Below are 72,089 nucleotides of genomic sequence, written 5' to 3'. Positions count from 1 at the left end.
TTTTCAATCCAACAATCAAACCAAGCGGGAGAGAAATAAATTGTTTGTGTTTCACCCCAACTCAGTACCACTAACAGGTCGATACATCAATCCCAGGTCATAATCACACCCACTGGCAGATTGAAATGCAATGTGTCAATCTAAATATAATGCAGACTTAGCTATCAATTAAATATCAGATAGAACTGGCCACAGTATTGACTGAATGGCACAGAATCTGACCTAATGATGTACCCTGAGTTTTTAATTAAATACCATACCCAAAGCTCACGCCTATTGATTATAAAAGATGATTAACCATCCCAATAGTGTACCCTGAGATACAAGTTACATACAAGTTCAACATTCATTACAGTAAAATATTTAAAAGGGCTGAAAAATCGCGTAACCTGAGACACAAATTAGATACCAGTTCAAAACTCACCCACACCATGAAAAATTACTAAATATTACATACCATTCTAAAAACACATACAATATCAAACTGAAATACAGTATCAGTTCCATTAGTACAGATTGAGCTAAACATTGCCAGTCCAAAAATCACACACAGGGCTGAATTTTATAAGCCTGCTGCCGAAATCGACGGCCGTTGAAAACAATGGTGGTCCGCTCGTGCGGGCCACACGTCGTGGAGTCACCGCGATCCTAAGCGTGGTGGCTCATTTAAATAGCCGGGGTGGGCCACCTCCCGCCGATCACATGTAGGGGGCGAGCTGACCATCCCTGGCAATGGCGTCAGCCGCCTGTGCGCAGGCGCTGATACCATTTTTAAAGGGCTTTGAGCCCTATCTTTAAATTTAAATATTTAAACCGCAAGGACATGAAAATAAACAAAGACATTTCTTCTGTCTCTCTCCCACCCCCAGTATCAATTAAATTAATGACTTGCCCTCTCTCCCCAAAAACACTTACCTTGTCCACCTGACCTTCCGTGCCCCCCCCACCCAAAGTGCATAAACTTTAACCTCAAACCCTTCCCACCATCCCCTACACCAATATGTTACTTTGACCATGTTCCCCCTCCCTCCTGCACTAAGAAACTTACCTCCTTCCCCCTGCCCATGAGTGTGTGCCTCGTTTCCCGGGACAGGGATCCGAAGGCCAGCCACCAGTCTGACGATGGGAGCAGTAACTCAGGTGGGGACGTAAATATAATTAGTGCATTCATTTACATATATTTGAATATGCAAATGGAGGTCTGGTCGCTGAGCGGCGGGAAATGGGGTGCTGCCATGAGGCCTCGCTGCCACCGGCAATATCGGCGGGCTGGACCCTCCCAGCCTCTCCCGGAGGCATTTTCTGCTGCCCCCCCCCTCCCCCATCATGAAAGGCAATGTCGGGTGGGGGTCTGTAAAATCCAGCCCACAGTATCCGATTGTGCAATGCTTGTAAATTGTAAACTGTGGTGTAAATTAGATGTCAGTACAGAACTCACCCAAACTGAAGAATTGAAAAATACAGTAGACTGAATTACACATTATTTACCAGCCATAAAAACATATACAGTATCAGAATGAAATAGAGTATCAATTTCATTTGTGTAGACTGAGCTCCACATTACAAACCAGTAAAAAATCTAATCTAACAGAGGTATGGAGGTTTTTGTGGTTGTGGTACAGGATTAATCCAGAAGTCTCGACTAATGATTCAGACACATGAGTTTAAATTCCACTACAGCAGCTGGGTAATTTAAATTCAGTTAATTAAATAAATCTGGAATAAAAAAAAATCTAGTCTCAGCACTGGTGACCCTGGAGCTACTGGATTGCTGTCAAAAAATCCATCAGATTCATGAATGTCCTTGAGAGAAGGAAATCTGCCATTCTGACCCAGTCTGAAGTATAAGTGATTCCAGGCCCACAGCAATGTGATTGAATCTTAACTGTCCTCTGAAATGGCCCAGCAAACCACTCAGCTGTCTTGAAAGTGTAATTAGGGATGGGCAATAAATGCTGACCTTGCCAGTGACACTAACATCCTGTGAATTAATAAACAAGCATTATCAGACTTAGAGATAACATTATCTATTCCATTGGAACCGGCTGAAGTACAGAAAACATAGCACTCCAAAAATCTATAGTGTTAGAGTGAAAGATACTGTCTCAATTATTGATTGCAGCCTGATCTCCACATTACATACCAATCTAAAATCGCATACAGTTTCAGACTGAGATACAATATTTATTCCATGACTGCAACAGAACTACATGTTCCACATTATTGAATAAGCCTGAGCTCCTTTCTCTGGAAAGAAGGAGGCTCAGTGTTCAGGCTAATAGAAGCATTGGCTATGAAAGGATTTGATAGGGTAGAGGTAGAGATTTTTCACACTTGTGGGAAAAGTTGTGAATAGGAAATAGTCAGTAATAAATCAAATAAATAATTCAGGAGAAACTTCTTCACCCTGCTTTGACCGTGGTTAGAATCTGTAACATGCCACCACATGCAGCAGTTGAGTTCATGAACATTGCGACATTTAACAGCAAGTTAAATGATTATATGAGGCAGAAAAGATTTGAGGGGTTTGCTGATCAGATTAGATGAAGTAGAGTTGGAGGAGGCTCATGTGGAAATGCAAAATCTTGGGCACAATAGCCTGTCTCTTTGCTGTAAATTCTATGTAATTCTGTGTAGAATGAATTCAGAACAGCAAGACATCCCAGAGATTAATGGTTGCGGACTATATCCCATAAACAGAATCCCAGAGACTTACAGATACTGAACGAAACCCACACTCACAGGCAGTACCAGAGACTGACAGATACTGAAAAAACCCACACTCACAGGCAGTACCAGAGACTGACAGATACTGAACAAAACCCACATTCACAGGCAGTACCAGAGACTGACAGATACTGAATGAAACCCACATTCACAGGCAGTACCAGAGACTGACAGATACTGAATGAAACCCACATTCACAGGCAGTACCATGGACTGACAGATACTGAACAAAACCCACATTCACAGGCAGTACCAGAGACTGACAGATACTGAATGAAACCCACACTCACAGGCTGTAGCAGAGACTGACAGATACTGAATGAAACCCACACTCACAGGCTGCAGCAGAGACTGACAGATACTGAACGAAACCCACACTCACAGGCAGTACCAGAGACTGACAGATACTGAAAACACCCACATTCACAGGCAGTACCAGAGACTGACAGATACTGAATGAAACCCACATTCACAGGCAGTACCAGAGACTGACAGATACTGAATGAAACCCACATTCACAGGCAGTACCAGAGACTGACAGATACTGAATGAAACCCACATTCACAGGCAGTACCAGAGACTGACAGATACTGAATGAAACCCACATGCACAGGCCATACCAGAGATTGACAGATACTGAATGAAAGCCACACTCATACACAGGACGAGAGACTGATACTGAATGAGTCCCAGATTCAAAAAGTTACAGTGGCTGAGAATTACAACAATATTCCTACACTCACATACTGTACCAGTAACTTAAAGATACAGAATGAATCGCACACTCAAATAGCATACATGAGACTGAGATCCAGAATGAGTCCACACCAACACACAGTACTGACAGATACAGACTGGATCATAAAGTCACATACAGCAACAGAGACCTATTAGCACAGTATGAATCAGTCACATATAGGACTAGAATATGACTGACTGCAGCATGAATCCCATACTCCCACTCAGTAACCAAGACTGACAGTTAGCCGCATATAAAGAATGATTCGCATTCTCATGTACGGGACAACAGGCTGGCTGATGTGGCACAATGGTACAATTAATGTTTGGACAAACTCAGTGCAATAATGGCTATCTGTAGGACCTCAGAGGTAGTAATCTCAGGATTGCTACCAGTGCCACGTGATAGTCAGAGTAGAAATGAAAGAATAGTCAGGATGAATGCGTGGCTTGAGAGATGGTGCAGGAGTGAGGGGTTCAGATTTTTGGGACATTGGGACCGGTTCTGGGGGAGGTGGGACTATTACAAATTGGACAGTCTACACCTGGGCCGGACTGGAATCAATGTCCTTCGGGGTGCTTTTGCTAACGCTGTTGGGGAGGGTTTAAACTAATGTGGCGGGGGGATGGGAACCAAATGAGGAGGTCAGTGGACAGTAAGGAGGTAGTAACTAAAGCCTGTAAGGAACCAGAAAATGAAGTCAGCGTGACAAAGGGAAAGAGTAGGCAGGGAGCAGATGATGTACGCAAAGGGACTGGTGGTCTGAGGTGTATTTGTTTTAATGCAAGAAGTGTAGTAGGTACGGCAGATGAACTTAGGGCTTGGATTAGTACCTGGGAGAATGATGTTATTGCTATTACTGAGACTTGGTTGAGGGAAGGGCACGATTGGCAACTAAATATCCCAGGATATCGATGCTTCAGGAGGGATAGAGAGGGAGGTAAAAGGGGTGGAGGAGTTGCATTACTGGTCAAAGAGGATATCACAGCTTGTGCTGAAGGAGGGCACTATGGAGGACTCGAGCAGTGAGGCAATATGGGCAGAACTCAGAAATAGGAAGGGTGCGGTAAGAATGTTGGGGCTGTACTATAGGCCTCCCAACAGCGAGCGTGAGATAGAGGTACAAATATGTAAACAGATTATGGAAAGATGTAGGAGCAACAGGGTGGTGGTGATAGGAGATTTTAATTTTCCCAACATTGACTGGGATTCACTTAGTGTTAGAGGTCCAGATGGAGCAAAATTTGTAAGGAGCATCCAGGAGGGTTTTCTCGAGCAGTATGTAAATAGTCCAACTCGGGAAGGGGCCATACTGGACCTGGTGTTGGGGAATGAGCCCGGCCAGGTGGTTGAAGTTTTAGTAGGGGACTACTTTGGGAATAGTGATCACAATTCCATAAGTTTTAGAATACTCATGGACAAAGACGAGAGTGGTCCTAAGGGAAGAGTGCTAAATTGGGGGAAGGCCAACTATACCAAAATTCGGCAGGAGCTGGGGAATGTAGATTGGGAGCAGCTGTTTGAAGGTAAATCCACATTTGATATGTGGGAGGCCATTAAAGAGAGGTTGATTAGTGTGCAGGAGAGACATGTTCCTGTGAAAATGAGGGGTAGAAATGGCAAGATTAGGGAACCATGGATGACAGGTGAAATTGTGAGACTAGCTAAGAGGGAAAAGGAAGCATACATAAGGTCTAGGCGGCTGAAGAAAGACGAAGCTTTGGAAGAATATCGGGAATGTAGGACCAATCTGAAACGAGGAATTAAGAGGGCTAAAAGGGGTCATGAAATATCTTTGGCAAACAGGGTTAAGGAAAATCCCAAAGCTTTTTATTCATATCTAAGGAGCAAGAGGGTAACTAGAGAAAGGATTGGCCCACTCAAGGACAAAGGAAGAAAGCTTTGCGTGGAGTCAGAGAAAATGGGTGAGATTTTAAATGAGTACTTTGCATCGGTATTCACCGAGGAGAGGGACATGACGGATGTTGAGGTCAGGGACAGATATTTGATTACTCTAGGTCAAGTCGGCATAAGGAGGGAGGATGTGTTGGGTATTCTAAAAGGCATTAAGGTGGACAAGTCCCCAGGTCCGGATGGGATCTATCCCAGGTTTCTGAGGGAAGCGAGAGAGGAAATAGCTGGGGCCTTAACAGATATCTTTGCAGCATCCTTAAACACGGATGATGTCCCGGAGGACTGGAGAATTGCTAATGTTGTCCCCTTGTTTAAGAAGGGTAGCAGGGAAAATCCAGGTAATTATAGACCTGGGAGCCTGATGTCAGTGGTAGGGAAGCTGCTGGAGAAGATACTGAGGGATAGGATCTATTCCCATTTGGAAGAAAATGGGCTTATCACTGAAAGGCAACATGGTTTTGTGCAGGGAAGGTCATGTCTTACCAACTTAATAGAATTCTTTGAGGAAGTGACAAAGTTGATTGATGAGGGAAGGGCTGTAGATGTCATATACATGGACTTCAGTAAGGCGTTTGATAAGGTTCCCCATGGTAGGCTGATGGAGAAAGTGAAGTCGCATGGGGTCCAAGGTGTACTAGCCAGATGGATAAAGAACTGGCTGGGCAACAGGAGACAGAGAGTAGTAGTGGAAGGGAGTTTCTCAAAATGGAGAAGTGTGACCAGTGGTGTTCCACAGGGATCCGTGCTGGGACCGCTGTTGTTTGTGATATACATAAATGATTTGGAGGAAAGTATAGGTGGTCTGACTAGCAAGTTTGCAGACGACACTAAGATTGGTGGAGTAGCAGATAGTGAAGGGGACTGTCAGAGAATACAGCAGAATAGAGATAGATTGGAAAGTTGGGCAGGGAAATGGCAGATGGAGTTCAATCAGGGCAAATGCGAGGTGATGCATTTTGGAAGATCCAATTCAAGAGTGCACTATACAGTAAATGGAAAAGTCCTGGGGAAAATTGATGTCCAGAGAGATTTGGGTGTTCAGGTCCATTGTTCCCTGAAGGTGGCAGCGCAGGTCAATAGAGTGGTCAAGAACGCACACGGCATGCTTTCCTTCATCGGACGGGGTATTGAGTACAAGGGTTGGCAGGTCATGTTACAGTTGTATAAGACTTTGGTTCGGCCACATTTGGAATACTGCATGCAGTTCTGGTCGCCACATTACCAAAAGGATGTAGATGCTTTGGAGAGGATGCAGAGGAGGTTCACCAGGATGTTGCCTGGTATGGAGGGCGCTAGCTATGAAGAGAGGTTGAGTAGATTAGGATTATTTTCATTAGAAAGACGGAGGTTGAGGGGGGACCTGATAGAGGTGTACAAAATCATGAGAGGTATAGACAGGGTTGATAGCAAGAAGCTTTTTCCCAGAGTGGGGGATTCAATTACTAGGGGTCACGAGTTCAAAGTGAGAGGGAAAAGTTTAGGGGGGATATGCGTGGAAAGTTCTTTACGCAGAGGGTGGTGGGTGCCTGGAACACGTTGCCAGCGGAAGTGGTAGACGCGGGCACGATAGCGTCTTTTAAGATGTATCTAGACAGATACATGAATGGGCAGGAAGCAAAGAGATACAGACCCTTAGAAAATAGGCGACATGTTAAGAAAGAGGATCTGGATCGGCGCAGGCTTGGAGGGCCGAAGGGCCTGTTCCTGTTCTGTAATTTTCTTTGTTCTTTGTTCTTTGTCTCCATTCCCAATATTTCTAAGTTCCACCTGTCCAACATAAGCTGAACAATCATTGCATGTTGTGACTGACGGTCTGATCTGTAAACTGCACTGCATCACAGATTGCTGACATTTGCTAGCTGAAAGTGAGAACTGTAACATAGGAGAAGAAATTTACACAGTCTGTCAAGGTTAAAGATGCAGGTAATGTGAGGTAATAGATTTTGTCTGTAAGTGCTGCACTCATATTGCTTCATATTTTTATATTGAAAATAAAGGTAATTGATTCTTATTTTTAAAAATTGCCTTAATTGATTAGATATTTGTAAATGTGCCCTGTTATATTTTACACTAAATTGAGCAGTATTTCTGTCTGATATTTTAGGATACTATTTACATCACTTCAAACAAAGAAAACATAACTACACAAAGAACTGAGCACAACGCTGAAAGTTTCACAGCAAACAGTCAAAAGGGAAAGGGATGAAATACAAAAAAAAACTAAAATACTGAAAACACTCAACCAGTCCAGAAACAACTGTGGAGAAGAGAAGCTCAGGTTAATGGTCCAGTTCTGTGACCCTTCTATAGACCTGAAACGTTGCTCCTGCCTTCCTCTCTCCATAGATACTGCTGGAACTGCTGAGTGTTTCCAGAATCTTCTGTTATTCAGATTTCCAGCAAGTTTCTCTTTTTGAAGAATGAAATATTCCCTGGGAAGGAATTGTAAGATTTTGGTTCGGTCTTCACAGACACACAAAGAAGGGGACCGAGCTCATAATGTGATTTTAAAATAGTTTATTAAGAAGCAACAGTTTAAATATGAACAGTTTAAATATGATGATGCGTAAGCTAAATAGATGAATTAGAGGTACAACCCATAACAGATTGAATGGATTACCGATCCGGATCATACAGTGGGGAAGAACAGTGTTGACAGTCTCCCTGACGATGAAGCAGGCGAGGTGTTGGTGTTGGTGTCCTCAGTCTTCTTCAGCCAACCAAAGTGTTAGGCCAAAGTCTAACACTCAGCTGAAGCCGAGCTTTGGGAAGCTCTCCTGTCTGAATATTTCCCTGTCGAGCACCTGTTTATATACTTTATTTCTCGGGACTGGTACCCTATGTCAATCATTTGTTCAAACACTTCTAACCAATGCATACAGGACAGGTAACTGAAGTATCAGGGTGGCCACACCCCCCCAACTTTGTCCATCACTTTTGCTCAAGGTCATCATTCAGTATATCTTATACTGGAGCCCATTTTTAGCTTTCACTAGACACTTGTACTGATGACAGGGTACACAAAGTGCAAGAAGACTCCATCTATCAGTTCAGGAATGTCTATGGTGTCCAGTGGCTTCTATTATGACCACCTCAGGAACAGCATACTCCTCAGCCCCTATCTTTGTTTATACCAGTGCTGACCCTCGCTGCTAAGAACTGCTTTTCTATGGGTGGCCTCATGCTCTGTCTGCTACTTTTATTTATTTAGAGATACAGCACTGAAGCAGGCCCTTCGGCCCACTGAGTCTGTGCTGACCATCAACTACCCATTTATACTAATCCTATATTCCTACCACATCCCCACACCTATACTGGGGGCAATTTATAATGGCCAATTTACCTATCAACCTGAAAGTCTTTGGCTGTGGGTGGAAACCGGAGCACCCAGCGAAAATCCACATGGTCGCAGGGAGAACTTGCAAACTCCGTACAGGCAGTACCCAGAATCGAACCGGGGTCGCTGCAGCTGTGAGGCTGCAGTGCTAACCACTGCGCCACTGTGCCGCTATAATATATTGCTATAAGCATTCGACATTATTATGAGAAGAACCAGTTATTAAAGGTCCCATTTCTTACAGAATGGAACTTTGCATAAGAAGGAGGATTAGGCCACTCGGCCCTTCGAAATAGCTCTGCCATTCGATAAGATTAGGGCTGATCCCTTGATCACCGAAGTGTCCACAACCTATTAATCTCTCTCTTGAATATACGCAATGATTGAGCATCCACAGCTCTCTGGGGAAGAGAATTCCAAAGATTAACAACCATTAGAGTGAAAAAAAAATCTCTTCTCAGTCCTGAATGACTGAGCCCTTCACACTGAGACGATGAGCCTTTGTTCTGGGTTTGCCAGCCAGAGGAAACAGCCTCCCAGTATCTATTGTGTCAAACCACTTAAGATTTTTATTTGTCAGTACGATTACTTGTCATTCTTCTACATTCTGGGGAATTCTAGCATAGTCTACTCGAGCTTTTCTCATACATGGATGACGTTGCCGTCTTCTGCTCAGTACGCAAACACCAAGTGTCATTACGTGCTGAGGTTCTATCTGTACCCGATGTTGAGAAGGATGGACCTGGTCACATTGCCGCGGAACGCTCCATCCAGTTGGACCGTGCCGTACCACCTATCCTGCGTGGGAAGGTTTCTGCGGAAAACACCTTTGACCACCAATCCATCAGGCAGTGGTCTGCATGGAATGTCCTCAAGGCCCGACGGGAAACGTAGATGGTGGATCCGGTCGGATGGTTCCCCGAGCAGACCGCCAAAATCATTTGGCAGAATGCCTCATCACCAGAACTTTCAAACAAGCACCAAGATGTAGCTTGGCTAGTGGTGAGAAGAGCCCTCCCTGTCAGATCCTTCCTGCACGCCTGAAGTCTCACCCCCTCCGCACAATGCCCTCGAGGTGGCTGTGGTGAGAAAGAGACGGTTGCCCACCTCCTTCTGGAATGTGTCTTTGCAAAGCAGGTGTGGAGAGAGATGCAGTGGTTTTTGTCGAGGTTCATCCCAAGCAGCTCTGCAACACAGGAATCTGTGCTCTATGGGCTGTTCCCAGGGACGCACACCGAGATAAACATCAACTACTGCTGGAGGACTATCAATTCGGTGAAAGACGCCCTTTGGTCTGCCCGAAACTTGCTGGTCTTCCAGCACAAAGTGTTGTCCATGACCGAATGTTGCAGACTGGCACATTCCATGGTCCAGGACTATGTGCTGAGGGACGCACTAAAGCTTGGGGCAGCCGCAGCAAAGGCTCAATGGGGAAAGACCACTGTGTAAGTTCCCCTCATCAAGCTGAATGGAGGGGCTGGATCCATGGAAAACCCCTCGAACTTTATCTGGAAAATATTTGTGTGCTATAAAATGTAAAAATGTATCTGGCATGACAAATGAAATGGTTGTGAGGCAACTCACTCCTTTATTGAAGGAAACTGACCTCCTTTGCACTGTTTGTAATTTTTTGACTTGATGCTGTTTGAAACTGTACGGTAATGTATTTTTTTTTCCAGATTTTGATGAATAAAGTATATTTTGGAAATAAAAAAAAAAGTCTGGAAGAGGAAAGACCAGCGGGAAAGCTCGGGCCAAGGCCAAGTCTCGCTCCTCCCAGGCTGGAATGCAGTTCCCGGTGGGTCGTGTTCACAGGCTCCTGAGAAAGGGTAACTATGCTGAGCGTGTGGGTGCCGGAGCCCCGGTCTATCTGGCTGCTGTGCTCGAGTATCTGACCGCTGAAATCGGCGAGCTGGCCGGTCATGCGGCCCGGGACAACAAGCAGAGCCGCATCATCCCCAGACACCTGCAGCTGGCGGTCCGCAATGACGAGGAGCTCAACAAGCTTCTGGGAGGAGTGACCATCGCTCAGGGCGGGGTGCTGCCTAATATCCAGGCCGTGCTGCTGCCCAAGAAAACCAGCGCTCAGAGCTCCCAGAAAAAGTAAAGCGGCCAAAATGTCATCCAATAACCCAAAGGCTCTTTTCAGAGCCACCGACAGTCTCTGTGAAAGGGCTGGTTACTGTCAGGAGGGAGTCAGTGATGGAGTTATTGTAACAGTGGATTGACCTGTTTCACATCTGTCCAGGTGTGTTTTCCGTTCCCTCTCTGGATTGCGCTCTGTTTCTCTCCTCACACATCCCCCTGTACCCACCCACCCCCAGTTAAATGAAGAACTGAACTACAGGGTGTCCATCAACAATTTAATAAATGCTGCCACCTTCAATTTCATAAATTCGGAGACCCTCCTGGTGCATTAATGATAAGTGGTTTGGCGCTGATTAATTAATTTAATAATGACAGTATCTGGGTCAATTCTGGTCTGTTTTTCATTTAGACAGTTTGAATTCTGTTCTTTTTTTCCTCCGGTGATCTGCGCGCCGCTTCTCACTGAGAATCTGCTCATGGAACAGAGTGAGTGCAGAGTAAGAGAAGGAACTTGAAACAATCCCTATCGCTAGAAAAAATGTAGTTGGAAAACTAATGGGACTGAAGACTGACAGATCCCCTGGACCTGATGGCCTGCATCCTAGAGTTTAAAAGAAATGGCTACAGTGGATGCATTGGTTGTAATCTTAAATTCCCGAGATTCTGGAACAGTCCCAGTGGATATTAAAACCGCAAATGTGAAACCCCTATTCAAAAAGCAGGTAATGATAGGCCTGCTAGCCTAATGTCTGTCATTGGGAAAATGCTGAAATCCATGATTAAGTAAGTGGTAGCAGAACATTCAGAAAATTAATGTACAATCATGCAGAGTCAACATGGATTTATGAAAAAGAAATCATATTTGACAAAATTATTTTTGAGGATGTAACAAGCAGGGTATATGAAGGGGAACCAGTAGATGTAGTGATCTGCTCTGATGATGCTACCTTCCATGACAGCACTTCTGATATGTCTTCCTTTTTCCTCAACAGAGGATTCCCCCCACCGTGGTTGACAGGGCCCTCAACCGTGTCGGGCCCATTTCCCGCACCTCTATCCTCACCCCTTCCCCTTCCTCCCAGAACCGTGACAGGGTTCCCCTTGTCCTCACTTTCCACCCCATCAGCCTCCATATCCAAAGGATCATCCTCCGCCATTTCCGCCACCTCCAGCATGATGCCACTACCGAACGCATCTTCCCCTCCCTTCCCCTGTCAGCATTCTGAAGGGATCTTTCCCTCCGCCACACCCTGGTCCACTCCTCCATTACCCCCACCACCTCGTCCCCTTCCCATGGCACCTTCCTCTGCAATCGCAGGAGGTGTAATACCTGCCCATTTACCTCCTCTCTCCTCACTATCCCAGGCCCCAAACACTCCTTTCAGGTTAAGCAGCAACTTATTTGTACTTCTTTCAACGTAGTATACTGTATTTGCTGCTCACAATGTGGTCTCCTCTACATTGGGGAGACCAAACGCAGACTGGATGACCGCTTTGCGAAACACCTCCGCTCAGTCCGCAAGCAGGACCCTGAGCTTCCGGTCGCTTGCCATTTCAACACTCCCCCTTGCTCTCATGCTCACATCTCTATCATGGGCTTGCTGCAGTGTTCCGGTGAACATCAACGAAAGCTCGAGGAACAGCATCTCATTTACCAATTAGGCACACTACAGCCTGCCGGACTGAACATTGAGTTCAATAATTTCATTGCATGACAGCCCCCCATTTTACTTTCATTTTTAGTTATTTTTTCTTTTTACATTTTTTTGTATGTTTATTTTATTTCATCTTAGTCTGTTCAATTGGCTTACCCACTGTTTTTTTTTTATGTCTGTACTTGCTGCTATTCAATTTTCAGTCCGTTAACACCCTATCTGTAATAATGCTTTGGCTTTCAACACATCATTAACATATTGTTTGCCTTTGCTCCATGACCTTCTGGTCAGTTATTCTCTGTGACCTTGTCCTATCTACACCTTCTCCTTTCTTATCTCTTGCCCCACCCCCGCTTTACTTGCTTAGAACCTTTGACATTTCTAATATTTCACAGTTCCAAAGACGTGTCACTGACCCGAAACGTTAACTCTGCTTCTCTCTCCACAGATGCTGCCAGACCTGCTGAGTATTTCCAGCATTTCCTGTTTTTATATCAGTAGATGTTGTTTATTTGGAGTTTAAAAGGTGTTCGATAAAGTGCCATGTAAAAGACACAAGATAAGAGCTCATGGTGTTCAGGTGTAATATATTAGCATGGATAGAGGATTGGCTAACTAACAAGAAACAGGGAATTGGGTTCAATGGGTCATTTTTCAGTTTGGCAAACTAACTAATGGTGTGCCACAGGGATCGGTGTTGGGGTCTCAACCACTTACAATCTATAATTACTGGCTTAGATGAAGGGATCGAGTGTATTGTAACCAAATTTGCTGGTGATACAAATATAGGTGGCAAAGTTGTGAGGAGGCCACAAAGAGTCTGCAAAGGGATAAAGGCAGGTTAAGTGTGTGGACAAAAATTTGGCAATGAAGTATAATGTGGGAAAATGTGAGGTTATCCACTTTGGTATGATGTGAAGAAAAGCAGAATATTATTTAAATAGAGAGAGACTGCAGAATGCTGTGGTGCAGAGAATCAGGGGGTCCTTGTATATGAATCACAAAATGTTAGCATGAAAGTACAGCAAGTAATTAGGAAGGCAAATGGAATGTTGGCCTTTATTCCAAGGGGGATGTGGTAGAAATGTGCAAGTTGTTGGTTCGACCACACCTTGAGTGTTGCATGCAGTTTTGGTCTCCTTATTTATGGAGAGATATATTTGCATTGGAGGTCGTTCAGGCAAGAACCACTAGGTTGATTTCTGGGATGAAGGTGTTGTGTTATGTGGAAAGGTTGACCTGGTTGTGGTGCACTCATTGGAGTTTAGAAGAATGAGAGTCAATCTTATTGAAATGCATAAGATTCTGAGGGGGCTTGACAGGGTATTTACTGAGATGATGTTTCCCCTCATGAGGGAATCAAGAACTCGGGGGAACAGTTTCAAAATAAGGGGTCTCATTTTCGATGTAGTTGAGGAGGAATATCTTCTCTCAAAGGGCTGCTATTCTTTGGAATTCTCTACCCAAGAGGATGGTGGAGACTGGTCATTGAATATATTTAAGGCTGAGTTAGACTGACTTTTGATCTACAAGGGAATGAAGGGTTATAGGGGCAGGCAGGATAGTGAAGTTGAGGCCATGATTAGATCTGCCATGATTTTATTGAATGGTGGAGCAGGCTCAATTGGTGGAATGGCCTAATCCTGCTCCTAGTTATGATGTTCTTACATAATATTGCCAGGTGGAAATAAAATCCTGACTTATGCATACATCCCTGCTCCAGCAGGTATTCCCATTCATGGAGCAGTGCAGATGTTGGGTTGTTCCTGGATGTCACTAACTTGTTGTAAAACTACCAAAGAAAACCTGATCAGCAGAAGCTGAGTGCTGCAGTGGAATCAGACACTGACACTCTTTGTATTACTGATCATCCTTTGTGGTTGGTCATAATGATTATTAATTGAAATATTACATTCATGTTATGCCGAAAACCACACCTGTCAAAAACGAGGCATATTAATTTTGTCGTATGAACTGTTATGGACTTCAAATACCTTGTTTAAAAAGAACACAACAATGGCTGAAAATATGGCTGCACATTTGCATTCTAAAAGACTAAACAAGACAGTGGGAGTGCTCCCTGATTCAATTAGCCAGATGGGGTTGTCAATGGAGATGATCAAGAGACATTGAATGTGTAAGATACTGCATTACGCTCCCCCCTCCCCACGCAACCCTCCCCCCACGCACCACCACACTCCACTCTCCCAGCAGACAATCAAACAATGCCGGAGAGGCAGAAGTTGTTTCCAATTCAGCCCAACTCAGTACTGCTGAAAGGTAGGTCCATTGATCTCAGTTCAAAATCACACACACTATCAGATTGAAAGGCACCGGATCAATCTCACAAAAGTGCAGCCTAAGCTACAAATTAAATATGAGGTAGAGCAGCTGATGGAAAGGTACAGAATGAATCCTAAGAATGTAGACCAGAGTGCAGACTGAGAGACAGATTACAATGTAGTACAAACATCTCATACAGTATCAAAAGGAAAGTTACAGTATTATGCCAATTAGTGCAGACTGCACTACACATTACATACCAATCCAATAATCTCTGTCAGAGCTGTAATGAAAGATAGAGTATCAATTCAATGATTCTAATTATACTGAGCACACCATTTGTGAGTTTGAAATATATGTCATCATTCACAAATGTGTTCAGAGTTACAGACTAAATACCCGTCCAAAACAAACAGAGATGAGGAGAAATTTCTTTACTCAGAGGGTTGTTAAACATTAGGAATTCTTTACCCCAGAGAACTGTGGAAGCTCAGTCATTGAGTATGTTTAAAGCAGAGATTGACAGATTTGTAAATACAAATGACATAAGGGGATATGAGGATAGTGTGGGAAAAAAGGCATTGAAGTGGATGATCAGTCCTGATCCTATTGAATGGCAGAGCATGCTGGGTGTCCTGCTCCTATGTTCCTAAAACTCTCATACCACAACTCAATAAAACACAAAGTTAAAATGAGGCAAATTGTGATACATTATGGCGTTAAACAAATAGTTCTCAATACCATCCCTGAAATACATATTAAGTACCGGTACAGAGGAATCCTGCACCAGAGTCTCATAGATACAGAATGTACCACACTTGCAGACAATACCAGTAGCTGAGAGATACAAAATTAATTCCACTTTAACTGACTGTCCCAGAAACAGACACATAAAAAATGAATTGTAACACACATTAAGTACCAGAGACTGCCAAATGCAGAATGAGCTCTGGATGTGCACATGCAGACTGTACCAGAAATTGACTAATACTGAATGGGACCCACACTCATACGTTGTACCAGAGACTAACAGCTAAAGAATAAATCCAACATTCACTTCCAGTACCAGAAAATAATATATGCATAACAGATATCACTCACATACACTAGCAGAGACTGACAGACACATAGTGAGTCACAAAATCAATTAATTTCAGAGACCAGCAGATAGAGAATTAATCTCACTCTCACAGAAAGAACCAGAGACTGACAAATATACAATGAGACCCAAGCTCACATAAAGTGACAGACACTTAATTAAAACCACACACATACATAATACCTTAGACTGACACATAGAGAATGAATCAAACAATCACATTCTGACTGTAAGACTGGTGCATACAGAATGAATCTCACACTCACATTTAGTTCCAGACACTGACAGATACAGAATAATATCCACATTCACCCACAGTAGCAGATAGATACAGAAGCTGCCACACATTCACATACAATACTCATGATTGACAGACAGAATGAATCACACAATCACATTTAGTTCCATAGACTGACACTCAAATAATCTCACACTCAGATACAGTACAACAGAGATAGATTTAGAATTAAATTTGCTGTCATATAATGTACCAGAAAGTGTGACAAACTTAATCTCATACAGTACAAAAGATTGATGGAATTTGTTCCACACTCAATGTAATAAGTTTTAAGTAAGTGAAGTGGGGATGGCGGAGGGGTGGGGAGGGTAGGTGGAGGTGGGGAAGAGAACAAAAGGGAAGGTGTGTGTTCAGGCAGGAGACGGTTGCCCACCTCCTCCTGGAATGTGTCTTTGCAAAGCAGGTGTGGAAAGAGATGCAGTGGATTTTGTTGAGATTCATCCCAAGCAGCTCTGTAACACAAGAGTCTGTGCTCTACGGGCTGTTCCCAGAGACGCGCACCGAGATAAACATCAGCTGCTGCTGGAAGACTATCAATTTGGTAAAAGACGCCCTTTGGTCTGCACAAAACTTGCTGGTCTTCCAGCGCAAAGAGTTGTCCACCACCGAATGTTGCAGACTGGCACATTCCAAGGTCCAGGACTACGTGCTGAGGAACGCACTAAAGCTTGGGGCAGCCGCAGCAAAGACTCAATGGGGAAAGACCAATGTGTAAGGTCCCCCCACCAAGCTGAACGGAGGGGCTGGATCCATGGAAAACCCCTTGAACTGCATCCGGAAAATTTTTGTTTGCTATAAAATGTAAAATGAAATGGAAGGGTAGTGAGGCAATTCATTCCAGTATTGAAGGAAACTGATCTGCTTTGCATTGTTTGTATTTTTGTAATGTATTTTTTACAGATTTTTATGAATAAAATATATCTTGGAATTCAACAAAAAGTGTTAGGGCAGGAGAGATTAACTGACAAGCAGGTCATGCAGCAAAGACAAAGGGAGAGTGGTAATGGTGCAGTGAAGGGCAAAACATTAGTGTACAGACAGTGTTAATGACAGAATAATGAACAGCTCTCTCCAAAAACACAAACTTGAAAAACCAAGATTCAGGCAGGAACATGGTAACAAAAAATTATCAATCAAAATAAAATAAAATAATAAAAAAGATCCAGCCATGCTCTGAAATTATTTTACTTAATGTTCAGTCCGGAAGGCTTTTGGGTGTCTAATCAGAAAATGAGGTTCTGTTCCTGGAGCTTGCTTCACTGGAACACTGCAGCAGACCGAGGACAGAAATGTGGGTATGAGAACAGTGTGGTGAAGTGAAGTGGCAAGCAACCTGAAGCTTGGGTTCATGCTTACAGATTGTCCGGAGATGTTCCGCAAAGCAGTCACCCAATCTACGTTTGGTCTCCCCAATGTAGAGGTGCCGCATTGTGAGCAGCGAATACAGAAGACTAAATTGAAAGAAGTACAAGTAAATCGCTGCTTCACCTGGAAGGAGTGCTTGGGGCCTTGGATGGTGAGGAGAGAGGAGGTAAAAGGGCAGGATCTATGCCTCCTGCGATTATATGGGAAGAGGCCATGGGAAGGGGAATGCTGACAGGGCAGTGGAGGGGAAGATGTGTTTGATAATGGCATCATGCTGGAGGTGGCAGAAATAGTGGAGGATGATCCTTTGGATGTGCAGGCAGGTCGGGTGGAACTTGGTTGCAGTTCTGGGAGGGAGGGGAAGGGATGAGGGCAGAAGTGCAGGAAATGGGTCAGACACGGTTGAGGGCCCTGTCAACCACAGTGTGGGGGAATCCTCGGTTGAGGAAAAAGGAAGACATATCAGAACTGCTGTTGTCGAAGGTTGCATCATCAGAAATGATGTGTCAGAGATGGGGAAACTGGGAGAATGGAATGGAGTCCTTACAGGAAGCAGGGTGTGAGAAAGTGTAGTCAAGGTAACTGTGGGAGTCGGTGGGCTTAGAAAGAATATTAGCGGACAGCCTTAAATTCAGAGATGGAGACAGAGAAGTCACAAAGGGAAGGGAAGTGTCGGAGATAGATCATGTGAAGGTGAGGGAAGGGTAGAAATTGGAAACAAAGTTGATGAAGTTTTCCAGTTCCGGGCGGGAGCAGGAAATGACACTGACACAGTCATCATTCTACCGGAAAAAGAGCTGGGGGGTGGGGCCCTGAGTAGGACAGGAAAAAGGAATGTTTGACATACACCACAAAAAGACAGGCATAACTAGGACCCATGTGGGTAACCATGGCAACACCTTTTATGTTATTCTCTGAGTAACACAGCTCCTGATTCACCAAACCCTGTCCACCATCTACATGGCACAAGTGAGGTGTGTAATAGAATACTCTCCACTTGCCTAGCTGAGTTCAGCTCTAACTTCACTCTGGAAGCTCGACCCCATCCAGGACAAAGTAGCTCACTTGATCAACACCCCGTCCACCACCTTAAATATTCACTCCTTCCACCACTGGTGCACAGTGGCAGCAGTGTTTACAATCCTAGACAGCACCTTCCAAACACGTGAACTCGACCACCATTTTTAAAAAATCATTCATGGGATGTGGGTGTTGCTGGCTAGGCCAGCATTTATTGCCCATCCCTAATTGCCCTGGAGAAGGTGGTGGTGAGTTGCCTTCTTGAACCGCTGCAGTCCATGTGAGGTAGGTACACACACAATGCCGTTAGGAAGGGAGTTCCAGGGCTTTGACCCAGTGACAGTGAAGGAACGACAATATAGTTCCACATCAGGATAGTGTGTGACTTGGAGGGGAACTTGCTGGTGGTGGTGTTCCCATGCATTTGCTGCACTTGTACTTCTAATTGGTATCGGTTGTGGGTTTGGAAAGTGCTGTCTAAGGAGCCTCGGTGTGTTGCTGCAGTGCATCTTGTAGATGGTGCACACTGCTGCCACTGTGCGCGCTGGTGGAGGGTGTGAATGTTTGTGGATGGGGTGCCAATCAAGTGGGCTGCTTTGTCCTGCATGGTATCAAGCTTCTTGCGTGTTCTTGGAGCTGCATCCATCCAGACAAGTGGAGAGTGTTTCATCACGTTCCTGACTTGTGCCTTGTAGATGGTGGACAGGCTTTGGGGAGTCAGGAGGAGACTTACTCATTGCAGGATTACTAGCCTGTGACCTGCTCTTGTAGCCACAGTATTTTGTGGCTACTCCAGTTCAATTTCTGGTCAATGGTAGCCCCTAGGATGTTGATAGTGGGGGATTCGGCAATGGTAATGCCATTGAATGTCAAGGGAGATGCTTAGATTCTCTCTTGTTGAAGGTGGTCATTGGATAAGTCCTGGATACTGTCGAGCACTTGTTGCATTTCTACACAGACTGCTTCAGTATCTGAGGAGTCACGAATGGTGCTGAACACTGTGCAATTATCAGCGAAAATCCCCACTTCTGACCTTATGATTGAAGAAGATTATTGATGAAGCAGCTGAAGATGGTTGGGCCTAGGACACTACCCTGAGGAACTCCTGCAGTGATCTCCTGGAGCTCAGATAATTGACCTCCAACAACCACAACCATCTTCCTTTTTGCTAGGTATGACTCTAACCAGCGGAGAGATATCCCCCTGATTCCTTAGAAGGACAAGAGCAGCAGACACATGGGAACACTACAATCAGCAACCTCCCCTCCAATCCACATCCTGACTTGGAACTATTTTGCCGTCCCTTCCCTAGGGCATATCAAAATCCTGGAACTCCCTCCCGAATAGCACTGTGTGTGTACCTATAACATATGGACTGCAGTGGTTCAAGTAGGCAGCTCACCAAAACCAGGGCAATTAGGGATGGGCAATAAATGATGGTCTTGCCAGCGATGCTTACATCCCATGAAAAAAAATAACAAAAATAAAATGGAGTTAAAATCTCTATGAAAGAAATCTTTATAAAATTCTGCAATCAGTCCATGTGACCAGGAGATCCCCACCCCCTTCATTCCAGTTTTTACTTGCATTGATTCCACTTCATTGTCACACACGATTCTCTCATCCTCCTTTAAACCCTCTTCAATAAAACCACTCACTTTCCATCAACAATTTGCAAATGGATTCATTTATGATGCTGGAACATTCCTCACACAGAAATTATTCAACTCAGTAAAAACATTCTTACAGCTGATAACTTTGCTACCAATTGAAGGACTGTCTAATGTGGTTATCAAGTCAGAGTGAAAAGTTTATTAAACTTGGTTCCATTCAATCCAGCTGTCATCAACTTTGAACCTTTATTCATTTTATAAACAGTATTTGAAGGGTCTCAGTAACAATGTTCAGTGTTGATGAGAGTGGGGTCTGGGTGAGACGCTGCTGAGTGTGACAGGGTCAGGACTGAATGCAGGAAGTTCTCTAACAGTCTCTCTCTTTCTCCCTCTCTATTGCTGAAGGGATTGAGTTGATTGACAACTGGCGGCTGCTGGTATTTGAATAAATGAAGTTCCTTCCAACCATTTTTTGATTGACAGCTACACAGAACTTTTTTGTCCCAGGCACAGTTGCGCAGTGGTTAGCACTGCAGCCTCACAGCTCCAGCGACCCGGGTTCGATTCTGGGTACTGTCTGTGCGGAGTTTGCAAGTTCTCCCTGTGTCTGCGTGGGTTTCCTCCGGGTGCTCCGGTTTCCTCCCACATGCCAAAGACTTGCAGGTTGATAGGTTAATTGGCCGTCATAAATTGCCCCTAGTATAGGTAGGTGGTAGGGAAATATAAAGGGACCGGTGGGGATGTTATTGGAATGTGGGATTCGTGTAGCATTAGTATAAATGGTTGGTTGATGGTCGGCACAGACTCGGTGGGCCGAAGGGCCTGTTTCAGTGCTATATCTCTAAACTAAAACTAGACACAAAAATGAACAGAAGTGGATCAGTGTAGGATGATTCTCGGTCTGTATAAAAGGGGTGTGATTTCAGCTGCCATGGTCCAGTGGTTAAAGATTTCAACATTGAAATCCACTGGATTATTCCCAGTTTGGTTTGAGTCCTGCTCACAGAGGATCTATTCAGTGATTTTAATTATTTTAAATCTTTAATCCTCTATTTCCACAAAACGCAGGCACTGAAATAACTCATACTCCTCACCATTGCTATCCATTATACAGGTAGTGGCTGCATGGTCTAATGGAGACACACTAGGAGGGCTCTGGGAGAGGTTTCTTCTCGGGTTATAGGACTCTTTTGGTCTACCAACAGCAACCGGATATCTGCAGAGGAACTCGGAGTGCCAGGCCGCTCAGAGGACAGACTTCCCAGGATCAATTTTAATCAGGGGACAAAATATCAGTGGAACAGGACATCAAAGGTCCGAGGATTGAGGCTGAAATTCCCGATGTTTTGGAAGAAACCTGCAGATGTGGGACGTTAATATTTGCTCGGTGCAGATTCACTTTAGTCCGTTATTGTGTCCTGCGACAAACAAATGGCTGGCAGCTGTCAATCCAAAAAATAAAAATCAGAAGATTCTGGCAATTTCCACCCTTACAGCTCTCAGCAGTCTTGGTTCCAACTCATCCAGTCCTCATGACTTATCAACATGAAGTACAGCCAGCCGTTCCAGTATCTCCTATTTATTAGAACGTGCTGACTGAGCTGTGTTTTCACCACTTCTGGGCAATCAGACAGTTCACCCTTCATTCTGCTCTGATTCACTTTCCCAAAGCAGATCTACAGATTCTCAAATCTGGGGACAAGGATTTCTTATTTGCTTCCTTTCAGTTTTTATCATTCTCAACTGACAATATAATCCAAAACTCGGACAAATCCTCCACCTTGCATCGTGTCCCAGACTCAGTAGAAAGCAGCACATAGTGACATGAACACACTGACAGATACAATCCGTCACACTCTGATTCAGTGAGATTAATGTCAAGAGTGGTTTCCAGATCAAATGCAATGATGAACAAATTTCTCTCAAAGGAGGTGTGGTTGACTGAGGTACCTTTATAGTATTTGCAGTGAATTTCTGTACAAGAAGGGACAATCGTCAAACATCCATTCCGAAATCCTTCGCTCAGCAAAGACAGATAGAGTCCTGTTTTAAATAAAAACAGAAAGTGCTGGAAATACTCAGCGGGTCTGGTGGCATCTGTGGACAGAGAAGCAGCGTTAACCTTTCAGGACTGTGACATTTTATCAGAACTGCTGAAATGTTAACTCTGCTCCTCTCTGCACAGATGCTACCAGACCTGCTGAATATTTCCAGCACTTTCTGTTTTTATTCTGGAAATATTCAGCAGGTCTGGTAGCATCTGTGCAGAGAGGAGCAGAGTTAACATTTCAGCAGTTCTGATAAAATGTCAGAGTCCTGAAAGGTTAACTCTGCTTCTCTGTCCACAGATGCCACCAGACCCGCTGAGTATTTCCAGCACTTTCTGTTTTCATTTCAGATTTCCAGCATCTGCAGTATTTTGCTTTTGTTACTGTCCTGTCTTATTGTGCTGCTCAATAAAGTAGTTGGAAAACCAAGTTACAGTCAGGCTTAAAGGGGATTTGAATCCAGGATTGATCTGTTCATTAAAGAGGTGCTTCGACCAACTAAATCAAAGGGTCAAAATAAAGTGTTTGAGTTTTTTGAGCTATAGATTAGTGCAGATCTTTCTAGCTGTGCTGAACATTGATTTCCATCTCCGGGTTCTTTCTGAGTCTGTGAGTTTGCAGTTCTTTGCGAGTGAGTGCCAGACATGAAGATATGTTTAGACGATTTCTCGTAAGTTATTTGCATCTCCATACTTTTCTGAAATTTGTACAAACACATTAAATGAGGGAATCACATAAGTCACGCCGTGAAATTTCTCCACAAAACACTGAAAGGTGACAGTGTTGATTGTGAGGGGTTTCCACTTATTCAGACACATATCTAGTAAAAGTGATCAGGACGTGATTCACATATGTAGTGTATTTGTATATTATGCTAATAATGTAATGACGTGATGATGTAATGGCGTGAATAAACACTTATTTGAACTGGCCATATTTGGTGTCCATTTCCTCTGCTGGACCCACCTGAAAATATTAGAGAAAATGGCAACTAGGGGAAGATAAAGTCTGCAAATATAGGCAGAAAACAGCAGCAGGGACTGCAGTAAACAAGATCAGCCTGGTGACTTAGTTGCTCGGATAGTGGAGAATTTAGCTGGGTTGTGGGCAGCCTGAGCCTCAGACTGTCTCCTGAGTTGAATAGGATACCGCAGGGTCTTAGTGCTCACTGAGGAAATTTGGCTGTACCCATGGGATACAGCTGAAAGCTGGCAACGAATGAGAGGGTTTGAGCAACATTCCGTTCCTATATTGAAAGAATGGGCATGTTCTTAGAGTTAAGAATATTTTGGGACTGGTAGGTGAGGCGGTCAAGACTCAGAATAAGGCAATTCCTGAGCAAAAGAAAACAATTTTGCTTCTGGAAATTGGCCTGGAAGTGTCTGGCATGCTGACAAAGCTTCCTGCTCTGAACAAAGCAAAATATGTGCCAGTCAAAACAAAATCACCAAGTTGGAGGAACATTTCAATCCTAAGCCACTAGAGATAGCAGAATGCTATACATTTGGAACCAGAAATCAGAAAAGTAGTGAAGCAGTTGGTGAGTATATTGTGGCACTGAAGAATTTTTATTACGTTGCAACTTTGGCACATTCTTAGACCATGCATTTTGAGACATATTTGTGTGTGGATTTGTGAACAGAAGAATCCAATCGAAGTTACTAAACACACAAAATCTTACATTTGAGATCGTGTGTAAGATTGCTGTTTCCATGAAGATGGCATCAAAGAATGTTAGGGAATTTTATCCTATGCAGGTAACTAGTACAGGCTTCTGTCCACTGTTAAAGTGCTTCAGCCAAGTCTAAAGTGGACAGACATAGCCAGAAGAGTGCCAATGATAGCAGTTTAGTGTTGTTATCACCATAACGGCAACCACACAGCACAATCATGTCAGTACATAAATGCAAAATGTTTTAATTGTCAAGCAGAGGCCAAAGAAGGAAAGGGAACTAATTCCAGTGGTAATGGAAAACAGTGATGTTATAAGGGTGGAGTTCACAATCTTGAAGTGAATCCAGAGTGCCTAACCAAAGAGGAGCAAGGGCTGTGCAGCATTTATGCCACTAGCAATCACTCAAATGATGGAGACTTTTGTATAATGTTGTTGGTAAATAAACAGTACATTGCTACGACCATGGATTGCTCCATCATGAGTAGAGAAATGTATGGGAGCAAAGTCAGTGATGTCCGTCAAACTGAGAGCACAGCTCAATTGAAAACCTACTCTGGTGAGGTGTTAGCAATGTGTTGGCAAATGGAGTGTAATGTGCAACATAAGGGCAGGCCCCTCAAGATACCTGTTTTTATTCATTATTTCATGGGAGGCGGGCATCACTGGCAAGGCCAGCATTTATTGCCCATTCCTAATTGCCCTTGACAACTGAATTGCTTGCTAGGTCATTTCAGAGGACAGGTGAGAGTAAACCACATTGTTGTGGGCCAGCATCACATACAGGCCAGACCAGGTAAGCACAGCAGATTGCCTTCTGTAAAGGGTATGAGTGAACCAGATGGGTTTTAATGAAAATCAATTATAGTTGCATGGCACCACTACTCAGATTTTATATTATTCATTAATGAATTGAATCTGAATTCCACCAGCTGCCATGGTGGGATTTAAACCCATATCCCCATGGGCATTAGTCTGAGTCGTGAGATTATCAGTTCAGTGACATTACTGCTATGCCAGCCTCTCCCCTACAAGGTAGTGAGATATGTCAACGAACCAATAATAATGGGGAAAGACTGGCTTTGAAAGCTGAATTTAGACTGGAAGCATGTTTTTTCATGTGGTGTACCTTGGCCTGAAAATCAATGAAAAGAACTCCAGCGAGTGAAAGAGAAGATAGAGGCTATGGTCAAAGCCCCAAAGACAAAAAGATGTGTCTGAGCTTAGATCTTTTCTCGGCATGGTCCAATACTACTCACAATTTCTGCCTGAGCATGCAATGGTGTTAGCTCCACTACATAAGTTGTTGAAGAAAGATGTGAAATGGAAATGGTCTGAAACACAAGATGCTAATGATGCATGTAAGAGAAGCTCTATCAGTGACACACTACACATTCATTACCACACAAATGGTGAACTGAAGCTAGCTTCAAAATATGGAGTTGGAGCAGTAATCAGTCATGTTGTGGATCATGGCCGCTGCAAAGGCTCAATGGGGAAAGAACACTGTGTAAGGTCTTCCCACCAGAGTGAACTAAAGGGCTGGACCCATGGGAAACCCCTCTGGCTGTCTACACCAACATGGATCTGCTGTAAAATGTACATGGCATGTAAAATGGAATGGAAGGGTTGTGAGGCAACTCACTCCTGTATCGAAGAAAACTGATTTCCTTTGCGCTTTTGGAATGTCAACTTGGTGCTGTTTTGGACTGTTTTGTAAAGCTTTTTTTAAACAGATTTTTATGAATGGAGTATACTTTTGGGAAAAAGTGTCTGGCAGAGGTGAAGGATGCAAGGGACCTGGCAAAGGCAGAGCAAAGCGGCACCGCACAGTGCTTCGTGATAATATCCAGGGCATCACCAAACCAGCAATCCTCCGCCTGGCTCGCCGTGGCAGGGTCAAGCGGATCTCGGGTTTGATCTATGAGGAGACTCGCGGGGTGTTGAAAGGTTTCCTGGAGAATGTGATCAGGGATGCGGTCACCTACACTGAGCACGCCAAGCGCAAGACGGTCACTGCCATGGATGTGGTGTACGCTCTGAAACGGCAGGGCCGCACTCTGTGCGGATTCGGCGGCTGAGAAACCAGCCCCTTTCCCACAAACACACAACAAAGGCTCTTCGAAGAGCCACCCACCGCCTCACAGAGAGAGCAGTGACCTGGAAACGGGAGATGGGATAGGCTGTTCAGAACTGACTGCAATAAATCTGTGCTGTGTTCGGGTATAAAACTGGAATCCCCGAGTTTGACATTTCATTTGCAGCAAGGATGTGCAGTGGATTTGATTTTCTAAACGGGCTGTGTAAACAGTGCCCGAGGCTCTACACTTAGTTATTTCCCCAGTCGACACATGCCCTCAGTGAAAAGCCACATCACTCCTCCAGAATCACTCATTGTTTTCAAAGAATTTCAAAATGATTTCGCTGCAATGAGGGAATCCGGGAGTTTTGCAGCAGCCGTTAAATCGGTCACTGGAACCAGACCCACTTGTGGTGTTATTTCCCCCGAGACGGTGTTTCCTGCACTGAAACTGACAGGGTTTGTGAAACTGACCAATTTCCAAAATATACTTTATTCATAAAAATCTGTAAAAATTACATTGCCAAACAGTTTCAAACAGCACCAAAAAATACAAACATTGCAAGGGAGATCAGTTTCCTTCAACACAATCATGAGTTGCTTCACAACCCTTCCATTTCACATTTGTCATGCCAATTACAGTTTTACATTTACAGCAAATGAAAATTTTCCCGATACAGTTCGAGGGGTTTCCCATGGATCCAGCCCCTCAGTTCAGCCTGGTGGGGGGACCTTACACAGTGGTCTTTCCTCATTGAGCCTTTGCTGCGGCTACCCCAAGCTTTAGTGCATCCCTCAGCACGTAGTCCTGGTCCTTGGAATGTGCCAGTCTGCAACATTCGGTGGTGGACAACTCCTTGCGCTGGAAGACAGCAAGTTTCGGGCAGACCAAAGGGCGTCTTTCACCGAATTGATAGTCCTCCAACAGCAGTTTATGTCTGTCTCGGTGTGTGTCCCTGGGAACAGCCCGTAGAGCACAGACTCCTGTGTTAAAGAGCTGCTTGGGATAAACCTCGACATAAACCAATACATCTCTTTCCACACCTGCTTTGCAAAGACATATTCCAGGAGGAGGTGGGCAACCGTCTCTTCCCCACCACAGCCACGGTGGGGGCATTGCGCGGAGGGGGCGAGTCTTCGGGCGTGCAGGAAGGATCTGACGGGGAAGGCTCTTCTCACCACCAGCCAAACTACATCTTGGTGCTTGTTTGAAAGTTCTGGTGATGAGGCATTCTGCCAAATGACTTTGGTGGTCTGCTCGGGGAACCATCCGACAGGATACCCCATCTCCTTTTCCCGTTGGGCCTTGAGAACATTCCGTGCAGACCACTGCCTGATGGATCAGTGGTCAAAGGTGTTTTCCCGCAGAAACTGCTCCACGAAGGATAGGTGGTACAGCATGGTCCAACTACATGGAGCGTTCCGCGGCAATGTGACCAGGCCCATCCTTCGCAACACTGGGAACAGATAGAACCTCAGCACGTAGTGACACTTGCAGTTTGCATACTGGAGGTCTACACACAGCTTGATGCAGCCGCACACGAAGGTGGTCATCAGGATGAGGGCAACGTTGGGTACATTTTTCCCGCCCTTGACCAGAGATTTGAACATCGTGTCCCTCTGGACCCAGTCCATTTTAGATCCCCAGATGAAGCGGAAAATGGCTCGGGTGACCACCACACTTGAGTGCCTCTGCTGCCTGGGATTGGCACCCCCTCTCATGCTCGCATCCTTCCTAATAGACTCAGCAAAGGGTTCAACACAGCAAACAAACAAGACAGGGGAGAGAGGACAGCCCTGTCTGACTCCAGATTGGATCAGGAAACTTTCCGATTCCCACCCATTGATTGAGACTGCGCTACTGATGTTCGTGTAGAGCAGTTTGATCCAATTGCAGATTCCCTCCCTAAACCCCATTTTGGAAAGAATGTCCATCATGCAGGTGTGCGATTTCCTGTCAAAAGCCTTCTCCTGGTCCAGGCTGATGAGGCAGGTGTCCACCCTCCTGTCCCGTACATAGGCGATCGTATCCCTGAGTAGCACGAGACTATCAGAGATCTTCCAGCCGGGTACAGTACAGGTCTGGTCAGGGTGAATCACCAACTCCAGAGCAGACTTGACTCGACTGGCTATGACTTTGGACAGAGTTTCATCTCAGTCATTCAGGGACCTGGAATTCACACAGTTTGAGCCCATGCTTACCCGAACCCACTTCTGATTGGTCACCCTCTTCTTATTCACATGTCTTAACCAATCGCAGAGCCTTGAATTAGAAAATGCAGCCAAGCATTGGCTTAAATTGTCGACCTGACAGAATATTTTAAATCGAAAAAGCCTCCAATTTCAGAGCAGTAAAGAAGCGAATTCCTGGAAAATCTATGTCCAGTAGCTTGGGGTCCAGGCAACTGAAGGCAGGACCGCCAGTGGTGGAGCTTCTCAGCCTTTTGGCTAAGATCAAGTGTAGTATCTGTTCTTATCAGTACTTACTTGGCAGTGGAGAAACCATGATCAGTGGCTTTTGATCCTGGGTAGGCTTTGAGTAAAATGGCTATAACCAATCTTTGAGCTTCAGGCCAGGGAGTGCGGAACACCATTCGGGTGGTGGTGAAGGACAAGGAAGGAGATGCACTGGTCGATCGCACCTTCTTCATCAAGAAAATCCTCATCGATTGCTGTGGATTTCAAGCTAGGCACATCTTCTGCCTGCAGGATTTCCCCAGCAGTGGGTATATCGACATGACATTCAAGAATGTGGCGGGATGCATCAAGTTCCTGAAGGCGTTCAAGGAGAAAGGGGACCGGGCGCCGCTGTCGATCCTCCCAGTGGAGCCGCTCTTCACGCTTCCGTCACAACATGACCGGGTGGTGACAATTCACCTCTACAACCCCCATGTTCCTGTGGTGGATGTACTCACCTTTCTCGCCAGGTACGTCGAGGTGGCCAGCACTGATGTCAAAGACCCCTTTGCGATTTGGACCAATAAGCGGCAAGTCAAGGTGACCTTGACGGTCGATGCCAATGGAGCCATCATCCACCCTCCCTCCAGCTTCGCTATCAGGGGAAGTCGAGGCTTCTTGGTCTACGCTGGGCAGCCCAAAGTTTGTCGCACCTGTGGCAAATCTGGTCACGTGGCAGCAAACTGCAGCACGGTTGTCTGCAAGAACTGCAAGAAGGAAGGCCATCAGACCAAGGACTGTAAGCAGAGTAAGTGTTGCAACCTGTGCGGTGCGGCAGGCCATCTCTACAAAACCTGCCCCAAACGCTGCCTCAGTTATGCTCAGGCGGCAAGGTCCAAGGAAAGGCCGGGAGAAGGTTCGACGAAGGCGTCCGGTGTTGGAAAGGAGACAAGCAACCTTCTCTGCAGTGAGGAACTTCTACCTGAGAAGGGGAAGAAAGGGAAGGCAACTGAAACCAGCAACCCGGCACCTACCCTGCACCCAGAAACCCCTCCTCCACAGACAGAATCAATGGAGGAGGAGGCAGCAGATGGACAAACAGGTCAGTGGCAGTTTGTCCAAAGGAAAACCACAAAGAAAAGACCTCCAAAAGCGGAACAGGCCACCACCCAAACCAGTGGCAAGAGGAGGCTACCGTCTGAGACAGACTACAGCAGCTCCTCTTCACTGGATGAGGAAGTGCCGGAGCGACAGCACCTTCAAAAGAAGCGGCAGAACTCAAAAGGAGCTGGAAGATAAAGCCCCCCAGCCCCCGGGCACTGGAAGCTGTGATGGGCCTGTCAAGCCCCAAACCCAAAGCGCCACACCTAGCGACATGGCCAACACATCCCAGCTCTGGGACACTGAGAGCAAAGACACATCTGGCGCACTTCAGCTCTGGGAAGCCGTCAGCAGTGATGTTTTCGAGGAGGAACAGAGGGGAATAGCACAGAACAGCCCAATCCCTGCTGCCAACAAGACCCCCGCCCCCCCCACCGATGTCACCTCAGTGGAAGAAACCCTGCATGAAAAACCAGGAGGGGTTTCTGAGCCCAACGAGTGTGAAACAGCTTGCGTACACTATGGGTATACAGGAACATCCTGAAGGACTGGGACTAGCAAGGACAAATGGTATGGGAAGCAACAACTAACTTTAAAAAAATGGGTATAAGGATTGCTTCAATTAATGTGCGTAGCATTAAATCCACTATGCGATGGATTACCTCGCCAAGGTCAAAGCCGACCCCCTGTTTCTGCAGGAGTGTGGAATACCACATCTCAGCACCGACAGGCAGTGGTCGCAATGGTGGTCCCACGGGCCATCGATCTGGTCAGGGGGTAATGATTGCCATTCCTCCGGCCTGGGTCTTCTGCTGCGGGGAGGTAACTTCACCATCTCCGAAGTTAAGGAGGTGGTGGGCAGTCGCCTCCTCATCGCAGATGTAATGTACAACAATGCTTCGCTCTGGTTGATCAGCATGTACGCCCCGTTTCAATGCAGCGAACGGTTGACCGTCTTTAGAATTAGAATTAGAATTAGAACTAGAACATTACAGCGCAGTACAGGCCCTTCGGCCCTCGATGTTGCGCCGACCATCTGACCTACACTATTCCATTTTCATCCATATGTCTATCCAATGACCACTTCAATGCCCTTAAAGTTGGCGAGTCTACTACTGTTGCAGACAGGGCGTTCCACGCCCCTACTACTCTCTGCGTAAAGAAACTACCTCTGACATCTGTCCTATATCTTTCACCCCTCAACTTAAAGCTATGTCCCCTCGTGTTTGCCATCATCATCCGAGGAAAAAGACTTTCAATATCCACCCTATCTAACCCTCTGATTATCTTGTATGTCTCTATGAAGTCACCTCTCCTCCTCCTTCTCTCTAACGAAAACAACCCCAAGTCCCTCAGCCTTTCCTCGTAAGACCTTCCTTCCATACCAGGCAACATCCTAGTAAATCTCCTCTGCACCCTTTCCAAAGCTTCCACATCCTTCCTATAATGCGGTGACCAGAACTGCACGCAATACTCAAGGCGCGGCCTCACCAGAATTTTGTACAGCTGCATCATGACCTCGTGGCTCCGAAACTCGATCCCCCTACTAATAAAAGCTAACACACCATATGCCTTCTTAACAGCCCTATTAACCTGGGTAGCAACCTTCAGGGATTTATGTACCTGGACACCAAGATCTCTCTGTACATCTACACTACCAAAAATCTTCCCATTAGCCCAGTACTCTGCATTGCTGTTACTTCTTCCAAAGTGAATCACCTCACACTTCTCCGCATTAAACTCCATTTGCCATCTCTCAGCCCAGCTCTGCAGCCTATCTATGTCCCTCTGTACCCTACAACACCCTTCGACACTATCCACAACTCCACCGACCTTCGTGTCATCCGCAAATTTACTAACCCACCCTTCTGCACCCTCATCCAGGTAATTTTAAAAATGACAAACAGCAGTGGCCCCAAAACAGAACCTTGCGGTACACCACTGGTAACTAAACTCCAGGATGAACATTTGCCATCAACCATTGCTGCTGGCAACGTGCAGGCCAGTCATCCTAGGCGGTGACTTCAACTGCATCATCGATGCAGCTGGGCGATCTGGCAGAGACGACAGCAAACTGGACGCTATGTCCAGATTCCTAATAGAAACAGTAAAAGATGCAAAACTGCACGACGTATTCAGCAAACCTGCAGACGGAGTGCAGCATAGATAGACATGGTCAAGATTGGACGGGTCTGCCCATTCCAGGATTGACTTCCTGTTTGTGGCCCATGCCGTCACGGTCAGATCCATTGACGTCAAGCCGGTGTTCTTGTCGAACCACTGCCTCGTAATGGCCGACTGTCACTTACAGGACGACTAGCGGGTTGGCAGAGGGACGTGGAAGCTCAATGCTACACTGCTAACCCCAGAGAACGTTGAGGAACTTAAAAGGGATTACAAAGGTTGGAGAACCGAGAATCCTGAGTCTCCAGTTCACAGGTGGGACGCGATCAAGGAGAACATCAAGAGGTTCTTTCTCCTCAAAAGGTGTTCAGAGGGCGAGAGAGACAGAGGGAAATGTCCTGACTCCAGAAAAGTATGCAAAATCTGCTCCGGCTACAGTCGATGGGGGTTGAGGTCAAGGAGGACCTCCAAGAGGTGAAGAGAAAGCAGGCCTCGCTCTTTGCCACGGAGACCTCCAATATCATCTTCCGGTCCAGAGTCCACCCCATTGAGCAGGATGAGATGTGCTTGCATTACTTCTTCCAAAAGGTACACAGAGAGAGCTCTGTTATCAGCAGCCAGAAGGAAGAAGATGGCTCGGTAACATCTTCGCAGTCCGACATACTAAGGATCAGCAAATCCTTTTATGCTGGGCTGTATGACGCGAAGCCCACAGACAGAAGAGCCTCCCAGTCCTTCCTGTCATCTATCACAGAGGTCTTAGATGACAGCAGGAGGGAGAGACTGGACAAGCCGCTAACTCGGGATGAGCTAACAAAGGCCGTCAAGTCCTTCGAGACGAATAAAACTCCCAGAAGCGATGGCTTACCGGTTGAGCTGTATTGTGTCCTGTGGGACTGGGTTTGCCTGGACCAGCTGGAAGTATACGAGAGTATGCTCCTGGCCGGCAGCATATCAGAATCCATGAGGAAAGGCATCATCACCCTCATTGACAAGCGGAACGGGGAGAGGGCAGAAATTGGAAATTGGCAGCCCATCTCACTGCTTAATGTTGACGACAAGATTCTGTCCAAAGTCATAGCCAGTCGAGTCAAGTCTGCTCTGGAGTTGGTGATCCACCCTGATCAGACCTGTACTGCACCTGGCAGGAAGATCTCCGATAGTCTCGCACTACTCAGGGATACAATCGCCTATGTACGGGACAGGAGGGTGGACACCTGCCTCATCAGCCTGGACCAGGAGAAGGTTTTTGACAGAATATCACACACATACATGATGGACGTGTTTCCAAAATGGCGTTTGCGGAGGGAATCTGCAATTGGATCAAACTGCCCTACACAAACATCAGTGGCGCAGTCTCAATCAATGGGTGGGAATCGGAAAGTTTCCCGATCCAATCTGGAGTCAGACAGGGCTGCCCTCTGTCCCCGGTCTTGTTTGTTTGCTGTATTGAACCATTTGCTGAGTCTATTAGGAAGAATGTGAGCAGAAGAGGGGTGACAATTCCAGGCAGAGGAGGCACTCAGGTTAAAACCTCCCTCTACATGGATGACGTCGCGGTCTTCTGCTCGGACCCGCTGTCTGTGTGCAGACTGATGAGCATCTGCGACCAGTTGAAACTGACCTCGGGAGTCAAAGTTAACCACGGCAAGAGAGAGGCCATGTTCTTTGGGAACAGGGCTTACCGATCCTTTGTCCCCTTCACCGTCAGCTCAGACTACCTGAAGGTGCTGGGAATATGGTTCAGAAGGGCCGGGGTGTGCAGCAAAATCTGGGAAGAGCGAGCAGCCAAGGTCCAACACAAGCTGAGCATGTGGGAGAAGCGATCTCTCTCCAATGTGGGTAAGAACCTGGTCATCAGGTGCAAGGCGCTCACGTTGTTGCTGTTCATGGCGCAGGTCTGGCCCATACCCCACTCCGGCGCTGTGGCGGTCACCCGAGCCATTTTCCGCTTCATCTGGGTATCCAAAATGGACCGGGTCCGGAGGGACACGATGCTCAAACCTCTGGATAAGGGTGGGAAAAATGTACCCAACATCACCCTCATCCTGATGACTACCTTCGTGTGTGGCTGCATCAAGCTGTGTGTAGACGCAAACTCCAAGTGTCACCACGTGCTGAGGTTCTATCTGTCCCCGGTGTTGCGAAGCCTTGTCACATTGCCGCGGAATGCTCCATCCAGTTGGACTGTGTCGTTCCACCTATCCTTCGTCGAGCGGTTTCTGCGGAAAAACACCTTTGACCACCGGTCCATCAGCCAGTGGTCTGCACAGAATGTCCTCAAGGCCCTACAGGAAAAGGAGATGGCGGATCCTCTTCCCCAAGCAGACCACCGAAGTCATTTGGCGGAATGCCTCATCACCAGAACCTTCAAACAAGCACCAAGATGAAGCTTGGCTGGTGGTGAGAAGAGCCCTCCCAGTCAGATCCTTCCTGCACACCCGAAGTCTCACCCCCTCTGCACAACACCCTCGAGGTGACTTTGGTGGGGAAGAGATGGTTGCCCACCTCCTTCTGGAATTTGTCTTTGCAAAGCAGGTGTGGAAAGAGATGCAGTGGTTTTTGTCGAACTTCATCTCAAGCAACTCTGTAACATAGGAGTCTGTGCTCTACGGGCTGTTCCCAGGGACGCACACTGAGATAAGCATCAACTGCTGCTGGAGGACTATCAATTCGGTGAAAGACACCCGTTGTTCTGCCCGAAACTTGCTGGTCTTCCAGCACAAAGAGTTGTCCACGACCGAATGTTGCAGACTGGCACATTTCAAGGTCCAGGACTACGTGCTGAGGGACGCACTAAAGCTTGGGGCAGCCGCAGCAAATGTTCAATGGGAAAAGACCACTGTGTAAGGTCCCCCCACCAAGTTGAACGGATGGGCTGGGTCGATGGAAAACCCCTCGAAATGTATCAGGAAAATTTTCGTTTGCTGTAAAATGTATATGGCATGGAAAATGAAATCGAAGGGTTGTGAGGCAGCTCACTCCTGCAATGAAGGAAACTGACCTCCTTTGCACTGTTTGTAATTTTCGACTTGGTGCTGTTTAGAACTGTTTAGTCATGTACTTTTTACAGATTTTTATGAATAATGCATATTTTGGAAATAATAAAAAAAAGTCCAGTAACAAGTTAAAAACCTGTTTCCATATTCCACTTTTACTGTCACAAATTCCGGGCGCTATTTCACAAGCAGATTTAATTTGTCAATTGTTGTCAACTGTTCGAACTGGCGGTAAACAACTCTGTTCAGCAATCTATAATGGGACAAGTAACTCAAACTCCGTGTGGAACAAACAACGAAGAACAAAGAAAATTACAGAACAGGAACAGGCCCTTCGGCCCTCCAAGCCTGCGCCGATCCAGATCCTCTTTCTTAACATGTCGCCTATTTTCTAAGGGTCTGTATCTCTTTGCTTCCTGCCCATTCATGTATCTGTCTAGTTACATCTTAAAAGACGCTATCGTGCCCACGTCTACCACCTCCGCTGGCAACGCGTTCCAGGCACCCACCACCCTCTGCGTAAAGAACTTTCCACGCATATCCCCCCTAAACCTTTCCCCTCTCACTTTGAACTCGTGACCCCGAGTAATTGAATCCCCCACTCTGGGAAAAAGCTTCTTGCTATCCACCCTGTCTATACCTGTCACGAATTTGTAAACCTCAATCAGGTCCCCCCTCAACCTCCGTCTTTCGAATGAAAATAATCCTAATCTACTCAACCTCTCTTCATAGCTAGCGCCCTCCATACCAGGCAACATCCTGGTGAACCTCCTCTGCACCCTCTCCAAAGCACCTACATCCTTTGGAAGTAATAAATTATGGACAATTGGTAATTCCCCTTCACACAGGCTTCAGGGAGACAGTGAGAAGTCACTGAAATAGTTGCTTAAACATTTTAAATAGTTGCCATTCCTGTTACAAATGTTTTGGAATTAGACAGTAATCAGCCCTTTCACAGAGACTGTGGGTGGCTCTGAAAAGAGCCTTTGGCTTATTAGATGACATTTTGGCCGCTTTACTTTTTCTGGGAGCTCTGAGCGCTGGTTTTTTTGGGCAGCAGCACGGCCTGGATATTAGCCAGCACCCCGCCCTGTGCAATGGTCACCCCTCCCAGCAGCTTGTTGAGCTCCGCGTTGTCGCGGACGGCCAGTTGCAGGTGTCGGGGGATGATGCGGATCTTCTTGTTGTCCCGGGCCACGTTACCGGCCAGCTCGAGGATTTCAGTGGTTAGATACTCGAGCACAGCAGCCAGCACCCACAGGCTCAGCATAGTTGCCCTTTCTCAGGAGCCTGTGTACACGGCCCACTGGGAACTCCAGTCCAGCCCGGGAGGAGTGAGACTTGGCCTTGGACTGAGCTTTCCCGCTGGTCTTTCCTCTTCCTGACTTTTTTTATTTCCAAAATATACTTTATTCATAAAAATCTGTAAGAAAAAACAATACAGAACAGTTCCAAACATCATCGAGTCAGACAATACAAAGAGTGCAAAGGAGATCAGTTTCCTTCAATACAGGAGTGAGTTGCCTCACAACTCTTCCATTTCATTTTACGTACCATGTACATTTTACAGCAAACAAATATTTTCCCGATAAAGTTCGAGGGGTTTTCTATGGATCCAGCCCCTCAGTTCAGCTTGGTGGGGGGACCTTACACAGTGGTGTTTCCCCATTGAGCCTTTGCTGCGGCTGCCCCAAGCTTTAGTACGTCCCTCAGCACGTAGTCTTGGACCTTGGAATGTGCCAGTCTGCAACATTCGGTCGTGGACAACTCTTTGTGCTGGAAGACCAGCAAGTTTCGTGGGGCAGACCAAATTGATAGTCCTCCAGCAGCAGTTGATGTTTATCTCTGTGTATGTCCCTGGGAACAGCCAATACAGCACAGACTCCTGTGTTACAGAGCTGCTTGGGATGAACCTCGACAAAAACCACTGCATCTCTTTTCACACCTGCTTTGCAAAGACACATTCCAGAAGGAGGTGGGCAACCGTCTCTTCCCCACCGCAGCCACCTCAAGGGCATTGTGCGAAGGGTGTGAGACTTCTGGCGTGCAGGAAGGATCTGACGGGGAGGGCTCTTCTCACCACCAGCCAAGCTACACCTTGGTGCTTGTTTGAAAGTTCTGGTGATGAGGCATTCTGTCTAATGACTTTGGCAGTCTGCTTGGGGAACCATCCAACAGGATCCACCATCTCCTTTTCCCGTAGGGCCTTGTGGACATTCCATGCAGACCACTGCCTGATGGGTTGGTGGTCAAAGGTGTTTTTCTGCAGAAATTTTCCCACGAAGGATAGGTGGTACGGCACGGCCCAACTGGATGGAGCGTTCCGCGGCAATGTGACGAAGTCCATCCTTCTCAACATCGGGTACAGATAGAACCTCAGCACATAGTGACACTTGGTGTTTGCGTACTGGCGATCTACACACAGCTCGATGCAGCCGCACACGATGGTAGTCATCAGGATGAGGGCAATGTTGGGTACATTTTTCCCGCCCTTATCCAGAGGTTTGAACATCGTGCCCTCCAGACCCGGTCCATTTTGCATCCCCAGATGAAGTGGAAAATGACTTGGGTGACCACCAGAGCGCAGGAGTGGGGTATGGGCTAGACCTGCGCCACATACAGCAACAACGTGAGCACCTCGCATCTGATGACCAGGTTCTTACCCATATTGGAGAGAGATCGCTGCTCCCACATGCTCAGCTTATGTTGTACCCTGGCTACTCACTCCTCCCAGGTTTTGGTGCACGCCCCGGCCCTTCCGAACCATATCCCCAGCATCTTCAGGTACTGTGACCTAATGGTGAAGGGGACAAAGAATAGGTCAGCCCAGTTCCCAAAGAACATGGCCTCGCTCTTGCCCTGGTTAACTCTGGCCCCTGAGGCCAGTTCGAACTGGGTGCAGATGCACACAGACAGCGGGTCCAAGCAGAAGACGACGACGTCATCCATGTACAGGGAGGTTTTAACCTGAGTGGCTCTGCTGCCTGGGATTGTCACCCCTCTTATGTTCACATCCTTCCTAATATACTCAGCAAAGGGTTCAAACAGCAAACAAACAAGACCGGGGAGAGAGGACAGCCCTGTCTGACTCCAGATTGGATCGGAAAACTTTCTGATTCCCACCCATTGATTGAGACGGCGCTACTGATATTTGTGAAGTGCAGTTTGATCCAATTGCAGATTCCCTCCCCAAACCCCATTTTGGAAAGCACATCCATCATGAAGGTGTGCGATATCCTGTCACAAGCCTTCTCCTGGTCCAGGCTGATGAGGCAGGTGTACACCCTCCTGTCCCGTACATAGGCGATCGTATCCCCGAGTTACGCGAGACTATCAGAGATCTTCCTGCCGGGTACAGTACAGGTCTGATCAGGGTGAATCACCAACTCCAGAGCGGACTTGACTCGACTGGCTATGACTTTGGACAGCATCTTGTAGTCAAAATTAAGTAGTGAGATGGGCTGCCAATTTCTGATTCCTGCCCTCTCCCCCTTCCGCTTGGAGATGAGGGTGATGATGCCTTTCCTCATGGATTCTGACATGCTGCCGGCCAGGAGCATACTCTCGTATCCTTCCAGCAGGTCTGGGCCGATCCAGTCCCACAGGGCCGAATACAACTCAACCAGTAAGGCATCGCTTCCGGGAGTTTTACTCGTCTCAAAGGACTTGACGGCCTTTGTCAGCTTGTCCAGAGTTAGCGGCATGTCCAGTCTCTCCCTCATGCTGTCATCTAAGACAGCTGTGATAGATCACAGGAAGCTCTGCTGTCTGTGCGCTTCGTGTCAGACAGCCCAGCATAAAAGGATTTGCTAATCCTTAGTATGTCGGACTGCAAAGACGTTACCGAGCCACCCTCTTCCTTCAGGCTTCTGATGAAGCTGTGTGAAGCTTTTGGAAGAGGTAGTGCAAACACATCTCATCCTGTTCGATGGAGTGGACTCTGGACCGGAAGATGATTTTGGAGGCCTCTGTGGCAAAGAGTGAGGCCTCCTGACTCTTCACCTCATGGAGGTCCTCCTTGACCTCGACCTCTATCGTCTGAAACACATGCTAAGTGCCAGATGCTGAAAGGTTTTTTTTTAGATTTGAGATACAGCACTGAAACAGGCCCTTCGGCCCACCGAGTCTGTGCCGAACATCAACCACCCATTTATACTAATCCTACACTAATCCCATATTCCTACCAAACATCCCCACCTTTCCCTATATTTCCCAACCACCGACCGATACTAGTGACAATTTATAATGGCCAATTTACCAATCAACCTGCAAGTCTTTTGGCAGGAAACCAGAGAACCCGTAGAAAACCCACGCAGACACAGGGAGAACATGCAAACTCCACACAGGCAGTACCCGGAATCGAACCCGGGTCCCTGCAGCTGTGAGGCTGCGGTGCTAACCACTGCGCCACTGTATAGGTCGATTACTGCACTCACAGTATCTCAGCCTGAGTCATCTAAAGGAACCTAACACACAAATAGTAGCACTGAGAGATTGTGAAAGAGTCCAAAACTCAGAGTACCAGACACTGACAGACACAATCTGAAAACTACACACACATGGATATAGAATTGGCTAACTCACAGGAAACAGAGAGTGGGGATAAATGGGGCATTTTCAGATTGGCAAACTGTAACTAATGGAGTGTCACAGGGATCAGTGCTGGTGCCTCAACTATTTATGGCCTATATTAATAATTGCATGAAGGCACTGAGTGTTTTGTTGCCAAATTTATGGACGGTACAAAGATAGGTTGGAAAGCAAGTTGTGAGGAGGCCACAAAGTGTCTGCAAAGAGATATAGATGGGTTAAGTCAGTGGGCAAAAATTTGGCAGATGGGGTATAATACGGGAAAATGTGAGATTGTCTACTTTGGCAGGAAGAATAGAAAAGCAGAATATTACTTGCATCAGAGAGACTGCAGAATGCTGCTGTACCAAGGAATCTGTGTGTCCAGGTACATGAATTACAAAAACGTTAGCATGCAGCTAAGGCAAGTAATTAGGAAGGCAAATGGAATGTTGGCATTTTTAGCAAGGGGAATGGAGTATAAAAGTAGGGAAGTTTTGCGATAACTGTACAGGGCATTAGTGACATCCCAACTAAAGGACTCCACACAGTTTTGGTCTCCTTATTTAAGGAGGGGGACACATGCATTGGAATCAGTTCAGAGAAAGTTCACTCGGCTGATTCCTGGGATGTTGGATTGTCTTTAGTTTAGAGATACAGCACTAAAACAGGCCCTCCGGCCCACCGAGTCTGTGCCAACCATCAACCACCCATTTATACTAATCGTGCACTAATTCCACATTCCTACCACATCCCCACCTGTCCCTATATTTCCCTACCACCTACCTCTACTCGGGGCAATTTTTATAATGGCCAATTTACCTATCAACCTGCAAGTCTTTGGCATGTGGGAGGAAACCGGAGCACCCGGAGGAAACCCACGCAGACACAGGGAGAACTTGCAAACCCCACACAGGCAGTACCCAGGACGGGCTGCATCTGAACCAGAGGGGCACCAATATCCTGGGAGGGAGGTTTGCTAGTACTGTTCGGGAGGGTTTAAACTAGTTTGGGAGGGGGATGGGAACCGGACTTGTAGTCCAGGGACCAGTGGGTCCACTCAGAAAGACAAAGAGTGTAGTGAGGTATTGGGGAAGGTAGCACTGTCGCAGAGGACAGATGGGCACGGAGAAGGGTTAAAGTGCGTATACTTGAACGCAAGAAGCATCAGGAATAAGGTGAGTGAATTGAAGGCGTGGATGGGCACTTGGGACTACGATGTTGTGGCCATCACTGAAACGTGGATAGGTGAGGGGGAGGAATGGTTCTTGGAGGTACCTGGTTATAGATGTTTTCATAACATTAGGAATGGTGGTAAAAGAGGTGGGGGGTGGCATTGTTAGTTAGAAATAGTGTAACAACTGCTGAAAGAATTTTCGAGGAGGATCTGCCGACTGAGGCACTGTGGGTTGAGGTCAGGAACAGGAAAGGAGCAGTCACCTTGATGGGAGTTTTCTATCGGCCCCCCAATAGCAGCAGGGAGGTGGAAGAGCAGATTGGGAAACAGATTTTGGAAAGGAGCAGAAGTCACAGGGTAGTAATTATGGGGGATTTCAACTTCCCAAATATTGATTGGCAACTCTTTAGATCGAATAGTTTGGATGGGGTAGTGTTTGTGCAGTATGTCCAGGAAGCTTCTCTGACTCAGTATGTAGACTGCCCGACCAGAGGGGAGGCAATATTGGATTTGGTACTAGGTAATGAACCAGGGCAAGTGATAGAGCTGTTGGTGGGCGAGCACTTTGGAGATAGTGATCACAATTCTGTAGCATTCACTGTGGTAATGGAGAGGGATCGGTATGTGCAACAGGGCAAGGTTTACAATTGGGGGAAGGGTAGATATGATGCTGTCAGGCAGGAACTGAGGAGCATAAGTTGGGAGCATATGCTGGCAGGGAAGGGCACGGTCGAAATGTGGAACTTTTTCAAGGAGCAGATAGTAGGGGCCATTGATAAGCATGTCCCTGTCAGACAGGGAAGGGATGGTCATGTGAGGGAACCGTGGTTGACAAGAGAGGTTGAGAGTCTTGTTAGGAAGAAGAAGGATGCGTATATAAGGTTGAGGAAAAAGGGCACAGGCATAGCTCTGGAGGGATACAAGATGGCCAGGAAGGATCTGAAGAAAGGGATTAGGAGAGCTAAGAGAGGGCATGAAAAATGCTTGGCGGGTAGGATAAAAGAAAACCCCAAGGCCTTTTACGCGTATGTCAGAAATATGAGGATGACTAGGGGGACCGTAGGTCCGGTCAAGGACAATAGCGGGAGACTATGTGTTGAGCCGGAAGAGATAAGTGAGGTTTTGAATGAGTACTTCTCTTCGGTATTTACGAATGAGAAGGGGTGTATTACTGAAGAGGACGGTGTGAAACAGACTGGTAAGCTCGAGGAAGTGCTCGTTAGGAGGGAAGATGTGTTGGGGATTTTGAATAACTTGAAGATAGACAAGTCTCCCGGGCCTGACGGGGTATATCCAAGGATGTTATGGGAAGCAATGGATGAAATTGCAGAGCCGCTGGCAATGATCTTTTCATCTTCTCTGTTGACGGGGGTGGTACCAGGTGATTGGAGGGTGGCAAATGTTGTGCCCCTGTTCAAGAAAGGGAATAGGAACAACCCTGGGAATTACAGGCCAGTTAGTCTTACTTCGGTGGTAGGCAAGTTGATGGAAAAGGTGCTGAGGGATAGGATTTCTGAGCATCTGGAAAGACACTGCTTGATTCGGGACAGTCAGCACGGTTTTGTGAGGGGTAGGTCTTGCCTCACAAGCCTGATTGAATTCTTTGAGCAGGTGACCAAGCAAGTGGATGAGGGTAAACCAGTGGATGTGGTGTACATGGATTTTAGTAAGGCATTTGATAAGGTCCCCCATGGTAGACTTATGGAGAAAGTCAGGAGGCATGGGATAGTGGGGAATGTGGCCAGTTGGATTAAGAATTGGCTAACTGATAGAAGGCAGAGAGTGGTCTTAGATGGTAAATACTCAGCCTGGAGCCCAGTTACCAGTGGCGTGCCACAGGGATCAGTTCTGGGTCCTCTCCTGTTTGTGATTTTTATTAACGACTTAGATGAGGAAGTCGAAGGGTGGGTCAGTAAATTTGCAGATGATACAAAGGTTGGTGGAGTTGTGGATACCGAGGAGGGCTATTGTCGTCTGCAAAGGGACTTGGATAGGTTGCAGTGCTGGGCTGAAAAGTGGCAGATGGAGTTTAACCCTGAAAAGTGTGAGGTCGTCCATTTTGGAAGGACAAACACGAATGCAAAATACTGGGTTAACGGTAGGGTTCTTGGGCATGTGGAGGAGCAGAGAGACCTTGGGGTCTATGTGCATAGATCGTTGAAGGTTGCAACTCAAGTGGATAGGGCTGTGAAGAAGGCATATGGGGTGTAAGCGTTCATTAGCAGAGGGATTGAATTTAAGAGCCGTGAGGTGATGATGCAGCTGTACAGGACCTTGGTAAGGCCTCATTTGGAGTACTGTGTGCAGTTCTGGTCGCCTCATTTTAGGAAGGATGTGGAAGCCTTGGAGAGGGTGCAGAGGAGATTTACCAGGATGTTGCCTGGAATGGAGAATAAGTCTTACGAGGAAAGGCTGAACATTCTAGGCCTCTTCTCATTAGAACGGAGAAGGATGAGGGGTGACATGATAGAGGTTTATAAGATGATCAGGGGAATAGATAGGGTAGACAGTCAGAAACTTTTTCCCCGGGTGGAGCAAAGCGTTACAAGGGGTCATAAATTTAAGGTGAAGGGTGGGAGATATAAGGGGGATGTCAGGGGAAGGTTCTTTACCCAGAGAGTGGTCGGGGCATGGAATGCCTTGCCTGGGGAAGTTGTTGAGTCAGAAACTTTAGGGACTTTCAAACGGCTTTTAGATAGGTATATGGATAAAGGAGAATGATGGGGTATAGATTAAATTGTCCTTGACAGAGGACAAAGGATCGGCACAACATCGTGGGCCGAAGGGCCTGTTCTGTGCTGTATTTTTCTATGTTTCTATGAACCCGGGTCGCTGGAGCTGTGAGGCTGCAGTGCTAACCACTGCGCCACTGTGCTGCCCTATTGTCGATGGCTGCCCTTGATGAGACAATGCTCGCTAGGGATGAGCAGTGATCACATCGTCCAGTGGTTCGCCATGGATCTTGATATAGAGGGGCAGTGTCGGGGAGCAGGCTGGCAGAGGACCTTTGTCTTCCAGACATTTAGCTTAAGGCCAATTCTTTCATATGCCTCAATGAATGCATCGATCAGGGTTTGAAGCTTGGTCACTGGGTGTGCGCACCCGCAGGCGTTGTCAGCGTATTGCAGCTAGATGACAGATGTTGGAATGGCCTTGCTTCTGGACTGGAGGCAAAGTCAGTTCAATAGTTTCCAACTCGTACTATAGAGTAGATCGACTGACACAACAGCTGGTGGGCTGAAAGAACGCTGGAACTACAAAAACTTGCTGAAAGCCACGACACATGTGGCTTCTTCGGCACTGTCAAGATCATTCACGGCCCAAGTATCAAAGGACCTACCCCACTGAGAGCAAAGAATGGAGTGACACTGATCAAGGACAGAGAGGCAGTCAGCACTCATTGGAAGGAGCACTTTGAATATCTCCTCAATTGCGATGCCGTCTTTGATGTGAGTGCCCTTGACTACATTCCACAGCATGCTACCCACCATGACGTCAGCACAATCCCAGACTGACAGAGATTGACAGCTAAAAAAAAAATAAGGCCACCGGCATAGATGGAATTCCCACCAAAATTCGAAAATACAGCAGAGAAGCACTCTTGACACAAATACATCATCTCACGTCTCTCATGTGGAAGGAAGAGAGCATGTCAGGGATTTCCGAGATGCCGTAATTGTGACCATCTTCAAAAAAGGTGACAAACCCGACTGCAGTAACTACAGAGGGGCAGCCCTGCTGTCCGTCACAGGGAAGGTCATCACAAGAGTCCTTGTCAACCGCCTCCTCCCCATGGCTGAAGAGCTCCTACTGGAATCACAATGTGGATTCTGTCAATCAAGAGGCACAGTGAACATAATCTTCACAGCAAGACATTCCCAAGAAAAATGTAGGGAGCAGCAGCAACCTTTCTACATGGCCTTCTCTGACCTGACAAAGGCCTTCATCTCTCCAAACTGGGAGGGATTATGGAACATCTTCTTCAAATTTGGCTGCCCGGAGAAATTCGGCACCATCGTCTGCCGACTGCATGACATGTAATCATTGGCAACGGACCTACCACTGACCTAATCCCAATGCAAACTGGGCTCAAGCAAGGCTGTGTCATCGCACCAACGCTCTTTTCCATCTTCCTCCCTGCAACATTCCACCTCATCTCCTCACACTCAAACACAGTACCAGAGACTGACAGATACAGAATGGATGTCACACTCACAGTACCAGAGTCTGTAATATACAGAATGAATCCCGACTGCACCAGAGACTGAGAGCTACCGAATTACACAACACGCTCAAACACAGGATCAGAGAAAAAAGAAATGAAATTAATTGCACGCTCACATGCAATAGCAGAGACACAAGGACACAGAATCAGCCAATATGTGTCTTCCCAACAACAGCCAGGACATTTCCAGGGAGCTTTACATAAGAAGCGGCTCTTTCAACAGAAACTGGGGTTGGAGACAGTCTTTGGGAAATATACTTCCTGATTGCAGGAAGGGTGTTTGTGATTGGTTGCAAATGTTTAATCTGATTGGATGGCGAAAGAAACCAATTAGAGAATTACAATATGAAACCTTTGTGACATCACTGCCAGTCAGCCAATCACAATCTTTATTTTCCCCCATCCCTCATTAGCATAGAGCTGTGTGATTGTCTATTTAATCCGCACTCGGAAGGGGTTTGGTTTATTTCTGTGTCTGAAATTGAGACTGAAGATGGTTGAAGAGAAGAAGAAAGCAGCTCCTAAGAAGGGCGCCAAGAAAACCTTAAATAAACCGTCAGCAAAGGGCGGCAAGAAGCGGAGAAAGTCGAGGAAGGAGAGTTACTCCATCTACATCTACAAAGTGATGAAGCAGGTTCACCCCGACACCGGCATCTCCTCCAAGGCCATGAGCATCATGAACTCGTTTGTGAACGATATTTTCGAGCGCATCGCGGGTGAGGCTTCCCGCCTGGCCCATTACAACAAGCGCAGCACCATCAGCTCCCGGGAGATCCAGACCGCCGTGCGCCTGCTGCTGCCCGGGGAGCTGGCCAAGCACGCCGTGTCGGAAGGGACAAAGGCGGTGACCAAGTACACCAGCTCCAAGTAAAACAGCACAATGGACTGAAAAACATCCCAAACACAACGGCTCTTTGAAGAGCCACCCACAATCTCTCTGAAAAAGCTGCATCCGAACATCTCTATTAAATCACTTTAAGATAATGTATAATATAATAACGATCCCACTACTGTGTTTGTGTCTTCTGTCCCATGAACCCATAATGCGCTCATTCGCCTTTCCTTTTTTGCTTAAAGCTGTTATTTTTTTTGCACAGCCCCTGAATGACCGCTTTAACAGCTGCTTTCAGCGGGAAGAGTCAGACCTCCGTTCCTTCACTCTATTCCTGAAATGTGAACTGATTCATCATTTTATTAACAGTAACTCTCCGCAGTGTAACAGCCCGGAATGGGATCATTATAGAGCAGATTAAGGGCAGTTTGAGGATTCGATCCGGCTCCCTCTTTTCAGAGAAGGACACTGGGCTCTGATTGAAGATAAACTGAACGTTTCGCTTCAGGGAAATGCTGTGAACAGGGATTTAGTACCTCCCGGGACAGTTTGAAAGCGATTGTGGGAAGATCCACAATTTAAACAACATTTAAAACCCGCGTCTCTGATTGGTGACGAATGGAGTTGAATAAAACAAAATAAAGAGAAGGGATTTTAAATCTTTGACGAAGGATGACATTTATTTTAATCCGCTCCTTTCCGAAAATGAAATTGGCGGGCTTTTTGAAATTGACAAATTCTGTTTCTGAGGTTGTGGTGGGTAAATCCCGCCCTCTTCTGTTGTCAGTGACCTGATTGGTGATGAATATAGGCAAATAAGGTGAATTAAGTACCGACCAATGAGGAGAGTTTTCAGTCTGTAAGTACAGTAAATGCAGTGGAAAATATCCATTCTTCGTGAAAGAATTTGTGAAAATGTCTGGAAGAGGAAAGACCGGCGGCAAAGCTCGGGCCAAGGCCAAGTCTCGCTCCTCCCGGGCTGGACTGCAGTTCCCGGTGGGCCGTGTTCACAGGCTCCTGAGAAAGGGCAACTATGCTGAGCGTGTGGGTGCCGGAGCCCCGGTCTATCTGGCTGCTGTGCTCGAGTATCTGACCGCTGAAATCCTCGAACTCGCCGGTAACGCGGCCCGGGACAACAAGAAGACCCGCATCATCCCCAGACACCTGCAGCTGGCCGTCCGCAACGACGAGGAGCTCAACATGCTGCTGGGAGGGGTGACCAGCGCTCAGGGCGGGGTTCTGCCTAATATCCAGGCCGTGCTGTTGCCCAAGAAAACCAGCGCTCAGAGCTCCCAGAAAAAGTAAAGCGGCCAAAATATCATCGAATAAACCAAAGGCTCTTTTCAGAGCCACCGACAGTCTCTGTGAAAGGGCTGATTACTGTCTGATTCCAGAATGTCAGTAACAGGACCGAATCAGATTTATTTACAATGTTCAAGCAACTATTTCAGTGACTTCTCACTGTCCCTCGAAACCCTGTCCAATGTATTACTTCCACACCGAATTTGAGTTATTTGTCCCGTTACATTTTGCCGGCAGTTACAGATGAGTAACCAATAATATTACAGATTAAAGCTGTTCGTAAAATATGGACATAACCATCCAAAATCTTGTTTTTTATTCCGCTTTTATCAGCACAATTTCCTGGCGCTATTTTACGAACAGCTTTAAAATGGTGCCAGGAATTTGCTGATAAAAGCGGAATATAAATGTTTTTTAATGGTCATACATGTATATATATATATATATATATATATAACGATCAGCTTTGGATAGATTTTCCAGTAATCGCTTCTTTCCGATACTGAAATTGGCGGCTTTTTCGAATTCAAACTTTGTCAGGTCGACAATTTATGCCAATGATTTGCTGCATTTTCCAATTCGAAGCTCTGTGATTGGTTAAGACATACGAATGGGAAGAGGGTGACCAATCAGAAGTGGGTTCGGGCTCAAACTGCGGGAATTTCAGGTCCCTGAATGATTGAGCTGAAACTGATCAGTTTCACAAACCCTGTCAGTTTCAGTGCAGGAAACACCGTCTCGGGGGAAATAACATCACAAGTGGGTCTGGTTCCAGTGACCGATTCAACGGCTGCTGCAAAACTCCCGGATTCTCTCATTGTATCGAAATCATTTTGAAATTCTATGAAAACAATGAGTGATTCTCGAGGAGTGATGTGGCTTTTCACTGAGGGCATGTGTCGACTGGGGAAATAACTAACTGGAGAGTCTCGGGCACTGTTTACACAGCACGTTTACAAAATCAAATCCACTGCACATCCTTGCTACAACTGAAATATCAAACTCGGGGATTCCAGTTTTGTATCCCGAACACAGCAGATTGATTGAACTGTTCTGAACAGCCTATCCCAGCTCCCATTTCCAGGTCACTGCTTTCTCTGTGAGGTGGTGGGTGGCTCTTCGAAGAGCCTTTGTTGTGCGTTTGCTGGAAAGGGTCAAGTTGTTCAACCGCCGAATCCGTAGAGAGTGCGGCCCTGCCGTTCCAGAGCGTACACCACATCCATGGCAGTGACCGTCTTGCGCTTGGCGTGCTCAGTGTATGTGACCGCATCCCTGATCACATTCTCCAGGAAAACCTTCAACACCCCGCGAGTCTCCTCACAGATCAAACCCGAGATTCGCTTGACCCCGCCACTGCGAGCCAGGCGGCGGATTGCTGGTTTGGTGATGCCCTGGATATTATCACGAAGCACTTTGCGGTGCCGCTTTGCTCCGCCTTTGCCCAGTCCTTTGCCTCCTTTACCTCTGCCAGACATGATGATTCTTCACTCAGATCACTGCAGTACATGAGTAACAGAATCCTTCAGGATCCTTTGTATACAGACCCCCTGGACCTGGCTGAGAAAGGCAGAGTGAGAGCAGGGAGTGGAGGAGACTGAGTGAGGATTAAACAGAGAGCGAGAGGGAGGAGACACCCAGAGTGACAGACAGAGAGAGAACGGCCCCTCATCTTTCAGATCCACCTCCAGTTTCCTCCGGGCTGCCAATTTCAAACCCTTTATTAACAGTAGAACCGAAACCCAGCTCTCCACACAAACCCTTCCAGACTCGGCATTCGTAGTCAAAGCCTTCCAGAAAGCCGGAGCTTTTAAATATGGTCCCGCTACAATTAACACTCAGTAATGTTCCCACCGAAACACAATCCATTCGATACTAAGAAACCTCCTCAGTAACATCACCATTTCCACACACATCCGCTTCCAGCAGTTTACAAACACCTTATTACAGCTGTTTGGGGAATCTCCTGTGTTAAGATTGGAGTTGGAAAGCGGCCTTTACCCGGCAGTGTTATCGGCTCACAGTGAACCTGCCGACTGGTCGACTCAGCCATGGCCACAATTTCTATTATGAAGATTGCACCTTCACAGTCTACATCTAAATCTTCATGCAGTAAATGTGACAGTGCGTCAGCGATAGCATTCTCCTTTGAACTCCGATATTCAATGTTACAGTCAAACAGTGAGAGAAGTACAGCCCACTGCAGCATCCTTGATACTGCCATTGTCAGTTTTGTAGACTTTGGTCCCAGAATAGCTATTAGTGGTTTATGATCTGTTACTAGCGTAAAGTTTCCACCCAACAAAATCTGGTGAAACTTTTTGTTTCCAAAGATGATTCCAAACACTTCCTTTCCTATCTGTGTGTAGTTCCAGTCACTCTTGGTCAGGGTACGTGACACAAATGCTCTGGGCTTCTCCTGACCATGATCCACAACATGACTGATTGCTGCTCCAACTCCATATTTTGAAGCTAGCTTCAGTTCACCATTTGTGTGGTAATGAATGTGTAGTGTGTCACTGGTCAAGCTTCTCTTACATGCATCATAAGCATCTTGTTGTGCTTTAGACCATTTCCATTTCACATCTTTCTTCAACAACTCATGTAGTGGAGCTAACACCATTGCATGCTCAGGCAGAAATTGCAAGTAGTATTGGACCATGCGTAGAAAAGATCTAAGCTCAGACACATCTTTTTGTCTTAGGGGCTTTGACCATAGCCTCTATCTTCTCTTTCACTGGCTGTAGTACTTTTCATTGATTATCAGGCCAAGGTACACCACCTCAGATTGTACAAAGGCACACTTGTTCTTTTTCAACTGACACATTGTGATCATTGAGCCTTTGCAACACTTCATCCAACACTTGAAAATTCTCTTCATTTGTTGCAGTCATGATCAACACATCATCCTGATTGCACAAGCAATGTAGCACTCCTTGTAAAATCTTACCCATTGTAACTTGGAAGAAGTTTGGAGAAGGCTTCACACCGTACGGCAGCTTTATGTAGGAGTATAACGCCATGTGTGTGTTTATTGTGAGATACTGCAGATTCACTTGATTCACATTGAGCTGTGCATAAGCATGGAATAAATCCAACTTTGTGAATAGCTTGGATCCTGCTAAATCCGCATACAAATCTCGAGATCAGTAGTGGATACTTCTCATAATCCACTGCCTGGTTCATTGTGACATTGTCGTCCCCACATAGACTGATGGTTTTGTCTGACTTGGGCACAATGACAATTGGGTTTGCCCAATCACAGTGATCAGTTTTCACCAGCACACCATATCTCTCCAGATTCTTTTGCTCCTCTTCAACCTGGGTTTTGGAAGCATAAGGAAGCAGCCAAACTTTGCAATATACTGGTTTGGTATCAGGCCTGATTCAGATGTGAGCTTTCACACTGATTATGCCTTCACAGCTGTCCTCGAAAGTGTTCCTGTAACAATTCAATGCCTGATCAAGCTCCTTGGTTGTTTCAACTTGAAAAAACATGCTTCCAGTCTAACTTCAGCTTTCAAAGCCAGTCTTTCCCCATTATTATTGGTTTGTTGACATATCTCACTACCTTGTAGGGGAGAGGCTGGCATAGCAGCAATGTCACTGAACTAATAATCTCACGACTCAGACTAATGCCCTGGGGATATGAGTTTAAATCCCACCATGGCAGCTGGTGGAATTCAGATTCAATTCATTAATGAATAATATAAAATCTGAGCAGTGGTGCCATGCAACTATAATTGATTTTCATTAAAAACCATCTGGTTCACTCATACCCTTCACAGAAGGCAATCTGCTGTGCTTACATGGTCTGGCCTGTATGTGATGCTGGCCCACAACAATTTGGTTTACTCTCACCTGTCCTCTGAAATGGCCTAGCAAGCAATTCAGTTGTCAAGGGCAATTAGGAATGGGCAATAAATGCTGGCCTTGCCAGTGATGCCTACTTCCACTGACCTAATTTTTTAAACAATGGGTAACTTGAGGGGCCTGCCCTTATGTTGGATATTGCACTCCATTTGCCCACACATTTCTCACACCTCACCAGAGTAGGTTTTCAATTGACTGGTGCTCTCAGTTTGACGGACATCACTGACTTTGCTCCCATACATTTCTCTACTCATGATGGAGCAATCCATGGTCGTAGCAATGTACTGTTTATTTACCAACAACATTATACAAAAGTCTCCATCATTTGAGTGATTGCTAGTGGCATAAATGCTGTACAGCCCTTGCTCCTCTTTGGTTAGGCACTCTGGATTCACTTCAAGATTGTGAACTCCACCCTTATAACATCACTGTTTTCCATTACCACTGGAATTAGTTCCCTTTCCTTCTTTGGCCTCTGCTTGACAATTAAAACATTTTGCATTTCTGTACTGACCTGATTGGGCTGTGTGGTTGCCCTGATGGTGATAACAACACTAAACTGCTATCATTGGCACTCTTCTGGCTATGTCTGTCCACTTTAGACTTGGCTGAAGCACTTTAACAGTGGACAGAAGCCTGTACTAGTTACCAGCATGGGATAAAATTCCCTAACATTCTTTGATGCCATCTCCATGGAAACAGCAATCTTACACACGATCTCAAATGTAAGATTTTGTGTGTTTAGTTAATTCGATTGGATTCTTTTGTTCACAAATCCACACACAAATATGTCTCATAATGCCCGGTCGAAGAATGTGCCAAAGTTGCAACGTAATAAAAATTCTTCACTGCCACAATATACTCACCAACTGCTTCACTACTTTTCTGATTTCTGGTTCCAAATTTGTAGCATTCTGCTATCTCTAGTGGCTTAGGATTGAAATGTTCCTCCAACTTGGTGATTTTGTTTTGACTGGCACATATGTTGCTTTGTTCAGAGCAGGAAGCTTTGTTAGCATGTCATACACTTCCAGGCCAATTTCCACAAGCAAAATTGTTTTCTTTTGCTCAGGAATAGCCTTATTCTGAGTCTTGACCGCCTCACCTTCCAGTCCCAAAATATTCTTAACTCTAAGAACATGCCCATTCTTTCAATATAGGAACAGAATGTTGCTCAAACCCTCTCATTCGTTGCCATCTTTCAGCTGTATCCCATGAGTACAGCCAAATTTCCTCAATGAGCACGAAGACCGTGCGGTATCCTATTCAACTCAGGAGACAGTCTGAGGCTCAGGCTGTCCACAACCCATCTAAATTCTTCACTATCCGAGCAACTAAGTCACCAGGAACTGGCTGATCTTGTTTACTGCAGTCCCTGCTGCTGTTTTCTGCCTATATTTACAGACTTTATCTTCCCCTTGTTGCCATTTTCTCTATAATATTCAGGTGGGTCGAGCAGAAAAAATGGATACCAAATATGGCCAGTTTAAGGAAGTGTTTCTTCACGCCATTACGTCATCACGTCATGTGTGAATCACGTTCTGATCACTCCTTCCAAATGTCTGTCTGAATAAGTGAAAAAACCCCCTCACAATTATCAATGTCACCTTTCAGTGTTTTGTGGAGAAATTTCACGGCGTGACGTATGTCATTAATGTGTTCGTACAAATTTCAGAAAAATATGGAGTTGCAAATGATTTGCCAGGAAATCGTCTAAACATATCTCCATGTCTCCCACTCACTCGCAAAGAACTGCAAACTCACAGATTCAGAAAGAACCCGGAGATGGAAATCAATGTTCAGCACAGCTAGAAAGATCTGCACTAATCTGTAGCTCAAAAAACTCAAACACTGTATTTTGACCCTTTGACTTAGTTGGTCGAAGTCCCTCTTTAATGAACAGATCAATCCTGGATTCAAATCCCCTTTCAGCCTGACTGTAACTTGGTTTTCCAACTACTTTATTGAGCAGCACAATAAGACAGGACAGTAACAAAAGCAAAATACTGCAGATGCTGGAAATCTGAAATGAAAACAGAAAGTGCTGGAAATACTCAGCGGGTCTGGTGGCATCTGTGGACAGTTTTTCCATCTCAGGCACATCATTTCTGATGATGCAACCTTCGACAACAGCACTTCTGATGTGTTTTCATTTTTCCTCAACCGAGGATTTCCCCCCAGCTGTGGTTGACAGGGCCCTCAACCGTGTCTGACAAATTTCCTGCACTTGTACCCTCATCCCTTCTCCTCCCTTCCAGAACTGCAATCAAGTTCCACCCGACCTGCCTGCACATCCAAAGGATCATTATCCACCATTTCTGCCACCTCCAGCGTGATGCCATTACCAAACCCATCTTCCCCTCCCCTGTCAGCAATCCAAAGGACTGTTCCCTCCGTGACACCCTTGTCCACTCCTGCATTACCCCTGACACCTTGTCCCCTTCCCATGACAACTTTGCATGTAATTGCAGGAGGCATAGATCCTGTCCTTTTACCTCCCCTCTCTTCACCATCCAAGGCCCCAAACACTCCTTCCAGGTGAAACAGTGATTTACTTGTACTTCTTTCAATTTAATACATTGTATTCGCTGCTCACAATGCAGCCACCTCTACATTGGGGAGATCAAACATAGATTGGGTGACTGCTTTGCGGAACATCTCTGCTCAGTCCGCAAGCATAAACCCAAGCTTCCGGTTGCTTGCCATTTCAGTTCACCACCCTGCTCTCATGCCCACATTTCTGTCCTCGGCCTGCTGCAGTGTTCCAGTGAAGCAAGCTCCAGGAACAGAACCTCATTTTCTGATTAGACACTCAACAGCCTTCCGGACTGAACATTGAGTACAATAATTTCAGAGCATGACTGGCTCTTTTAGATTATTTTATTTTATTTTATCATTTTTTGTCACCATGTGTCTGCCTTAATCTTGATTTTTCAAGTTTGTGCTTTTGGACAGAACTGTTCATTATTCTGTCATTAACACTCTCTCTATACTAATGTTTTGCCTTTCACTGCACCCTTAGCACTCTCCCTTTACCGCATGACCTATTTGTCAGTTAATCTCTCCTGCCCTCTGCCCTAACACATACCTTCCATGTTGTTCTCTTCCCCACCTCCACCCCCATCCCTCCGACAACCCCACTTCACTTACTTAAAACCTATTACATTGAGTGTGGGACAAATTCCATCCATCCTTTGTACTGTATGAGATTAATTTTGCCACACTTTCTGGTACATTATATGACAGTGAATTTAATTCTAAATATATCTCTGTGGTACTGTGTCTGAGTGTGAGATTATTTGAGTGTCAGTCTATGGAACTAAATGTGATTGTTTGATTCATTCTGTATGTCATTCATGAGTGTTGTATGGGAATGTGGGGCAGCTTCTGTATCTATCTGCTACTGTGGCTGAATGTGGATATCATTCTGTATCTGTCAATGTCTGGAACTAAATGTGAGTGTGAGCTTCATTGTGTATGCATCAATCTTATTGTCAGAATGTGTTTGATTCATTCTCAATGTGTCAATCTAAGGTACTATGTATGTGCGTGGTTTTAATTATGTGTGTCACTTTATGTGAGCTTGGGTCTCATTGTATATCTGTCACTCTCTGGTTCTTTCCGTGACAGTGAGATTAATTCTCTATCTGCTGGTCTCTGAAGTTAATTGATTTTGTGATTCACTCTGTGTCTGTCAGTCTATGATACTGTGAATAATTGGGGGATATATATGGTGTTTGTCTGAACTTGGTATTGAGTATGATTGTAGTGATTCATTGTGTATCTGTCAGTATCCAGACTGAATGTGAAACAAGATGCATTCTGCACATGTAAATAACTGGTATTCTATGGAAGTGAACTCTATAATATGCCTGTCAGTCTTTGACACTGTATCTGATTGTGGTATTGACTCAATATCTTTCAGGTTTTGGTACTATATATGGGTGTGGATCAAGTTCTGCATGTCAGTCTCTGTTACTCTATGTGAGTGTGGGAAAACCTTTATGTAACTGTCAGTCTCTTGCAATGAATGCAAGTGTGGGATTAATTCTCTTTTCAACAGTATCTGGTACTGACTGTGAGCATGTGACTCCTACAATATCTGTCAATGTTTGCTCTTGTATGTGAATGTGCAATGCTTCCTATGTCTTTCAGTGCCTAGTACAGTGTGTACGGGTGGGATTAATTCTGTACCTGTCAGTATCTGGCACTGAATGAGATTGTGGGATTCATTCTCAGAATTAGAATTAGAACATTACAGCGCAGTACAGGCCCTTCGGCCCTCGATGTTGCGCTGACCTGTGAAACCATCTGACCTACACTATTCCATTTTCATCCATATGTCTATCCAATGACCACTTAAATGCCCTTAAAGTTGGCGAGTCCACTACTGTTGCTGGCAGGGCATTCCACGCCCCTACTACTCTGAGTAAAGAAACTACCTCTGACATCTGTCCTATATCTATCACTCCTCAACTTAAAGCTATGTCATCTCGTGTTTGCCATCACCATCCGAGGAAAAAAACTCTCACTATCCACCCTATCCTACCCTCTGATTATCTTATATGTCACTATTAAGTCACCTCTCCTCCTCCTTCTCTCCAACGAAAACAACCTCAAGTCCCTCAGCCTTTCCTCGTAAGACCTTCCCTCCATACCAGGCAACATCCTAGTAAATCTCCTCTGCACCCTTTCCATAGCTTCCACATCCTTCCTATAATGCGGTGACCAGAAATGCATGCAATACTCCAGGTGCGGTCTCACCAGAGTTTTGTACAGCTGCAGCATGACCTCGTGGCTCCGAAACTCGATCCCCCTACTAATAAAAGCTAACACACCATATGCCTTCTTAACAGCCCTATTAACCTGGGGAGCAACCTTCAGGGATTTATGTACCTGGACACCAAGATCTCTCTGTTCATCTACACTACCAAGAATCTTCCCATTAGCGCAGTACTCTGCATTCCTGTTACTCCTTCCAAAGTGAATCACCTCACACTTCTCCGCATTAAACTCCATTTTCCAACTCTCAGCCCAGCTCTGCAGCCTATCTATGTCCCTCTGAACCCTACAACATCCTTCGGCACTATCCACAACTCCACCGACCTTCGTGTCATCCACAAATTTACTAACCCACCCTTCTACACCCTCTTCCAGGTCATTTATAAAAATGACAAACAGCAGTGGCCCCAAAACAGATCCTTGCGGTACACCACTAGTAACTAAATTCCAGGATGAACATTTGCCATCAAACACCACCCTCTGTCTTCTTTCAGCTGGCCAATTTCTGATCCAAAGCTCTAAATCACCTTCAACCCCATACATCCGTATTTTCTGCAATAGCCTACCTTGGGGAAACTTATCAAACGCCTTACTGAAATCCATATACACCACATCCACTGCTTTACCCTCATCCACCTGTTTGGTCACCTTGTCGAAAAACTCAATAAGGTTTGTGAGGCACGACCTACCCTTCACAAAACCGTGCTGACTATCGCTAATGAACTTATTGTTTTCAAGATGATTATAAATCCTGTCTCTTATAACCTTTTCCAACATTTTACCCACAACCGAAGTAAGGCTCACAGGTCTATAATTACCAGAGCTGTCTCTACTCCCCTTCTTGAACAAGGGGACAACATTTGCTATTCTCCAGTCTTCCGGCACTATTCCTGTCGACAATGACGATAAAGATCAAGGACAAAGGTTCTGCAATCTCCTCCCTAGCTTCCCAGTGAATCCTCGGATAAATCCCATCTGGCCCAGGGGACTTATCTATTTTCACACTCTCCAAAATTGATAATACCTCCTCCTTGTGAACCTCAATCCCATCTAGTCTAGTAGCCTGATTCTCAGTATTCTCCTCGACAACATTTTCTGTCTCTACTGTAAATACTGACGCAAAATATTCATTTAACACTTCCCCTACCTCCTCTGATTCCACACACAACTTCCCACTACTATCCTTGATTGGCACTAATCTAACTCTCGTCATTCTTTTATTCCTGATATACCTATAGAAAGCCTAAGGGTTTTCCCTGATCCTATCCGCCAATGACTTCTCGTGTCCTCTCCTTGCTCTTCTTAGCTCTCCCTTTCGATCCTTCCTAGCTAGCTTGTAACTCTCAAGCGCCCTAACTGAGCCTTCACGTCTCATCCTAACATAAGCCTTCTTCTTCCTCTTGACATGCGCTTCAACTTCTTTAGTAAACCACGGCTCCCTCGCTCGACAACTTCCTCCCTGCCTCACAGGTACATACTTATCAAGGACACGCAGTAGCTGCTCCTTGAATAAGCTCCACATTTCGATTGTTCCCATCCCCTGCAGTTTCCTTCCCCATCCTACACATCCTAAATCTTGCCTAATCGCATCATAATTTCCTTTCCCCCAGCTATAATTTTTGCCCTGCAGTATATACCTGTCCCTGCCCATCGCTAACATAAACCTAACCGAATTGTGATCACTATCACCAAAGTGCTCACCAACATCTAAATCTAACACCTGGCCGGGTTCATTACCCAGTACCAAATCCAATGTGGCATCCTGGTTGGTCTGTCTACATACTGTGTCAGAAAACCCTCCTGCACACACTGGACAAAAACAGACCCATCTAAAGTACTCGAACTATAGTATTTCCAGTCGATATTTGGAAAGTTAAAGTCCCCCATAACAACTACCCTGTTACTCTCGCCCCTGTCGAGAATCATCTTCGCTATCCTTTCCTCTACATCTCTGGAACTATTTGGCGGTCTATAAAAGACTCCCAACAGGGTGACCTCACCTCTCCTGTTTCTAACCTCGGCCCATACTACCTCAAAAGACGAGTCCTCAAACGTCCTTTCTGTCGCTGTAATACTCTCCTTGATTAACAATGCCACACCCTCCCCCCCCCTCTTTTACCCTCTTCTCTGTTCTTACTGAAACATCTAAATCCCGGAAACTGCAACATCCATTCCTGCCCCTGCTCTCCCCATGTCTCCGAAATGGCCACTACATCGAGATCCCAGGTACCAACCCATGCTGCAAGCTCACCCACCTTGTACCGGATGCTCCTGGCGTTGAAGTAGACACACTTTAAACCAGGTTCTTGCTTGCCAGTGCCCTCTTGCGTCCTTGTAACCTTATCCCTGACCTCACTACTCCACATTCTGTACACTGGCACTACATTTTAGGTTCCCATTCCCCTGCTGAATTAGGTTAAACCCCCCCAAAAAGCACTAGCAAATCTCCCCCCCCAGGATATTGGTACCCCTCTGGTTCAGGTGAAGACCATCCTGTTTGTAGAGGTCCCACCTACCCAGAAAGAGCCCCAATTATCCAGGAAACCAAAACCCTCCCTCCTACACCATCCCTGCAGCCACATGTTCAACTCCTCTCTCTCCCTATTCCTCGCTTCGCTATCACGTGGCACGGGCAACAACCCAGAGATAACAACTCTGTTTGTTCTCGCCCTAAGCTTCCACCCTAGCTCCCTGAATTTCTGTCTTAAATCCCCATCTCTCTTCCTACCTATGTCGTTGGTGCCTATGTGGACCACAACTTGGGGCTGCTCCCCCTCCCCCTGAAGGATCCCAAAAACACGATCCGAGACATCACGAACCCTGGCACCTGGGAGGCAACATACCAACCGTGCGTCTCTCTCGTTCCCACAGAACCTCCTATCTGTTCCCCTAACTATGGAGTCCCCAATGACTAAAGCTCTGCTCCTCTTCCCCTTCCCTTCTGAGCAACAGGGACAGACTCTGTGCCAGATACCTGTACCCCATTGCTTACCCCTGGTAAGTCGTCCCCCGCAACAGTATCCAAAACGGTATACCTGTTGTTGAGGGAAAGGGCCAGAGGGGATCCCTGCACTGCCTGCTGGTTCCCTCTCCTTCCCCTGACGGTAACCCATCTACCTACTTTTACCTGAGGTGTGACTACCTCCCCATAACTCCTCTCAATAACCCCCTCCGCTTCCCGAATGATCCGAAGTTCATCCAGCTCCAGCTCCTGTTCCCTAACGCGGTTCTCGAGGAGCTGGAGTTGGGTGCACTTCCCGCAGATGCAGTCAGCAGGGACACTCTTGTCGACCCTGACCTCCCACATTCCGCAGGAGGAACATACAACTGCCTTCACTTCCATTCCCTCTATTCTAAATTCCCAACAAATCTACTGAAAAACCAAAACACTGTCAAAACTTGTTAGGTTAGCAATCCAACGGACAGAACTTCTTAAATAAAAAGCTTACCTTATCAACACAACAGAGTCCTTTTTTTTGTTAGAGGAGGAGGGTGGGTGGGAGACACTACACGTGTAGTGTCTCGGGTACAACCACCACCCAAATATATGGTTTTTACTTACCCAGCAGTCCCCTGGCCCTCCGAAAACAAAAGGGAATTAACTTTTAAACTCCCACTGAAATTGACTTCCCAGCTGTAAGCTCGCTCTCGCACCTTCGCTACTGTCAAGCTGCAGTCACCAAAACTAAAAGAAAGAGATTATAAACCACCCAAATATATAGTTTTTACTTACCCAGCAGTCCCCTGGTCCTCCGAAAACAAAAGGGAATTAACTTTTAAACTCCCATTGAAATTGACTTCCCAGCTGTAAGCTCGCTCTCGCACCTTCGCTACTGTCAAGCTGCAGTCACCAAAACTAAAAGAAAGAGATTATAAACCACCCAAATATATAGTTTTTACTTACCCAGCAGTCCCCTGGCCCTCCGAAAACAAAAGGGAATTAACTTTTAAACTCCCACTGAAATTGACTTCCCACCTGTAAGCTCGCTCTCGCACCTTCGCTACTGTCAAGCTGCAGTCACCAAAACTAAAAGAAAGAGATTATAAACCACCCAAATATATAGTTTTTACTTACCCAGCAGTCCCCTGGTCCTCCGAAAACAAAAGGGAATTAACTTTTAAACTCCCACTGAAATTGACTTCCCAGCTGTAAGCTCGCTCTCGCACCTTCGCTACTGTCAAGCTGCAGTCACCAAAACTAAATGAAAGAGATTATAAACCACCCAAATATATAGTTTTTACTTACCCAGCAGTCCCCTGGTCCTCCGAAAACAAAAGGGAATTAACTTTTAAACTTCCACTGAAATTGACTTCCCAGCTGTAAGCTCGCTCTCGCACCTTCCCGACTGTCAAACTGCATTCTGTTGTTTGTCAATCTCTGCTACTGTACATGAGTGATATCTGTTATGCATATATCATTTTCTGGTACTGGAAGTGAATGTTGGTTTTATTCTTCAGCTGTTAGTCTCTGGTACTGCATATGAGTCTGGGTCTCATTCAGTATCAGTCAATTTCTGGTACACTCTGCATGTGCACATCCAGGGTTCATTCTGCATTTGGCAGTCTCTGGTACTGAATGTGTGTTACAATTCATTTTTTATGTGTCTGTTTCTCAGACAGTCAGTTACAGTGGGATTAATTTTGTATCTCTCAGCTACTGCAAATGTGATACATTGTGTATCTATGAAATTCTGGTAGAGGATTCCTCTGTACCTGCACTTAATATGTATCTCAGTGATGGTATTGAGAACTATTTGTTTAATGCCATAATGTGTCACGATTTGCTTGCCTCATTTGTATTTCAAAATATGGATCACATTTTAACTGTGTGTTTTATTGAGTTGTGGTGTGAGAATTTTAGGAACATAGGATCATAGGAGCAGGAAATTCAGCCGATTGAGCATGCTCTGCCATTCAATATGATCATGGCTGATCATCCACTTCAATGCCTTTTTCACACACTATCCTCATTTCCCCTTTTGTCATTTGTATTTAGAAATCTGTCACTCTCTGCTTTAAACATACTCAATGACTGAGCTTCCACAGCCCTCTGGGGTACAGAATTCCAAATGTTTAACAACGCTCTGAGTAAAGAGGTTTTTCCTCATTGCTATCTGTTTTGGACTAATATTTAGTCTGTAACTGAACACATTTGTGAATGATGGCATATATTTCAAACTCACAAATGGTGTGCTCAGTACAATTAGAATCATTGAATTGATACTCTATCTTTCGTTACAGCTCTTACAGAGATTATTGGACTGGTATGAAATGAGTAGTGCAGTGTGCACTAATTGACATAATACTATAACTTTATTTTTGATACTGTATGAGATGTTTGTACTACATTGTAATCTGTCACTGAGTATGCAGTCTGGGCTACATGCTAAGGATTCATTCTGTACCTTTCCATCAGCTGCTCTACCTGATATTTAATTTGTAGCTTAGGCTGCACTTTTGTGGGATTAATCCGGTGCCTTTCAATCTGATGGTGGGTGTGATTTTGAACTGAGATTGATAGACCTACCTTTCAGCAGTACTGAGTTGGGGTGAATTGGAAACAACTTCTGCCACTCCTGCATTGTTTGATTGTCTGCTGGATTGAAAATGTGTCTCTGGAACTTGGGATCAGTGCGAGTCTGACTACTTCTGCTCTCTGTGCCTGTGGAACTCATGGCCTGTCTGTGTCTCTGTGCTATGGGTGTGATAATGTACCTACTCTGTGTTAGAAGGAGTGGACTGCACTTTTCCTTGTGCTGGGGAATCACCACCTTCCTTCAGGTTCCTTCAAGTTTTTGCCTACAGGGAGAAAGAAAAATATCTCTGTAACTCAAGATCAATTGAGGTAGAAGCTAGAAAAGTCATTGTTACGACCAGGTGAGAAAGGCTCCCCCTCTCAGCCTCTTCCTTACCTGTAACAGGGTTTAACTTTTTAAAACACCATGTTTTAGCTTCACTACTCCCTAATTCTAATGGCAAAGAAATCAACCTGGCATGTTTTCTCAGATTTAAAAAAAGAACAGTGTAAGTTTATTAACCTTAAAAATCTAATTCAGTTAAAATGAATAAAGATACGCAGCACAACCACGCTAGCGTGCATATGTGATAAACAGACACACAAATAGAAACGGAAAAGGGGAAAAGATTTGAAGCAATAGCTGGAGTTCAGTTGCTGGCTTTGGGTTTGATGGAAAGTCTTTGATTGCTGTTATGGCTTGCAGTTCTTGTTGGGGACCAGTGCACACTTTCAAACTTGTTTCGCTGGTCTTCTGTCTTGAGGGTTGAGCTACTCCCATGGGTCTCTGGGACTCTGCATGTGTGTGTGAGAGAGAGAGAGAGACCTGCCTTCTGTTGTCTTCAGATTGCAGTCTCTGTCAGATTTTTATTTCCATCTGGCATTATAGCATAAGAACATAATAACTAAGAGCAGGATTAGGCTATTCTGCCACTCGAGCCTGTTCCACCATTCAATAAGATCATGGCAGATCTAATCATGGCCTCAACTCCACTATCCTGCCTGCCCCTATAACCAATTATTCCCTTGTAGATCAAAAGTCAATCTAACTCAACCTTGAATATATTCAATGACTAACCGCCACCATCCTCTTGGGTAGATAATTCCAAAGAATAGCAGCCCTTTGTGAGAAGAAATTCCTCCTCAACTCCATCTAAAATGAGAGACTCCTTATTTTGAAACTGTTCCCCCATAGTTCTCGATTCCCTCATGAGGGGAAACATCATTTCAGCAAATACCTTGTCAAACCCCCTCAGAATCTTATGTATTTCAATAAGATTGACTCTCATTCTTCGAAACTCCAATGAGTGCACCACAACCAGGTCAACCTTTCCACATAACACAACACCTTTATCCCAGAAATCAACCTAGTGGTACTTAGCTGAACTACCTCCAATGCAAATATATCTCTCCTTAAATAAGGAGACCAAAACTGCATGCAACACTCAAGGTGTGGTCGAACCAACAACCTGCACATTTATACCCCATCCCCCTTGCAATAAACACCAACATTCCATTTGCCTTCCTAATTACTTGCTGTGTTTTCATGCTTACATATTGTGATTCATATATGAGGACACCCAGATCCCTCTGTACCACAGCATTCTGCATTCTCTCTCTAATTAAATAATATTCTGCTTTTCTATACGTCATACCAAAGTGGATAACCTCACATTTTCCCACATTATACTTCATTGCCAAATTTCTGTCCACACACTTAACCTGTCTTTATCCCTTTGCAAACTCATTGTGTCCTCCTCACAACTTGCTTTCCCACCTTTCTTTGTATCCCCAGCAAATTTGATTACAATACACTCGATCCCTTCATCCAAGTTATTAATATAGATTGTAAGTAGTTGAGGCCCCAACACCAATCCCTGTGGCACCCCACTAGTTAGTTTGCCAACCTGAAAAATGACCCATTTAACCCAATTCTCTGTTTCTTGTTAGTTAGCCAATCTTCTATCCGTGCTAACATATTACACCTGAACACCATGAGCTCTTATCTTGTGTTGTAACTTTTTACATGGCACTTTATCGAACGCCTTTAAAATCCAAATACACTACATCTACTGGTTCCCCTTCATATACCCTGCTTGTTACATCCTCAAAGAACTCTAATAATTTTGTCAAACATGGTTTCCCTTTCATAAATCCATGTTGACTCTGCATGATTGTACTTTAATTTTCTGAATGTTCTGCTACCACTTACTTAATCATGGATTCCAGCATTTTCCCAATGACAGACATTAGGCTAGCAGGCCTATCATTACCTGCTTTTTGAATAGGGGTTTTACATTTGTGGTTTTAATATCCACTGGCACTGTTCCAGAATCTCGTGAATTGACGAAGATTACAACCAACGCATCCACTATGGCTGGAGCCATTTCTTTTAAACTCTGGGATGCAGGCCATCAGGTCTAGGGGATCTGTCAGATTTTAGTCCCATTAGTTTTCCTCATACATTTTTTCCAGCGACAATGATCGTTTCAAGTTCCTTCCCTCCTTTTCCCCTTGATTTTATACTATTCTTTGGATGCTTTTAGTGTTTTCTACCATGAAGACTGAGTCAAAATACTTGTTCAAAGTCTCTGCCATTTCCTTGTTTCTCATTGGACCAACCATTCAACCGAAATCGACAGCCGCTGTTTAAAATATTTCCTCGATACTTCTCACCGAGTGACAGCAATAGTTGTTGTTCGCATAACTGCCCACATCCCTACTGCCCGGCTCTATTTCCTCTATTCACTGTTCAAGAACAACAAACAGTGTGAAACTAAAGCCAAACCAGGAACGTGTATTACAGGTTTGAGGACAGAAAACAACAATGATTTTCAATAGCAGATTCTTCCCGTTCTGTCTCCCTTTCCTTGTCCACATACAGCCCGAGAATGGCCTCTTCCTTCCTGCACTTGCTCTGTTCCGGGAGCAGATTCTCATTGATCACCGGAGAGAGAAAAAAGAATTCAAACTGTCTCAATGAAAAACAGACCAGAATTGACCCAGATACTTCCATTATTAAATTAAATCATCAGCACCAAACCACTTATCATTAATGCACCGGGAGGGTCTCCAAATTTATGAAATTGAAGGTGGCGGCATTTATTAAATTGTTGATTGACATCATTTAGTTCAGTTCTTCATTTAATTGGGGGTGGGGGGAAGGGTGCAGGGGGATGTGTGAGCAGAGGAGCAGAGCGAAATCCAGAGAGGGAACGGAAAACACACCTGGACAGATGTGAAACTGGTCAATGCACCATTACAAAAACTCCATCTCTGACTCCCTCCTGACAGTAACCAACCCTTTCACAGAGACTGTGGGTGGCTCTGAACAGAGTCTTTGGTTTATTTGATGACATTTTGGCCGCTTTACTTATTCTGGGAGCTCTGAGCGCTGGTTTTCTTGGGTAGCAGCACGGCCTGGATATTAGGCAGCACACCGCCCTGAGCGATGGCCTCCCTTCCCAGCAGCTTGTTGAGCTCCTCGTCGTTGCGGACGGCCAGTTGCAGGTGTCTGGGGATGATGCGGCTCTTCTTGTTGTCCCGGGCCGCGTTACCGGCCAGCTCGAGGATTTCAGTGGTCAGATACTCGAGCACAGCAGCCAGATAGACCGGGGCTCCGGCACCCACACGCTCAGCATAGTTGCCCTTTCTCAGGAGCCTGTGAACACGGCCCACCGGGAACTGCAGTCCAGCCCGGGAGGAGTGAGACTTGGCCTTGGCCCTGGCCCGAGCTTTCCCGCTGGTCTTTTCTTCTTCCTCTTTTCCCCCAAAATATACTTTATTCATAAAAATCTGTAAAAAAATACAGTACAAAACAGTTCAAAATAACACCAAGTTGACATCCCAAAAAGTGCAAAGGAAATCAGTTTTCTTTGATGCAGGAGTGAGTTTCCTCACAACCCTTCCATTTTACAGCAAACCCATATTCAGTGTATACAGCCCGAGGGGTTTCCCATGGGTCCAGCCCCTCAGTTCACTTTGGTGGGCCTCAGTTCACTTTGGTGGGAGAACCTTACACAGTGTTTATACCTCATTGAGACTTTGCAGTGGCTGCCCCTCTTCCAGACACTTTTTTTTAAATTTCCAAAGTATACTTTATTCATAAAAAACTATAAAAAAAAATAGATTACCAAACAGTTCCAAAAAGCACAAAGTCGAAAAATACAAGGAGTGCAAATGAGATTAGTTTCTTTCAAAACAGGAGTGAGTTGCCTCACAACCCTTCCATTTAATTTTACATGCTATGTACATTTTACAGCAAACCAAATATTTTCTGGATACAGTTGAGGGGTTTCCCATTGGTCCAGCCCCTCCGTTCACTTTGCTGGGGGGACCTTACACTGTGATCTTTCCACATTGAGCCTTTGCTGCGGCTGCCCCAAGCTTTAGTGCGTCCCTCAGCACGTAGTCCTGGACCTTGGAATGTGCCAGTCCGCAACATTCGGTCCTGGACAACTCTTTGCGCTGGAAGACCAGCAAGTTTTGTGCAGACCAAAGGGCGTCTTTCACCAAATTGATAGTCTTCCAGCAGCAGTTGATGTTTATCTCGGTGTGCGTCCCTGGGAACAGCCCGTAGAGCACAGACCCCTGTGCTACAGAGCTGCTTGGGATGAACCTCGACAAAAACCATTGCATCTCTTTCCAGACCTGCTTTGCAAAGACACATTCCAGGATGAGGTGGGCAACCATCTCTTCCCCACCACAGCCACCTCGAGGGCATTGTGTGGAGGGGGTGAGACTTCGGGCATGCAGGAAGGATCTGACGGGGAGGGCTCTTCTCACCACCTGCCAAGCTACATCTTGGTGCTTGTTTGAAAGTTCTGGTGATGAGGTATTCTGCCAAATGACTTTGGCAGTCTGCGCAGGCCACAATCTCACAAATACTTTCACAAAGAATGCTGAAATCCGCTGACATTGGTCCCTCTGGGCTGGGATGGTAGTGGTGGAGGCTGCTGATTGGTCACTCTGTTACTGCATCTCATGATGTGGTTCATGTTTCCAATCCCAGAGCTGCTTAATTCACCAATCCGGAGATTCCACGCTGAATAACGGCGGAAAATAACGGCGCTAAATTGTCAGACTCCAACCGATTTTTTTAATTTGAAAAGCCCGCTAATATATCTGTAAAACAAGGAGCAGCTTCAATATAGAATATCGCATTAACAGGCAATTTCATTTTACAGCAAAAAAATGTAAAATCTTTCTCCTCTTGTATTATTCTACACTTTGTCACAAGTTCCAGATACACTTTTACAATCCGGTATCTATTCGGGTTTATTCTCAGTCCTTTTTGAAACAGTCTGTAAGGGGAGGCAGAAAGTCTCATTCACAGCATTCTGCAAGCTGACACAATTCAGATCAATCTTTGTCAAGATACCGCATCACTGATTCTAGATTGAACCTATTTGTGGGAGACAAAAGCGGAGAGAAGATTTTTACTGTCAGGTGTTGAAATGTGAGACTGAGGGTTCCTACAACAGCGGGGTTTCCAGATAATGTACTTATTAATTATTGAGGCCGAGCTTGAACAAGGGAAACAAGTGACTGAGAACTGATCTGTCAGCTTTTATTAACGAGATACAGGAAAGGGGTCGAATATGAACGCGTCCGAGATCCAAGCGCACTTGGGGTCAGTGATCAGTAATTAATTTACACGGCATTAATAAGTAGAGACACAAAGATCTCAACAGTGAAAGTGAATCACCCAGAATCCATGGGGTTAAAACAGAGATCAGAAAGGCAATTAGAAAGTTCCAGACTCTTCATAAAAAAAACCAAATCGATACCATTGAGATGATGTAGCTTTTTCAGAGATTGTGGGTGGCTCTTAAAAGAGCCGTTGTGTTTGGGATGTTTTTCAGTCCATTGTGCAGTTTTACTTGGAGCTGGTGTACTTGGTCACCGCCTTTGACCATTCCGACATGGCGTGCTTGGCCAGCTCCCCGGGCAGCAGCAGGCGCACGGCGGTCTGGATCTCCCGGGAGCTGATGGTGCTGCGCTTGTTGTAATGGGCCAGGCGGGAAGCCTCACCCGCGATGCGCTCGAAAATATCGTTCACAAACGAGTTCATGATGCTCATGGCCTTGGAGGAGATGCCGGTGTCGGGGTGAACCTGCTTCATCACTTTGTAGATGTAGATGGAGTAACTCTCCTTCCTCGACTTTCTCCGCTTCTTGCCGCCCTTTGCTGACGGTTTATTTAAGGCTTTCTTGGCGCCCTTCTTAGCAGCTGTTTTCTTCTCTTCAGGCATTTTCAGATTCAATTTCAGACACAGAAATAAACCAAACCCCTTCCGAGTGCGGATTAAATAGACAATCCCACAGCTCTATGCAAATGAGGGATGGGAGAAAGTTAAGATTGTGATTGGGCGATTGGCAATGATGTCACAACGGTTTTATATTGTAATACTACAATTGGTCTCTTCAGCCATCCAATCAGATTTAACATCTACAAACCAATCACTAACTCTTTCACTCCATTCAGGAATTCCATTTCCCAAAGACTCTCTCCAGTCACAGTTTCTATTGGAAAATCCACCGGGAAATGTGTCCTGGCTGCGAGGGTCCCTTATTCTCAGCAGTTTCTCACATTCCGGCCTCTCTAAGTTGAGCCACTTTTTTGGGTGCTCGGGAGGGAAAGAGTCGCCTTCAGATTGACACTTTGGTTGGCTCAAGAAGACTGAGGACACCAACACCTCACCTGCCTCATCGTCGGGGAGACTGTCAACACTGTTCTTCCCCACTGCATGATCCGGGACCGGTCATCCATTCAATCTGTTACGGGTCGTTTGTCTTTTCTGTGTGTTTGGCTTATGCATTACCATAATTAAACTGTTCATATATAAACTGTTACTTCTTAATATTATATTTAAACTGTTGCTTCTTAATAAACTATTATGAGCTCGACATTATGAGCTCGACCCGCTTCTTTGTGTATCTGTGAACACAGAACCTAAATCTTACAATTCCTTCCCAGGGAATATTTTATTCAAAAAGAGACTTTTTGCAAACACTGGCAATCTGGATAATAACAGAAGATTCTGGAAACACTCAGCACTTCCCGCAGCATCTGTGGAGAGAGGAAGGTAGGAGCAACGTTTCAGGTTTATTGAAGGGTCGCAGAACTGGACCATTAACCCGAGCTTCACTTCTCCACAGTTGTTTCCGGACTGGCTGAGTGTTTTCAGTATTTTAGCTTTTATCTTTCTGTATTTCATCGCTTTCTATTTTAACTGTTTGCTGTGAAATTTTCAGCATTCTGCTCAGTTCTTTGTGTAGTTATGTATTCTTTATTTGAAGTAATGCAAATACTATCCTGAAAAAACAGACAGAAATACTGGTCAATGGTAAATACTGGTAAAATATAACAGGGCACATTTACAATCATCGGATCAACGAAGACAACCTTTATTACGAATCAATTATCTTTATTTTCAATATAAATATATGAAGCAATATCAGTGTAGCACTTACAGACAAAAATCTATTACCTCACATTACCTGCTTCTTTAACACTGACAGACCATGTCAATTTCTGCCCCGATGTTGCATTTCTCACTTTTCGCTAGAAAACGTCAGCAATTTGTGATATAGTGCAGTTTACAGATCAGACAGTCAGACACAAAATGCAATAATTGTTCAGCTTTTGTTGGACAGATGGGATTTAGAAATACTAAGAAACAAGACGAGCTGTTATTGCATTTAGTTAGCTCAAACATTAGTGATGACCCTGTGCCAAATAAGTGAGCCTGTTGTCCCGTACCTTAGAGTAAGAATCATTCTTTATCTGTGGCGATCTGTCAGTTTCCGTTACTGAAAGAGAATGTGGAATTCATGCTGCCGTCAGTCAGTCTCTAATTCTGTATGTGAGCTTAGGATTCAGACACTGCCAATAGGTCTCTGTTGCAGTATGTAACTGTGTGATTCATTCTGTATCAGTCAGCCTCTGGTACTGTGTGTGAGAGTAGGATTGCTGTTGTACCTCTCTGCCACTGTAAACCTTTGAATCTGGGCTCATTTAACATCCGTCAGTCTCTGGTACTGCCTATGAGTGTGGGTTTTATTCAGTATGTGCCAGTTTCTGGTACTGCCTATGAGTGTGGGTTTTATTCAGAATCTGTCAGTTTCTGGTACTGCCTATGAGTGTGAGTTTTGTTCAGTGTCTGTCAGTCTCTGGTACTCTATGTGTGGGATGCATTCAGAAATCATTAATCTCTGGGATAGTTTGTAGTTCAGAATTCATCCTACACACAATTACATAGAATTTACAACACAGAGACAAGCTATTCTGCCCAAGTGCTGCTGGTTCCACATGAGCCTCCTCCCACCTTACCTCCTCTAATTGTATCTGCAAATCCCTCAAATCTTTTCTGCCTCATATTTAATTTATCAATCATTTAATTTGATGTTAAATGTAACAATTCTCATCAACCCAAGTGCTGCATGTTCCAGATTCTAACCAGGTCCAAAGCAGGGTAAAGAAGTTTCTCCTGAATTAATTATTTGATTTATTCCTGACTATTTCATATTTACAGCTTTTGACTCCACCACAAATGGGAAATATCTCTACCTCTACCCTATCAAATCCTTTCATATAATTCAGTGCTTCTATTCGGTGATCATTCAGCTTCCTCTTTTCCAAACAAAAGAGACCAGACTTGTTCAGTATTTAGAACTTCTGCGCAACAAGTAGCTCAGTTTGCAGTAATGGAATAAATACTGTATCTCAGTCTGAAATTGTCTGCGATTTTAGATAGTGATGTCTCGGATCATGTTTTTGGGATCCTTAGGGGGGAGGGGGAGCAGCCCCAAGTCGTGGTCCACATAGGCACCAACGACATAGGTAGGAAGAGAGATGGAGATTTAAGGCAGAAATTCAGGGAGCTAGGGTGGAAGCTTAGAGCGAGAACAAACAGAGTTGTTATCCCTGGGTTGTTGCCCGTGCCACGTGATAGCGAAGCGAGGAATAGGGAGAGAGAGGAGTTGAACAAGTGGCTTCAGGGATGGTGCAGGAGGGAGGGTTTTGGTTTCCTGGATAATTGGGGCTCTTTCTGGGGTAGGTGGGACCTCTACAAACAGGATGGTCTTCACCTGAACCAGAGGGGTACCAATATCCTGGGGGGGGGGGAGATTTGCCAGTGCTCTTCGGGGGGGGGGGGGGGGTGTTAAACTAATTCAGCAGGGGAATGGGAACCTAAATTGTAGTTCCAGTGTACAGGATGTTGAGAGTTGTGAGGTCAGGGATAAGGTTACAAGGACGCAAGAGGGCACTGGCAAGCAAGAACCTGGTTTAAAGTGTGTCTACTTCAACGCCAGGAGCATCTGGAATAAGGTGGGTGAGCTTGCAGCATGGGTTGGTACCTGGGATCTCGATGTAGTGGCCATTTCGGAGACATGGGGAGAGCAGGGGCAGGAATGGATGTTGCAGGTTCCGGGATTTAGATGTTTCAGTAAGAACAGAGAAGATGGTAAAAGCGGGGGGGGGTGGGGTGGGGGGGGGTGGTGGCATTGTTAATCAAGCAGAGTATTACAGCGACAGAAAGGACGTTTGAGGACTCGTCTACTGAGGTAGTATGGGCCGAGGTTAGAAACAGGAGAGGTGAGGTCACCCTGTTGGGAGTCTTTTATAGACCTCCGAATAGTTCCAGAGATGTAGAGGAAAGGATAGCAAAGATGATTCTCGACAGGGGCGAGAGTAACAGGGTAGTTGTTATGGGGGACTTTAACTTTCCAAATATTGACTGGAAATACTATAGTTCGAGTACTTTGGATGGGTCAGTTTTTGTCCAGTGTGTGCAGGAGGGTTTTCTGACACAGTATGTAGACAGGCCAACCAGGGGCGATGCCACATTGGATTTGGTACTAGGTAATGAACCCGGCCAGGTGTTAGATTTAGATGTAGGTGAGCACTTTGGTGATAGTGATCACAATTCGGTTAGGTTTACCTTAGTGATGGGCAGGGACAGGTATATACCGCAGGGCAAGAATTATAGCTGGGGGAAAGGAAATTATGATGCGATTAGGCAAGATTTAGGATGCGTAGGATGGGGAAGGAAACTGCAGGGGATGGGAACAATCGAAATGTGGAGCTTATTCAAGGAGCAGCTACTGCGTGTCCTTGATAAGTATGTACCTGTCAGGCAGGGAGGAAGTTGTCGAGCGAGGAAGCCGTGGTTTACTAAAGAAGTTGAAGCGCTTGTCAAGAGGAAGAAGAAGGCTTATGTTAGGATGAGACGTGAAGGCTCAGTTAGGGTGCTTGAGAGTTACAAGCTAGCCAGGAAGGATCTAAAGGGAGAGCTAAGAAGAGCAAGGAGAGGACACGAGAAGTCATTGGCGGATAGGATCAGGGAAAACCCTAAGGCTTTCTATAGGTATATCAGGAATAAAAGAATGACTAGAGTTAGATTAGGGCCAATCAAGGATAGTAGTGGGAAGTTGTGTGTGGAATCAGAGGAGGTAGGGGAAGTGTTAAATGAATATTTTGCGTCAGTATTTACAGTAGAGAAAGAAAATGTTGTCAAGGAGAATACTGAGATTCAGGCTACTAGGCTAGATGGGATTGAGGTTCACAAGGAGAAGATGTTAGCAATTTTGGAGAGTGTGAAAATGGATAAGTCCCCTGGGCCAGATGGGATTTATCCTCGGATTCTCTGGGAAGCAAGGGAGGAGATTGCAGAGCCTTTGTCCTTGATCTTTATGTCGTCATTGTCGACAGGAATAGTGCCGGAAGACTGGAGGATAGCAAATGTTGTCCCCTTGTTCAAGAAGGGGAGTAGAGACAGCCCTGGTAATTATAGACCGGTGAGCCTTACCTCGGTTGTGGGTAAAATGTTGGAAAAGGTTATAAGAGACAGGATTTATAATCATCTTGAAAAGAATAAGTTCATTAGCGATAGTCAGCATGGTTTTGTGAAGGGTAGGTCGTGCCTCACAAACCTTATTGAGTTTTTCGAGAAGGTGACCAAACAGGTGGATGAGGATAAAGCAGTGGACGTGGTGTATATGGATTTCAGTAAGGTGTTTGATAAGGTTCCCCACGGTAGGCTATTGCAGAAAATACGGAAGTATGGGGTTGAAGGTGATTTAGAGCTTTGGATCAGAAATTGGTTAGCTGAAAGAAGACAGAGGGTGGTGGTTGATGGCAAATGTTCATCCTGGAGTTTAGTTACTAGTGGTGTACCGCAAGGATCTGTTTTGGGGCCACTGCTGTGTGTCAGTTTTATAAATGACCTGGAAGAGGGTGTAAAAGGGTGGGTT

At 45.5% G+C, this 72,089-nt stretch overlaps 4 protein-coding genes and 1 pseudogene across 4 annotated transcripts; 4 read left to right on the top strand and 1 right to left on the bottom strand.

Moving 5' to 3' along the window:
- Positions 1-10,443: 10,443 nt before the first annotated feature.
- Positions 10,444-21,515, top strand: LOC137365010 (histone H2A-like; the record flags this gene model as incomplete). The annotated part of the gene is made up of 3 exons (XM_068027882.1): positions 10,444-10,803; positions 17,041-17,171; positions 21,344-21,515. Coding segments are annotated over 3 exons (663 nt in total), but the record flags the coding sequence as incomplete, so codon positions are not given.
- A 6,851-nt stretch (positions 21,516-28,366) lies between these two features.
- Positions 28,367-28,501, top strand: LOC137365028 (U2 spliceosomal RNA; annotated as a pseudogene).
- Positions 28,502-45,023: 16,522 nt separating this feature from the next.
- On the top strand, positions 45,024-45,401 carry LOC137365009 (histone H2B 1/2-like). The gene has a single exon (XM_068027881.1). The coding sequence runs from the start codon at positions 45,024-45,026 to the stop codon at positions 45,399-45,401; it is 378 nt and encodes a 125-aa protein (XP_067883982.1).
- An 876-nt stretch (positions 45,402-46,277) lies between these two features.
- On the top strand, positions 46,278-46,667 carry LOC137365020 (histone H2A-like). The gene has a single exon (XM_068027892.1). The coding sequence runs from the start codon at positions 46,278-46,280 to the stop codon at positions 46,665-46,667; it is 390 nt and encodes a 129-aa protein (XP_067883993.1).
- Positions 46,668-66,709: 20,042 nt separating this feature from the next.
- On the bottom strand, positions 66,710-67,672 carry LOC137365008 (histone H2B 5-like). Its single transcript, XM_068027880.1, has 2 exons — positions 67,655-67,672; positions 66,710-67,051 (listed from the first exon to the last, which is right to left on the bottom strand). The coding sequence occupies exons 1-2, from the start codon at positions 67,670-67,672 to the stop codon at positions 66,710-66,712; spliced, it is 360 nt and encodes a 119-aa protein (XP_067883981.1).
- Between the last annotated feature and the right edge of the window lie 4,417 nt (positions 67,673-72,089).

This window comes from Heterodontus francisci, unplaced genomic scaffold (genome assembly GCF_036365525.1).
Source record: "Heterodontus francisci isolate sHetFra1 unplaced genomic scaffold, sHetFra1.hap1 HAP1_SCAFFOLD_43, whole genome shotgun sequence".
Lineage (NCBI taxonomy): Eukaryota > Metazoa > Chordata > Chondrichthyes > Heterodontiformes > Heterodontidae > Heterodontus > Heterodontus francisci.
This window is presented reverse-complemented; position numbering and strand designations above follow the sequence as displayed.

Coding starts and splice junctions, on each gene's coding strand:
- LOC137365009 (XM_068027881.1), top strand. CDS start 45,024: ATGGTTGAAGAGAAGAAGAAAGCAGCTCCTAAGAAGGGCGCCAAGAAA.
- LOC137365020 (XM_068027892.1), top strand. CDS start 46,278: ATGTCTGGAAGAGGAAAGACCGGCGGCAAAGCTCGGGCCAAGGCCAAG.